Here is a 58,127-nt window from a genome sequence, read left to right on the forward strand (position 1 = left end):
TTTGAGTCTATTTCTTCTACTACGACAATGTCTAGTGCAAAGTTAATATGACACATAGAGCTACAGCAGCCACATTGATGGGAAACACACCAGGTTAAAAGAAAGCGAAATCATCCTTTAAGTTTACTTCCATGTATTATTGTCCCTATTTTATCTTTGTTGTTCGCCACAGTGAGCACATTTTGCGAGCACGACTCGAATGAAGCTCCACTGACATGTTACAAAACTGGAAGGATACCACGGGCCGCTCGGTCCCAGCCTTAAGATCCTCATGCAGAGCATGACAGCCGCTGTGTCTCAAGATCAACTTACACTGCACTTCCCGAGTGGCTCCGGGATTCCTGCAGTTACACTTTAAGATGTCATGTTATGATCTTTGTGGAGTGACAGTGGATTTTCCCAGAACTTGTAAACCTCACTGGAGGGTGATGGTCCCACAACTGTAAAACTTGGAGTAGAGTTAAGTTACGTATTTAATAGTACTACAGCCTGAGGCTCAAGTATAAAGCAACATCCTAGAGTTTCAAAGTCATACAGATATACACCTAAACAAGCATGCAAACAGTAGCCATATGTAGCTATTTATTTATGGAAACATTATCTACTGTCTGTAATTCTTTGCTGTCATTGCCACCTCTCCTGACGAAGCACTGTCGTGACCACATTTTTGTGAGTTTTCCTCTCTTCCATTGTGATCCCATGCTGGCATTCCTTCGGCTCATTCCACAACTGTGCCAGTTCAGACAGGCTCAGCTCTGCCAAACACCAACATGGCACAGTTGGTTTATGGCATTCTCTCATCCTGTCAAGCAACTCCTTATAAAAACCAGGGCAATTAGCTGATTCACAGCATTTTAACACTCTGCCTGAACACACTCAGACTTCACACCAGTCCCAGTTAACAGTCACAGTCTGTTTCAGCACTTTAGAGGGCTCTCTCCTGTGTTGAGGGTGCAACTAAATCAACATAAGAATTTAGAGAGACCAAATCACAAGTTATAGTGGCTTATTGACACGTGGTCTGTCATTGGTGTACTTCTGAGAGAGCCAGCTATCCCAGGACATACCACTCCACCTTTCTCATCACCTTGCCCCACCCTATAATACAATATCAAACAATAATTATATGCTGAAGGTGCATAGATGTTATCTGTCTTTATTTTCTTATAAGTATTTTTAACTAAGGATTTGTGAGGAGGGAGCCTTTGTCCAGTGAGGTCAGGGATCATATTCTACACTTCACACGGTAGAAATAGTATTCGTATTATTCATATTCCTTCAACAGAAAGTAGTTCCAGTGAAACTAAAGTGTCAACAGTGAGTAAAGTGCAATAAATGATATAAAACCTGAATGTGCAGCAGCTCAGTCGTTCGGTGTGCAGAAAAGGCTATTTAAGATCACAATGACAAGTCAGTTTAATTAATTAAGTTATTGCTAATGTGCCACCTGCATAAACTGCACACAGCCCCTCTTCTCAATTTGGAAACAGTATGAGTCCTGTTGCTGTGTGAGGCTGTAGCTGTTTAATAAAGTAAAAGAAAAAGAAAAGAAGGAAATACACTACATTTGTTTGTTCATCGCAAGACAGCGTCCGAACCCAGATACTGATACTGATACTGATACTAAAGGAGACGGAGCTGAGCTCTGCCATGTTGGATGTTGGGGAGGGAAGCTGAGCTCTGGTGGACTCCAGTTCATTTTAGCCACTGCGAATAAACTGATCTAATAAGCAGTCAGACTGGTTCTTGGCATCGGAAGATATTTCATTAAAAATACACGGCCAGGTTCTGGGAAACAATGATAAGCATACTTCATAAACACCTTTATCACAAGTAAATATCTTTTGTGGTCTGAAGGTGACAGAAAGCGCAGTCGTCAGACTCCACCTAAACATGATTGTCTGCTACCAACAAGCTGGTCATGATTCAGCCCCAGACAGAGCAAACAATGAGCTGACCCTGATGATGGAGATAGAGTCGGCATGTCACCGGAGGCCGGGTGATAACATTTCTGACCTTATGCCTCTGGCCGGCTTCGTGCCAGGCTGGCGCTCCGCTGGTGCCTCTATGTCTTCTGAACACCAGCTGACGAATGTTTCTTGTCTGTTTCTCACAGCGGATTGCAAACTGTCTAGCCATCCTTGAATACGCCTCCTCCCCGCACCCTCAACTCCACCCATATCATCAGGCTCGACTGCACACTGTGGAGCAGAGCTATCTGCATCATCACACCCTGATGATAGAGTGGAGACTGGCGTCTGAGCTGGCAGATAGCTGTCAGGCGCTCGCTGCTCAGAAATAGAGATGTTTAAGAATAGAGGAATATCACGAAACCCCACCATTTTTTAGATGTTGCATCGTCACATATTAGCACATACGCCTCAGTCCTGGTCTGACTCACAGATAGTAGAAGAGGCAGACAACATATCCCGGATTTTTGAACGTGCTGGACTTTATATCTAACATCTCTGTTCTGTTGAGATCTATAAAAAAAAACATGATTTGCATGAGAACGTGCCTCACTACATGTCCCCTTCTTCCTGATGTGGAGTACTGCTCTGCTGTGTATGTGTGCTGCTGCTTCCTGTCGACTGCAGGTCAACTTCTGACGACGGGGTCACAACACAGGACTTTGTATTTAACGAGGAGAACAAACAACGGAGACCCTTACCCTGCAGAACCCTCCCACACTCCCCAATCTCCTTCCAAATATCAGCGTCTGAAGACTGAGTAAAAGAGCTTATGTTCACTTCAGCAATGTGAGTCGGTAGCGACCGGAGAGTGATTCTCACCCCGCTACTGGGTTGAACCTGAAGATCAAGGGCTTGAGAAATGTTTCAATATTTTCATCAGGGAGATGAACATGGGTTTGTTTCGAAATAAATCAACAGCAACACCACACGGCGGTGAATCCTTAGGTTTTCCAGCTGACTGGCTACTCTGATTGTTGCTAAGCGGGGTCCGTGGAGACTCCCAGTAAACGGCCGTGTCGCCAGTGCTCTCTGCTGCTGAGTCAACTGACGAAATAATGAACCGCACTGGCTTGTTCGATTTCCTCTGGAGACAGCTGAGCGGGAGTCTGATCCACATACAACCCTGGCTCCTGCTAATACAATCTGCTTCAACCCGCTGCTTCTCTCTGTCTCTGACCGAGAGACAGCGTCTACGCAGGCCTTTTCAGGGTGCATCCACGCACTTTGATTTATTGTAAATTAAAAAGCTGGGAGCTCAGTTGCACAGCTAAAATGCCCTCTCTGACTGACTGGCCATGCTCCACACTGTCTGAGCTGGATTTCATTTCCTCTCATGCCTATTTGGTTGCCGTTGCAGCACACCACTAACTCACGTAAAATTGTGTTTCCAAGGAAAGGTTCATTTAGCAAAGAAGTTTGCGGGCGCACACTTATCACGCTAAAATTAAAAGACAGCTCGACGGCGTGTGTGGATATTTTATGTACCACAATATTATGTAGCTCTACATACAGACTCTGCTGCAACGTGTAAAATGGTGAAAATAGTGATTTTGGAGGAACACACAGCACCGCATTATGGTACTAACATAATCATGGCCCTACGATATTAGAATGCCAAAGTCAGAGGGACGGTAAAGGAATTGTCATAAAGGAGGACACCATATCCAGTGTTTTTCTAGGCGAAAAAAGGTGGTTAGCTCGCATGCAGGCAGTCAGTGGTGATGTGTCTTGGCAGGCACAGATAGGGGCAGTGTAGTCATGGACCCAGTCATCATCATCTGGCTGCACATTCCTACCCTATCTGTGCAGTAAACTGGATCTCCTTCTCCTTCTTATCAGCTGTCAGGAATTTTCTATCAGAGGCCCTCTTTCTCTCTCCCTCGCTATCTCTTTTGCTGTCTTATTCCGACTCCCTCGCGTTTTTTTTTTTTTTTTTCCTCTCTTCCTGTCCCTTCCTTGAAGATGCAGAGCTGACACAGAGCAGAAACGGTTAATGCTCATTAAGATAAGGAAGCGAGGAGACGTCAGGCAGCCCCTGGGACAGGCTGGAACCCAAACAGCTCTGGTGCCTGCTGCGTCACCACAGTAGGAGGCTCTCTGCCCCCACGGATGCGGCACATTGACACGTTTAATAGATATGACTCATTATGTTGACCCATTTCTCTAGATATCTTTCTTTGAGGGCCTTTTACTGACAAACAAAAAAAAAATCGTATTTATGCTAAAACATTGCCGATTCAAATTAACATTTAATCAGAGATCTTTGAAAATACTGCAAACTGCTAACTGAAACTACATTTCTCTTCAACTATTTTCTACCTTATTTGTATTTTATTATATCCTATTTTAGCAGATTTGATTTTAGTCTTTATTGTGTCTTTAAATGTTGTTCTAAGGTTTTCCTTCACCCTGCGCAAACAGCATGTGAAAAGTGTCAGTAGCTGAGGCGGCATTAAACTGATGTTTTCCTTTTATATCACAAACTAGAAAGACGTGACATTTATTTCAGATATCATGCTCTTAGTTCCACGCCATATAATATTTAATGTAAACTTTAGTTATATTTTATAGTCTAATTCATTACAAAACAATGCCAAAAACAATTATAATTGTGGCACATCAAAAATACTTCTAAACAACAATATTTAAAGATATTGAAATATGTTAAAACATCTGAAAACATTTAATCACTGAATATTAATTCTCTCATATTCTTAAGTCAAATAGATGAAATGTTATAGCATCGCTGTATAAGTCAAATAATAATCTGTCACTCAAAGAAGGTCAACCGGAACACTACAGCTGCATACTTAAACAATGGTTAGCTTTTGTAGTAATACATAGTTTTCAGATGTTTAACATTTTAATTGAACTGGATTCTAGTAACAACCCTCCTGAATGAAAATGACCTCAGCTCCATCTTCGCCTGATGCCTCAACATGCACAAAGAATCTGTGAAGACAACTGTCTGTAGTTAAACACACTACTTCCTATAAGACGTTTATGGGATAGTTTGGGCTCACTGCTCCACAGACCACCACATCACAACTGTCTTGTCCTGCATGTCAATTTAACATCTGGTATCCACATAAAGCGAGCTAGAATATGCTTACAATTCATGCCACTGCGCCCTTAATCCTGTAGTGTCAGAGCCCAAGCAGAGGGGTCTCTCTTTCCTCCCTCTCCCTCTCTCGACCCTGTGTGATGACGGACCCCTGAGAGGAGCCCTTTGTTGGTAATTGAGCTTACCTCATTTTCAAAATACCAGGAGCCCTGCTGTATAATAAAAATGTGCCTATACTGGGGTACATATTTCTGGCAGAATCCAAACATCACTATGCCCAGAAAACAGAGCTGTACTTGTTGAATTACACCCAAAAGAGGGGAAAAGTTTATTTTCTTCATTCCCTGACTTTTCTTTGGTCAAGGCTTCTTTTTTTTTTTCTCTCCCCGCTGCCTTAACTGCAGTGGGAGAGTGGCCTTGTGTGGAGACTGGATTGCTGGAACCTCAGTAATATCCACCAGGAAGCCTGTAATTACTCAGACAGCAGTGCTGCCATCAGGCACTCTGCAGGCCCAGCAGCCTGTAAACGTGTCAGTGGCAGGATGTCTCTCCTCCTCTCTCGTATACACTTTCTTACACACAAAAGGGAGGTCGGATACACTCTCTCAAAGAATACAAAGTAGAGAAGCGACCTGCAGGGTTTTCCTATTTGCACTGGATGATGGTAAATGACCCAATGATGCTCTTGGCCCTTAAATATTAGTATGACTCCTCTATGAAAAAAAAAAAGCCATTTCTCTTCATGCCATGTAACAATACTTGGTTTGTTGCTGCAAGCCAAGGAGATAGCAGCTCCTGGGTCATGCAAGTAACATGTTTGATACATCAGGGAACATTTTTTATCTAAAGCATCCACTAGCAACATCCAACACTAATGCTAATGCCAATAACTCGCACCCCATTACAACAGAAATAAGGTAGGAATTTTCAAGATTAATTTCAGATGACACAATAGCTTATATTCGATTGGCAGAGCGAGTGCTACAGAGTTGCACGTGATCATAAATAGGCCAACTTGAACAGTCTTGAGCACTAAGTATTGGCTATCTTGCCATCAGTGTGTCAACTGGCAGACATAAGTCTTTGAAATGTGATCCCTGTACCAGCCAAGTCCTGCCTCCATCGCCCTAATTGGATGATTATATCCAGAACAACATTATTTTAACTTGGAGTGAGAGGGGGGAGTCCTTTAATGCTGCGTAAATTCCTCTTGACTTGCTATTTGTATCATTGGCAGAGAGTTACCAACTTTACACTGTCACATTAGCGAAAGAGTGTTTGACTGTGTTAAACTGCTGATATGGAGAAAAGTACTCTATACATATTACTTTTCAGACAATTATGTATACAGTGGCAGAGAGTGGTGGAAAATTTGACTTGCAAAATTTGTCCTGCTTCCCAGAGCATCTTTCAAAAATGACTGGAATAGAAACACAATACTAGTCCACCCGAAATAAACTCAGAAGAATATTTACAATGCAAATTATTTCCAGCTTAGTCTAAAGAGTGAAAAATGCTGGTAAATGTGTCCTCCTTCTGAACATGAAGAGGCTCTTCAGTGGTCCAAGGATATGTCAGATCGCACGCTTACTTAGTTACTTAAACATCCATTTGAAGGCTGGGTCAGGACTGGGAACAAAGCACTGGCTTGGCTTGGTCTTCTCAGTGCTTTAGTTATTTCAGTGGTCATCTTTGTATCAAAAATCCTAAAAACAGACAAAGCCTCTTGAATATTTGCTTAAACTTCTGATGCCCCATAATCATGCCAGTAATGATAGTGTGTTTGCTTTGTCCAAACACCAGGGGCTCTGTTCTGGACGCATAGAAACACACACATACACTTAAGCATATACACACACACAGGGCGCTGGGACGATGATGGATGTGAAGAAATTACAGAGCATAGTCTCCTGTGCATCAATTAAATACACAAAGGACACAAACATAGGAGGACTGTACTAAAATCATACTCAATTTATAGTGGAAAAAAAACCTCTTAGTAAAATCATAATGTTGACAACATGGCTCCCCAACATTAAGATTTTACTCAGAGTTGTTAGTAGTTTGACTCACTCAAAGTAAACTAGATGCAAAGGCTAAAGCAGAACAACACAATGATTTTCTTCTTATGAGTGCTTTATATTACTCAGGTCATGTTTTCCTACAAGTCATCAAATGACTTTATGTATTCTTAGTAATGACAAACACCTGTATGTTAAAGGATCCAAGGATGCAAATGCATTTGATTCAGTGGCGACGTATTCCTGAGTCATTTTGCTGGGAGACATTGAAAGCTTGAATAAAAGTACATTTAAATATCAAAGGCTTTGGTTAAAAAAACAACATCTAGCCGGAGGGGAAAATTGTACAACTACCTACAATGTGCCAAGCTGCCTGCCAGCTGACAACCAGGCCATGGAAAATGTAAATATCCAGCACAGCACAGAGAAAAGGCAAAACCACAGTTACATAAGGAGGCCAATACAATTGTCATTTATCATTAAAGAAAATCTTTGTTTACCTCTGCAGGCAGTCAGTGTGTGATTTTGCATGTATGTGTGAAGGCACATACAAGCAAGCTTCAATTCATGCGCGGTCGTTTCCTCTCTGTTGACTGAAGTGAGTCAGAATAAATTACAGCAGCACAAACGCACACACTAAATCAAATCCTGCTGTATGCATCACTCTCATCACCTCTGGTCTGTACACTGCATTAACAGTCTACAGTGTGCCAAGTCATTACTACAACGGCAGTATAAAACGACCCTATTACAGGGCTTTATAAATACACAGCATCCTGTCACGACACTGAGTTAGTGCAAGTGAGAAAATGGGAACTTGTTTCCTGAATGCTCCACAGAGGGAATTAGCTTTAGCCTTGTCACAAGGTCGGGGTTCAAATCAGGGGTATGGTGGTGGAGGAGAAGTCACATGACCACATCACTGGCGACTGATGTTTGAGGTTATTGGCTGACAGGCCCTCGGCAGGTGAACAAACACTTCACTCTATTTTGTGAACAACATGCAGCAGCTTCTGAAGAGCTGATGCTGCATCAACTAGCACGGAGCTGGAGGTAATGTTGTTCTTTTTAGGCAGCCAACACTAAAATAATATCTATTCGGAATGGGAATTTTCAGCAAAAATAGCCTGATTTTCAGTGAGAACAATTCGACTATTATTCAGAGCCCCAAACAGCTTTTTAGGCGCACCACCACTACTTTTTCAATGTAGTGACACGTTATTAGCAGGTGCCAGTTTTTTAAGACCATAGTCATTTAAACTTTTCAATTTATCTAAAATAACGAATTAAAAAGTTCAAAATTCTGACCCATGCCTATTATCTATGTATGATACGAGAATTGAAGCAAGTTTTATTAGTAACACACAAGTTACTTTCCTGAGTAACCAATTATAATACATGCAACACTTGATATAGTAATTCAATAGGAAATAAGTAACTAATAAAAAGGTAACTAATTAGTAACCCTTACACAACACTGGTCAGAAAGAAATACATATCATACAAAACGACCTGCAGCTTGTGTTTGCCAGACCTGGTGGGCATTTCCTCTAAACGCAGCAGACAAAGGCTCAAAACCCCAAAAAAACACATGTTGCAGAACAAAAAAAGAAATCATGCCCAAGGGCGTATTTGACTAAAGAGAGTGACTGTCATCCAAGGCCTCAGTGTGTTTATACTCTTTCCCAGGCTGCCTGGGTTCATTAACACTTAGCACTTGGCAGCCCCCACTTTGGCAAAGGGTTGAGCTGGAGGATGAACACAGCTGTGCAGCCTCTGCACACCGGGACATGAGGACATGTCCCGGTCTACAGCCTGAATACAGTCAAGAGGAGGTGCAGAGGTCCAGTGATCTGGCAGACCATTTAAATGACTATATGCTAAAAGGTTTTGAAATTGTTGCCCTATGACACCCCCCCCCCCCAAAAAAAAAAAAAAAACCTGCCTATCCATGATTTAAACATTGTTGTGCAAGACAGAATACTGAAGTCTTTTTTACGCAACAAAAAAACAAAATGCAACTTGTTCTAATATTAATGTCATTTTTCTCTTGCAATTGCCTACAAATTATTATATAGTTTACACCTTCACAAGTACTGCTACTTTGTTATTAGTGCACGGCTGGTACAAGTGTTTTTTTCTTTACAATGATGATAGCATGTAAAAGGAAACAGCCTTGCTCCTTGTGCTTTTTTTGTTGATCTTTAACATATAGTGTTAGTTACTGCGGAAACGCGTAAAGCTTTGCTAAAGGCAACTATTAGAATCATGTTTTGTCTTGGGAGTTAATGTAGAGAAAAAAATCAACTGAAAGCTTCTTGGCCATATTGTTCAGGTCTACAAAGGAGGCAGTCCTAATATGATGTGTTTCCAGTCATTACTGCCTTGCTTTGTCTAAACTCCCTCAGCTCGCCAGGTACTCCCCCTCAATTCCTCCTAACCCACACTCTCACCCACAATGCACCTGGAGCATGGCCAGGGCTGCTGTTAATTTGGCCTCATTATTAAGTTAAATGCAGCACGGGCGGCGGTTCTGGAGCTAATGAGCAGTGCAGAGCTGGCTGTGCTGCTCTCAGCCTCCTGTCCCAGCCATTAGAAAAATTAGAGAGTGGAAAATGAGTCAAGGGTTGGGGAGACCTTAATTGAAGTCTTGAATGAAACTGTCTCTGATCTGAGTAAACCCTGCTCTGACTGGGACGGTCTCAACCCTCGACAAGGTGGTTTACATAGAACCTACAGATGCGCTCCACAAAGTAGACCCGATAATAATCTTCCAGTCATTGTATAGGCATCTGTACTATACGTGTTCATATGTACATATGTGTGTAAGAGAGACCCTTTGTGTTTATAGCCGACGTGTTTATGTCAAGGATGGTATCGTGGCTGTGTGGGTGGAATGGTTCCTGCTCAGGAGGAGCTGTGGCTGGAGAGGTGCAGCCTGAAAGCAGGGGCACTACAAAAATACACATGTAAGAGACAAAGAGGGTACACAGTAATATAAAACACAAGGCTGAGTTTTAAAGAGTGAACAAAAATACTCATTTGTATGGCATAAACCATTAGGAGCGGTCCACTACGCTGGAGTTGTATCCCAGAGGCTGTCTATCATCTAACCTCAAGTCAAGACCGTGAGAGACTGGGAGGTTTCGGAGTCCCTATGTTTAGATGACTTTGAGGGTTTTTCCTCTGCAGCCTTGCTAAATTGTCCAAACACGACCACACTGGCATTCATTTGCACTTCATCCCAACACGGCTTATCCTGACCACACATTGACAATGTTTTTCTGGGAGATACTGAGGAGATAGCTGGCCAAATCTTTGAAACCAAATCAGCAGCTTTAAGGAGATCTGCAGGAGGCTCCGTTTCGATATTAAAAGAGAGAAAGATCAGATCTCTGTTTAGGTTTAGTTGAACTTTGCTTGGAGGAGAGAAAAGCCTGAGGCTGGAGGAACATGGGAGGCAGATGATGACAATGATAGTGTGTGTGAGTTTGCACAGGCCTTCGAGCTAAAATTTTACGCTGGTGGCACTAGTGCCACCAAGTCTTTCAGATGGTAGCTCCAGGACCAGACTTGGTGGCACCACTTTTATCTGGTGGCATCACACAAAAGGAAGAATGTATTATCCTTGAAAATAATACGACTTTTTAAGTACTTTTCAGACACAGCAGTCCAGTTCACAAGCTTTATTTATGCTGTTTCATTTTTGATTTCCTTAAGTAACAAACAATATGAAACATAGTTACTAAATCCTGTTGTTTAGATTTTTTATTTCATAGGTTTGAACAGATGAATACCAAAACCAGTGACGTTATTCTTAAAGATACTAAACTAGAGTTAAGACTTTGCTCTAAGAAGAACCAAAACAATAACGCAAAGTGCTCTAACAATTACAATTTAAAGTCATTTAAAAAGTTACTTAGGGTCCAAAAAAAGTATTTTCTGTTTATTGCACAATGCAAAGTACTGGCTTTTGAAGATCCATTCATGTACATATGTATTAAAAAAAGTAGTTATTAAATGAATCTTTATTAAGGTGAAAGCAACATTCATGACACTGATTTTAGGTTATACTGGCCATCCCTATATGGTTTAAAGTGGAGCATAGTGCAAAACTCAGGTCATAAATGGTCAAGAACAAACAAAAAGCATTTGCTACCCCAGGGACAAATGTATTTGCTGTCCACTGTGCTGAGTGCTGTTGTTGTGTACTGTTTTGCAATTTGTTGAGGCTGTTGCAAACTTTGTGTTGTGCCAGTGCAAGCAACGCCACATTTTGGTCAAGTTACACAGTGAATCTTGTTCTTGGATTTATTGCATCCCAGCCAGGGAAACTCCATTAACCACATATGAAGGACTATTACCAGTAGCCTCACAATTCCAGCAGCTAGTATTAATGTGCCTGTTGTCGTGACAAAGTTGCAGGGATAATTTCTCATTTCTAAACGCCAATATATTACATCAGTATGACCTTGAAAATGATCACTCATGCCTTAAATAAAATTGGTCAGCTTAAATAAAAGAAGCCCTGGTATGTGTGTGTGTGTGTGTGTGTGTGTGTGTGTGTGTGTGTGTGTGTGTGTGTGTGTGTGTGTGTGTGTGTGTGTGTGTGTGTGTGTGTGTGTGTGTGTGTGTGTGTGTGTGTGTGTGTGTGTGTGTGTGTGTGTGTGTGTGTGTGTGTGTGTGTGTGTGTGTGTGTGTGTGTGTGTGTGTGTGTGTGTGTGTGTGTGTGTGTGTGTGTGTGTGTGTGTGTGTGAGTGAGAGCGTATTCCTGCTCAGATTTGTCTCAAGGATCAGCATTTGTAGTAACCGAGTTGTATTGAAGTGCCTTATTCAGGCTCTCGTCTCCGTTTGCTCCAGTGTGTGTCAGTGGACAGTGTGCACCAAATTCCTGTCCCAGTATTGTCCTCCTGTATGTCTGCTTCTGATGGAGAGCACTTAGCCATGTTTATAGCTGCACAGGTTCAAAGAGAGGCCAGCAGCACAATGGAGCAGGGCAAGTTGGCTGCAGCACCACTGTGTGGGAAACACCATTACACACCAAGGAATCAAAACAAACGCAGAGAAGGGGAAAAAGCTCGGTGAGGATTAAGGAAATTGCCACTTTTTCTGTTTTGCCACATTCAATTCTGCAGAAAACATTTTCCCGATAAAACAGAAATATTTGCCAAAAGGTCCTGTGGTGCAATAATGGACCTTTAAAAGAACTCACAACAGACACACATTCAGTTCATTAGCGCATTGGTCAAAAACATCCTGTATTCAATCAAAAGTATTTTTGAAATGGCTCACTTTTACACAAGCTGGCCCTGTGATTGGCTGGGTCAATGGGTGGGGCCATGAGGCCATCTACAGGGCAGGGTTGTCAAAATATTACATCAATGTGAATGACTGCTGACTGGTTCTTACTTTATGATGACTTCCCGTCATTAGAACAGAGAGCATACTTGGTGTTAGTGCAGTTGAAGGGTTGGCATGAATGCCACATTAGAGGGATAAAAATGGAGTTTGGGTTTTTGAGTAAATGTTTGGCTAACTCAGCTTCATCACATGTCCGGCATTTAACTAAATAGTGTACCAAGATTGACCATCACTTACAATAAAGGCAGCCAGTCTTCTCCTGGTGGCCTTCTCACCCTAACCGGCCCCTGTGACCTGTCCTTCAGCCCCCCTCCTCCAATGCTTTAATCCAGCTAACCTTGTCAAAACCACCAGACCTCATTCAGAACAAGCAGATGACTCTCTGCACGCCAGTGGCCTCTATAAATAGAAATTTCATTGAGGAGCAGCAGGCTGAAGGGGAGGTATTGTAAACAGCCTAAAGCCTTGCACAGGGCTAACCTGGGAAACTGATGGAAAATGACATGCTGCAGCCAGGGCATGTAGTACAATAACAAACTGACACTACTGTACGACTGTCCTTCACTTCGCATGCGTCGCAGATTTCATCTCTGTTAAGTTAACTTGCAAACACCAAACGAAGAGCATTCTTTGGCTTAAGCAATAACTGATGTGGTTAATGTTTATTTCTCAAGTAAGAACACTGTCTCTGACAGATTTCAACCTTCTCAACTTCCCTGCGACCCCCTGAAACAATGAAAAAATTTTATGTTTGTGGGAAGACAAAGAGAACTGCTTACTCTGCATTTTGTAAAAAAAAACAACAACAATAAATTTAAAAAAAACGTAACTGACCACGAAGTAGACAACTTTCTCTTATATTCCATAAGAAATAATAGATAATAAGTAAATAGCTGTTTTTTAGCCACAACTGTGTGTTGGTCACAGGCCAAAGCTGTCTGTGAGCTGCATGATTTACTGATCATTAATTCAGTTTACTTGCCCCATTTTTTACACAGTGCAGCATAACAAGCCCTTTGGCATGGGTTAATAGACATGGATGTTATGTCTTCTTCAAGAGGGGAAAATATGATGGATACATTAAAGGAGCAGTGCGCAGGATTTAGTGGCATCTAGTGAAGAAGTTACAGATTGCAACTTCACCACAGTAGTCGGAGAATCGGCAATGGCCGTAAAACTAGCAAAAAACATTACAGTCCTTCTCTAGAGCCAGTGTTTCTGTTCTGAGCCACTATGGAAACATGCCGGTGCGACATGGCACACTCCGTAAAGGGGACCTTTTGTTAGTGTTCATACCCTAATGAAAACATCATCCGAAATATTATATTCCATGTCTGCTAATTCAAGGATTATGTTGTGAAGGAAACTGACCCATTCAAAAAAGTCAAAAACTGACTGACCACCCATTCAGTCAGTTCAGATATTTGAAGAGTGACAAATGGTATTTGATGTCGTTTCATATAGGCCAGACAATAGATTAGCAAGGCTATGCAAACACATCTAGTCTGTATGAGTCTTGCTGTTGGGGCAGCGGAGGTCTGACTGATGATATTCTGAGAGAAAAACTGTGTTTTAGAAAACTGAGGAGGCACTTCTTTAGATTATAGGTGCTTTTATCTACCCCTGGTTGTTTTGTTCTGAAAATCTGTAACACATGGACAGAGTATAGAGAAGGCTGATCAAGTCACCACAAAGAGAGAGAGATGAACTGAGAGCTAGTGAGAGCGAGAGAGAGAGAGAGAGGCTGAACCATTTTTAAGGCACTCATTTGATTCACAATCCGCACAGAGATCCCAGCCAGGGGGAGGGATTTTGAGGTGGAGAGATCAGTAGCCAGGCTTAACTTAAAATGTCAAATGTTTTACTTTGACTTCACAGAAAAAAGACAGTTCAGAGGACCCGACAGACCACATACTACCGAGCATTTTTCCCTCCTTACTTACTAAAACAGGTACAGACTGGCTCTTTCACGGAGCTGAAGCAAAACAATGAGGTGCTTCAGCCCTGAAGGCCACTGATACTTGATCATCAAACTGCCACCAATTAGAGCATTAGTAGAAGTCATTTATTTTGCCTATGTTAAAGAAGGTGCTAAACTCCATGAACCATTCCCTCATACCCCTGCTGAAATTTCATCCAGAGCAGCCGTGGCCCCACAGAGAGAAAGAGGGATATTGAGGGCTAAGTGAGACGAGGGCCCAGGAGACCAGGCTCACCAGAGTAGACCCTGCCAGTCCAGGGCCAGCCGGAGAAATGACAGCCCCCTTTCATCATTCCTCCCCTCTCTCCCCTCCCCTCTTCACAGCCAGGCTGGGGAATTGGGTGGTACAAATTCATTGTCCGCAACTAAAAAAAAAATCTGCATGTTGAGAGCAATCAGTCATGGAGGGGCTAACAGAGTGCACGGGTTGCAGATGGTGACTGACACTCTCCCCTTTTTCAGTCTATGACCTCATGCAGGTAAAGAGTGAGGCTTGGTGCTAAAACCTCTGCCCGCTCTTTAGCCCCACACCCAAATCTCCCCATTTGGGTATTTGTTGAACCCCCTGCACTGAAACCATTGCCTGTATGAGAACTGAGTGAGTGCTGCAGCCTACAAGTTTCCATGCATGGTAGGCAGTGAAAGGAGAGCTTAATACGTTTTTAGCCTACCTAGTTTCACAACTATTACCGAGGACAGCCACAGCATTCAATCTGATTATGTGATTCAGTAGATCCGACCGCCTCATAACATCATTGTCTATTTCCTATATCAAACATTCCGAAATTTTAACTTCCATCAGTGAACAAAATGACATGATGGAAAGATGAACTCAGGAGTGCACAAGCTGTCTGAATGTGTTTCAGATTTACAGGAAATCCTGTGTTTGCATGGCGTCTCATCGCAGAGGTGTTTCCAGGTACTGCTGAAGGGGTTTCCTCTCATTTCATCCCCCGAAACCTTTCAGCTAACACCTGAGCTGTCATGGGTGAACAACATTAACCGAGTGTCTGGCACGCTACTTTCAACACAGATATATCTTGATTGTTGAAATGCATACATAGTGAGAAGCAGTGTTAAATAATGCCAGTGGCAGCCAGAAAAGTACCATATAAATAAAGATTATTATTGTTGTTGCTATTATTAGAATCAGCATATTATTATTAGGAAAATACCATTTAACAGTACATTTTTGTCCATATTCTATTTAAGGTCAAACGTCTGGGACAAAATATACAGAAATCTCTGTAAATAATACAAAATACATCTTTTGATCAATAAAACTTTGGCACATGCTTTCTATTTGTATCTACGGCCATCATCGTTTACAAACCTGCTGTAAAAGGCTCACCCTGTCTGATAAACAGTGCCCTCTGCTGTTTAGACCCTGAACTGTCCATCCATTCGTTTTCTACAACGCTTCAACTTTTGAGCATCAAGGGAAATGAAGTGTATCCCAGCATGCATTGGGGGAGCCCTCTAAACAAGACAACAGTTTTTCAACATGAACTAAAAGAAATGCACATGCTTGAACAAGCTTTGAAGTAAGTAAGCCCACAAGAAAGAGAAGGAAAAGCAGTGTGGAAATATATTTCTGCAAACTAACAAAATAAGCCTGTAAAATAATATCATATTTGTTGAAAAGGTTGCCTATAATCGCTGAGAAAATGAACACCTAAAATGCTTTTAAGCTTGTCATTATAAACCTAAAAGGCTGTTCACAATTTGTCCTCCATATTGAATATCTAGTGATTAATTACATTTCTGGGAATGGAAAAGAACAGAATGCCCTGAAAATACAACAAGTCTATTCTTCTTACCAAGGAAACCCACTTTATCATTATGTCTCATCAATCACAGCATCCAAGTGCAGCGGTCAGAACTGACCACTGGAGATCTTTATGACAGCCACTTTGTCTTTCCTTACAGGCAGAACAAATTCTTTGGCAAACAGACTCAGAATACACAAAATATATGCTTACATGTGCCATCTTAGTATAAATTAGTCTTTTTTATTTTGGTCTGAACTGCGGCAAGACATATGAATTGCAACAATAAAGAGTGGTGGTCCTGCATCAAGAGTCAGTCCCAAACTGGGGAAAAGGAGATTTCATCCAGCGTCTCTGCGCAGGGCTCCAACAATAACACCTCCCCTCTGAAAGGAAATTCCTCTGCCTCCTCTGCTCTCGGTTGGAACATACAGCTCTCCTAATCCTGCTCTGATAATGAGGTCATTTCACACTTTAATTCTCTCCCTTCTTTTTTTTTCATTTTCACAAATTAAAATCTGGCACTGCCCGTTTACAGGAACAAAACTTTGTGAGTGATGTCTAATTTTAGTAAAATACTTTCTGTGTAAAACAATAAAGGATTTAATATAATCCGATACAATGGCAAATTTCCACTTGGGACTCTTTGATCCTTGTTTAGTAGTGTTTCTGCAGCTAAGATCACAGGCCTTCGTTGAGGTGGGAGTGCAGGCAAAGGAGGTGGTAAGCAATGGAACAGACAAGAGATGTTGTTGAGAGCTATGCCCTGCCAAAACCAACTCCGATCACTGCTCTGAAACCATCTGATCACAGGAGCAGCCCGTCTGGCCTTAACTGGAGGTGACAGTGTGTCTGGGAGACACGTTACAAGTCAGAGGAAATTGGAGATAAACAGATAAAAGAATGTGATCTCCGCTGGATGTAGCGAGGCACAGGGGGCAGGAAATAAACCTGTATTTAAGCTGATTACCCGAGTAGAGTCCCAGCCCCTTTCAGCAGCTCTGTACTGCCTGGCCTCACTACTGCCAATGCTGTTAATTAGAGATTTGGTAAGGGGAAAAAAGGCAGCCTTGTCAGACTTGCAGGAGTGTTAGTGATGGCTGGCTGGAGTGGGACATGCAGAGCTCTTAATTGGGTCTGTATGCTGTATCGGTGGCTGGCTGGAGCGCTGGTGATGATTGCTGTGAGCAGGTGGCCACGGTGGCAGCTCCACGCAGGCCGTCCCAGGCCAGCCTGTCTGTTCTTGTCAGGACCTGGAACACTGAGCAGACAGCTCCTGAGCCCCACACTCATTACGCCAAGTTGCCCACCCTGTTGCCTAGCAACACCCTCACAGCCCCTCCACAACACTTCCTCCATGGCCCCACAATGTAACCCGCAGTTGTGGAGCACGACTTCCTCACAGTGCAGCTATGGGGGGGAAAAAAAGATGAGCACACTGCTACTCCTCGGTGTCCTCCTTAAATACAACATATCGTAAAATGCCAACCATTAAATCATCTTTTCCTGTTGCAACCAGTAACATGCGCATTACTACAACTATAGATGATGAGACCTGCAAACACGCTGCTTTATTAAGGCCTCCCTAAGAGTGTATTTCATTTGTAACCATTATTACCTTCAATACAGTAGCTGATGCAAATAAAAAAAGGCATTAATGAGCTAATCAGCCAGTCAACCAGTCTCTTTCCTTCAGAAGAATGTGTCTGGATTCTACTCAGACAGCCTCGGACCCACCACAGCCGGTCATAAATGGTACTTGCGATTACAATCAGCTCCCTAATAGTACTTGAAACACACGAGCAACACAAATGCAGACATGCACATGTGCAAAATTCCAGACACGCACAGGAGTAGTTGCATGGATGCATTCTAGCTAAATCTGCTGCCGTCTTTTTCTGGCAGTAGTTTTCATTTGCAGCAGAGTGTAGCATGACAAGGAATGGAGGGAGAGGGGTTCACATTTACGCAACCCATTGCTTGTGACTTCAACTGCAATCCAGCAACCTAATCCAACACTGGGGAGAGACAAATCCAGCAATGTAGAAATCAGTGTTCACAGACCGACGTTGTTCTTCCAAAAAGCCCTCACGCCAATGTGAAAGTTGCAGAGAACTTTATGAACTTTTGAACGATACAACAAACTTTACGGGGAAATCTTAAAACTTCAGTATTGCATCGAGGCAGAACATTTCCGCTGCAGCATTTCTGTTCTCTTTGTGTTACCAAATGCCATCAGTTCAATGGGGAAATCTGAGTCCCAGGAGGATCTGGCGTTTCTTTTGCTGCGGTTAGATTACTTTGGACAGTAGTCAGCCAAAGTTTCATGATTCAATGGAACTTTGATGAACGCTACAAATGAAGTGTAAAAGAATCAATCATGTCAGGATTTGACTGGACGGACTTCGGAGAAGGGCATGTGGAACACTGCCTGCCTGGAAAATGACAGGAAACAGTAGAATGACATCAGTTATGGCACAGTGCAAGGCCTGTTTAATGAAATGGAGAAATCAATGGGCTTCTATAACGCCTTTTATAACATGGAGCACACCTCGAGACTCCAGTTGTGAATTAAAAAAAGGACATATTTCAAGCAACCACTGAAGAAATTGGAGCAGAGTTGGAATCCAATCAAAACCAACATCACCCCCTAATATGCAGTGACTAATCTGGCAGTAATAAATGTTATTTTCACTTCTCTCTTCTCAAAGAGTTACAGCTTGAAACTACAACGAAACCGACTTCCAAGGTATTTTTTGTGCTCCGCCGAGGATCTGTATTATTAAAGCCGATTTAACGCAGTCAACAGCCCATTGAATGACATACAGACCTGTGAGTGTTCTGAAAGCAAGCTGGTGTGAAGAAAAAAAAAAAAGGTCAATATAAAATGATATCCCCAACCTAGAGGTTCTCTCTAACATAATCTAAACCAGGACTTGTCCACACTCTGTGGTGCTGTTCCACTTCACCGTGCCAAGAAGCCCACAGCATGCGAAAACTGAAAACCCAAAGGGCGATCGTTTGTCACGGGCGGTTCGCATGTCTGGAATGTCTCAGTTTGTGCACTCAGAATATCAAACAAGATGGGTGGTGTTCCTAGAGATCAGGGAGGCTCGCATGTCGGCCGATCAAAGTGACCGGGTTGGGGGTGGGGGGGGTATGTCCCGACAACGTTCACACGCAGCTGCGTCCTTCCTGGGGTTGTGCTTGGGCTGCGGGTGCTAGACCTCACCGTGGAAGTGCTTGTAAATAAATGGTTTTGTCACCGTGTTCACACATTCCTCCAACCGCTGGCCCCGTCAGCCTTATGCCTCCTTTTACTGCAGGCTGCCATCCTCACAGCTGACTGCTGACATCGCCTCACTGCAAACACTTGGACCTCCCAGTGGGAAATTAAATGATGCGCGCCAAGACCATCATTTAGGTGTCATCAAAAAAAAAAAAAAAAGGCTTAAAATGATCTCGACTGAAAGAGAAGTAAGACGCAAAAGTTAAGAACCATTTTTGTGACGGTTCCCTCGACTTATTATTTTTAACAGTGGTGTTGAAAAAATGTACACTGAAATACTTCTCACTACCCTGTGGTGGACCAACCACGGGGACTGCTGACAGTTACAAAACCTAACTTTGGCACTCGTGCACTTAAATTTCTTGTCATTTATCAGCATACATTTATAGATATATTAAACATATGCATGGATGAAATTACATATATTTGCATTAAGTTTATAACAGATGATATACTGTATTGGTCATGCTGAAGATTGTACACTTTGGTTTTTGTGCAGATTAAACAAACGAGATGCAACGTGTTGCTGAATGACGGCTTTACGTTTCTGATAAACTTGCTCTTTTCGCCGTTTCCACTCTTCATGCTAAGATACGCTCAGGAGATCGAGAGAGTGAGCAAGAACGAAAGAAAGGGAAAGGAAAGGGGAAAATGTCATTAATCACACCACAGTGTGTGGGTCTGGTGGAGGTGTTCTTGAGTTCTGGGTTTGTTTGTCGGTCTCGAGAGAAAGGCCAGTGGAACAGGAATGCTGTTTTTGGGTGGTCAATTAGTTTACAAATTTCAGCTGTGACGGAGGCCTTCTCCTCAGCCCCCCGGCCACAAAACTCCCTCCTGCCATTGCTGACCAAACCACATCATATCAGGGCCTAAAGCTCATGTCATGATCTGAGGAATTCCCCCGGCCGCAACAGAAAGAAGCTCACTCCGTTTAGCCCGACCTGAATCAACAGCCTTTTACTGTGGTTACACTGGATTGTCTTACATCCAGGATCTGCCAGCCCCCTTTTTTTCAGTTCCATGTGCCCAACATACTTCTGAGCAACCAGACCTCCACCGCTCTGTTTTTTCACTTGCCGGGGATCACAGTACGTTGCACATCCTTTCCAATTTGACTGAATGTAGTTATACCTCTCTGGACAGATCAGCTTAGCTATAAAAGCCAAACAAAAGCCGCATAAGCCGACTGAAATCAAATCTGATCTCGGAATAAACATGTTTTCCTGAGCTTGTCAGCAATGGGGCAGTCAACCAACTGTCTCCTGGAAAGGAAACGCTTCAGATAATAAAATGCTGACTGCAACAATGATCAGGTTTTCCAGAAGGACGAGGGAGTAAAGCTTGACTTACACTACACTCGGCTGACAAATGAAGACACCGAGCTACGCACGCGTCCAAGCGACGATGGACACAAACCACACTGTGGATCAAACCACACCGCGGATCAAACCACACCGCAGATCAAACCACACCGCGAATCAAACCACACCGCAGATCAAACCACACCGCGGATCAAACCACACCGCGAATCAAACCACACCGCGGATGTTAATCTGGTGATTAACAGTGTTATCAATCATCCTCTGTGATTCAGTGACAGAGCGCCCACAGGGAGGTAGCTGACTTAGTCTGAAAGGTTTCAATGTGCAAAGAACTAAAGCGAATCAGACCATTATTCTACATCTTCACTTACTGCTACTCACTACTGTGATTACATCTCATGAAATATGAACATTGATTTCCTACTTCTGGCACATACACATGTTAGCGTGCTCGTGGTTACAGGCATTTTTTTTTTTTTTTTTAACCATGTAATGATGTAACGTGACTTTATGCACACATGGATCTGTGTCAGTGCACTTACGCCATCCACTTATTCACCACCGCAGTATGCATCCATATCTCGGACTCGGTGTACGTGCAGAAGATCGTGCTGATTACAATGAATGCACTCTGATACGCTTGTGCGTGCCAAATTCACATGAGAGTTATGTGTGTGGGAGTTCAGGACAGGAAATGTAAAGGTTTAGGTAGTTCCTTGGAAACAAAGGCTTCTGCATCTCCACGTGAACCCTTTCCTTTTATAGGGGCCCCGGGCTTGTGTCCGCATCGCTGTAACGCTGAAGAGGAAACGTCCCAGAGCTGCCACCCCCAGTTTTCCCTGCACCTTCGCAGCCAAACTCCACCGTGTGACTCATATTTCTACTCGCAGCAATGCTTCTCTTCAATCAAGTCCGGATTTTTATTTCATTTATTAGCCCGAGTGTTTTGGATCGAGTATATTTCTAACTGCCCCTCTGGGATTTTCAGCCGAGCATGAGACTCAATGGAAATGACAACAGACCATTAAAATGTGTTTACTGCTGAAAGACATCAGGCACTCCTCTCTCCCTGAGAATAATATTATGATACCGATTAAAATGGGAAATGAGACTTCATGAGGAGAAAAAAAAAATCTCTTTAATGAAGAAAACCGTTTGTGGTTTATTTGTCAATAAGGCCTAAATCTTTCTGTTTTTGATAAATGACGAATTTGAAAATCTAAATCTTGGCATTATTATTCTTAAGGTTTGATGGTTAATTTGTCCTCTTCGGTATACAACCGCAGTGATGCGTTTCAGATCAGATGGATCAGCTGCAGTCTCCTCCTCCTCCTCCTTCTCCTCCTCCTCCTCATCATCATCATCGTCATCTCTTCTTGATCCCCGCTCCTCAGAGCAGAAATAAAAGCTTAAGAAACGGCCCTCGTGATGGAGGACCAGAATGATTTCAGGGTGAAGTCGGGAGCCGAGAGAATCGGCATGCACCTTCTCTGTTTTTTTGTACTGCCCCAATTGAAAATTGAGTCACAATTTCCTCATGGCACCGTTCAAAGGTCACCGCCCTCCTCTTTGTCTTTCTTTCTCGGTTCCCCGCCCCTTTCCTCCTCCTCTCCCTTTTGGAAGGCCCCTCATCCGAAACACCCCGCGTTGCATTCCACAGACGGCGGGGAGCACCTTCAAACACCGCAGGAGCGCAGCAGACCGCCACTGGCGGCGGCATGCACGGAGACTGAGCCTCAGCTGCCACCGGGCCTCAGCGCTACGCTCGAGCCCTGCCAAGGAGGGCTATGCCTGGGGAGAAACTGCAATGTAGCTGCAATACAGTCTGCGTGATGACAAGAAGAAAACAACTGTGTTTCTCAAGGAGCGGAGTGATAACTTGTCCAGCATTAGCCACCTCCGAGCTGCTGAAACCGGCTCCGAGTAAAAACCGTCGTGCCACCCTGGGGCCTCTCAGTCTTGTGTCCTGGGAGGCTGGCAGCTGCAGATATTGGGGCGCATGCCTCCGAGCACCTTTTCATCTGATCCCCCCCTCCAAATCCTTGAGGTCGCTACTGCACTGACACTGAGCTCCAATTCCAGCCTCCCAAGGCTTCCTATGTGCTTGGCTCGCAAAACAATAATGTTCTCGTACATGGTCACAAAGCACAACACGGCAAACTTAAAGGCACTGCGATGAACAGCCAATTGATCCAATCAAGTTCATTTCGATCTTGACTAAACCCTCACAGTTTTCTCTCAGTGGCTGCAAAACGGTGAAAGAAAATAAATAAATAAATAATAGCAGAGCTGACTTATTTCATTACACAGAACATGACACGCGGTGTGTTTTGGAAACACCTGGTGAATAATATCGGCATAGTTTTATAGCAGGCTCGACTGTTGTGTCGAATTGAAGGGCATGAAGCCATTGACTTTGTTACTTTAATTAGTCTTAAATCTAAGGTACTGAATGCCTTCTTTACATTTCAGGTATGTAATTCAAGCATAATATCACTGTAGACTGCAATGGCAGAAAAAAAAAATAGCTGTTCATGTGTTGTTTAGTCAGCACAGAGCCATGTTGTCAGATGTACTTACTTTCAAACCGACATGAGAGACACATGAACAGCCGGCTGTCACTGCCTTACCTGTGCTGCTGTGTTATCTTGGGGTCCTCAGCGACGGCCCAGCGTGGCTCTGGATAGCTGCCGCTTCCAACCTGGAGCAGACACAACACACAGTGAAGCTACAGACACAAAAGTCCACGCAGCAGCTCATTTTACGGAAGATCTATAAAAAAAAAAAAAAGGAATATTGTCTAAATGTTAAATCCTACAGAGGCATGTGGATTCACAGAAAGGATACCCATAAAGATAAATCACACAAGTGCTGTCTATAAGTGAGCTACATCCCATCCTGATTAAATACTAAACAGCACATCATTTGACTATTTTCGGGACACCTTAAAGTTCATGTTTAGGAAGTTAATGGAAATGTGTTTTGGTTAGGGGACATTTATTTTTTATAAATCTGTTGTCTATAAGATGTCATCACATTTTTAAGGATCTTGTACTTTTAAGTATATAAATTAAATATTAGTGCAGCACAGTAGTGTAGTATGTCCACATACATATATAGTGTGTGACGCACAATAAATCTTGTACCTGTACATTCATTTTGCCATCTGTACGATGAACAATCAAGAATGAAAAAAGTTCTATAATGTACAATAATTTGATCATGTCGTGACACTTAGTGTTAGTAGTTGTAAGTCATGGCTTATTTTAATTAATCTCCAGATACAATTAAGAAAATATGGATGATGCATCTGTGTTTATATATCTATTCTCATATATTGTCCCTCCAGCCAATCATGCTTACTGTGATAATGAGCGTGACTCATAAGTACAGCTGTCATTCACTTAGTCGTCACTCATGTGAAGAGCGTTTGCGCAGGAGATAATTTACTGCTCCATCAACGTAAGTCCATTTTATTTGTTCTCATGGTTGTGACTCACAAGTAGCAATTTGCCTCAAAATGCGATTATTTGAAGCCTCTGCTGTGATACTTTAACATTTCCTGTCTGACAGTGCTGCCTGGCATCAGACACCAAGTTCCTAAACCCTATCATGGTGGTTCCCTCACCATCCCTGCCCCTACAACTCCAACAATGTAAAGCCTCAAAATAAATGGAGAAAGGCAAAAACCCAGGAAATGTGAGGAACCAGCATCCCACAGACAACAGTCCTGTTTTCGTGTGTGTGTGTGTGTGTGTGTGTGTGTGTGTGTGTGTGTGTGTGTGTGTGTGTGTGTGTGTGTGTGTGTGTGTGTGTGTGTGTGTGTGTGTGTGTGTGTGTGTGTGTGTGTGTGTGTGTGTGTGTGTGTGTGAACAGAGACAGGTATGTCTCTCCTTTTGGCTGGGCTCCATTGTTAGGCTCCAGTCGTGCCGGCGTGCTGTGATTATCAATGTACACATCTGGATGGACTTAGTCAAGAAATCCTATAAAGGACCTAATGGGCTCTTCAAACATTTCTGAGGACTGATTAAGAGCCGTTTCAGATCTTGTTCACATCAATGACTTCCACCTGTGATTTATTTAGGTTTTCACTGAATTCGTTATCTACTTTACGTGCTTCCTTTCAGGGTAAAAGGGGGCTTGGGGGATTTAGACTGGGAGACTTGCATGTTTTGCAGATAATGGCAACACTGCTGCATATTTGCTGATGGGGCAGGTCAGACACTTGGATAAACATGGAGGCCTGAACATACATGGAAATCCTGGGTGCTCTGTACCATGACAGTAATCCAAGCTTCCCGAACATGCACGAAAATGCTTAAAACTTTGACATATATTGTCATAAATCTGGTTTTCTGGCAAATTGTATTCCTAAAACAGGTTTGGAAACCCTTAAGTATTGCTCCTTGTACAATAAAACTATTATTTGGAGTCACGCCAGCATGAAAGGCAAATTACATCGTGCATATTAGTCTGGTGAAGTTGCAAGCAGGCTTCACTTTTAAGGCCTGTTTGTCTTCCACCAGTGTGACCCTTGTGTTTTATAAGGCAGACTAACACCGTGAACTACATTTGCTACAAATTAGGCTTCCTGGCGCCATAAAGTTGACACCTGCCACTTCAAAACTTTCTTTGCAAAGGAGGACGGCCATTGACAACCCTCTACAAGAAACACTTGCATTGATACACGTTAATTAACTAGGTTAGCTAACCCATGACCACCTATCCAAACCCAAACTTCAGGTGCTGTGGTTTGTTACCAAATTTAATTTAGCTGCTTGACAGACATTGCAAAAAAACACTGCAGGGTTTTCTTGCCGCCTAAAAATATTCATTTGGCTAAAAGAAATGTTCGAACAGTGTCACTTTGGTCAAAAAAAAAGAATCAAACAAACTCATTTGGGTCAAAGAAAAATCAAACTATCTGATTTTCACTCCAAATGACAGGGCATCAAATACTACCGCTACGCCACACGATGGCGCCGCATTCAACGCACCTCCTCAACTAATGCTGCCTTCTAGTACTTATTATAAAGTCGTATTTTGGAGTTCTAAGGGAGTCTGTTTGATTATTTTCATAAATTAAATATTTTAGTGTCTTCTAACAATAAATAAATGTGTCAGTTTTAGTTGTTCCAGAACCACATGTTTCTAGTACTGGAGCTAGGGAACCTGTGAGAGTTCCGTGTTTCACATGTTGTTCCGTCCCAAGAGCAGAACGTAAACTTTCCGCCGGCACTTGAAAGCACCCTGAGACCGGATATGACCGCAGAACCGTCGCCACAGGAACCAAACTTTAGCTCGTAGCCGTAGCTGTAGCACAACAACTCGACTGTCAGGATACCAAATAAAAGCTCCCGGAGACACCCTATCCTGCGTATCACGCTGGTATGGAGCTGTAGGCAGAATTTATAAACAGAGGTAATAGTCTCAAACTGAGTTTTTGTCCTGCATGTGGGGAAATAATCTGTAATTTCGGGGCTACCGCCTAATTGTTTTCGTAGCAGCTAACTAGCAATAACAACCCAATCTGTGGGACTTTTTTTTTTTTTTTTAATTTGACACATGTTGTACCGCTGCGGACATTAGTTACTGATCTGTTCGTAATCAGAAAGTTTTAAATGCACAACTATACCGAACTATTAATGCTTATTTTGGCCGTCTAAGAGTGTCTGCTGAAACACGCTCGACTGGCGTACTTAGGGGACTAAATTCAACGAGTTTAATGAAGATGCTCCACAAAGACACCCCCATCCCTGTAACCAGGGAAAGGGAAACGGTAAATAAACATGGCACTCTACCCTTGACTTCTCTTCTCCCTCAGTGTTGAGGAATGGTCTGACTGCTGTAGGAAACATGCACAGCCGATTGCAGGAGTTGAAGAAGGAAGAGGAGACTCTCCTCAAAATCAAAGTCATGCTGCAAGACCAACTGAACAGGCTGAAGGTGAGTCCCGAGAGTAACACGAGTGTGCAAGTGGTTTTGTGTACAAACCTTTGGTTTATATATCGTGTGTCCGTTCTGTATTTCAGTTTGAAGAAGGGGCCTTGAAGTCTATTATTAATGCCCAAACAGAAGAAGGAGCCTCTCAGCGCTCGTCCCCAGAAACTGAGGTAATAAATCCCTGTGAGCATCAGGACACGACCCTGACAGCTGCTCAGAGGTCTCTTATCGGTCATATTAACACATCCTGAATAACGGTTTGTTTTGTACCTGGATAACCTCGCCGACTTCATTTAGATGCACAGAAAATCAGGTCACCTTGAGTGACGAGGCGAACCCAGGAAATTGGTTCATTCATTTATGTGTCGCAGTAAATCTAATTACCTTAAAAGCCCCCGGTTTCCTGGAAGAGAGCTAAAGTATATGTTGCCAAGTAGTCGTGTTTCTCCAGCAGTAGTTTTGCTAAATTATCGGAGTTATTTTTAATCTCCGAACCTGTCGTTCCAGTGCAATGTAAAGGCACTGACCGACTCTGCTTTTGTTTTCATTACTTGTTTTCATGCAGTAACACACTGCATGTAAGCCTCTTTAGAAACCTGTGTGTTTCTGTAATTCAGAAACTGAATTAGATGATGCGATTAAATAGAATTTATATGTTGTTTACTACACTGAACATCTGTTGCTCACGTAACTCTGTCCAGACAACTGTGGCATATTTTCATCATCGTCATTTCTCATCAGGATCAGATACACTTCTTCTTCACAATGCTTATGCTCGACAGAGCAGCATTCCCTGAAACATAAACATTGTGTATGCACATGATCATGATTGAACTGTATTTCAAACATGTCTGCTGCATGTGTTGGCTAACACTGATGGTTAAATTACCACTAATTCCTTAATAACCAGTTGTCCCTGAGAGGCATTTACATGTGCAGTCAGAAGGTGCAACTACAAGAGATATATAGGAGCTTATGTTAAAGAAAGACAAAAAAAAAAAGCTACTAAAACAGCTCACAGAAACATATTGCCAAATTTGAACAAGATTTGAACAAACTGTGAGGTGATCCTGGTCTGTCTTGAGCTCAACACTTGAGCTTTGTTTTCTGTCGTATTCACACTAATGTATAATAATATTTTATGCAGTTTGTCTTTTGTTCTCAAGCTGGTTTTAAAATGGTCTTGTATGCTCAGTTTGTGCTTTTTAACCTTTTTAATATTTGGTTTTAATCCTTTCAGGTTCACATTAATCTCGATGATGAGAGCGAGATCAATCAAACCAAACTCCTACTGAATGCCGCCGTAGATTACGATATGGAAGAGGAGGAGGACGATGAGGAAGACGAAGAGGATGACGATGATGATCTAGAAGATGACAACGAGCTGGAGCTTGTGCCTGAGGAGGATGAGGACGAAGATGATTACTAAAGGTTCATGGGGTGTCAGTATTTGCACCACTGAAGACGAACGTGAACCAAGTGGAAACGGAGAGCTGTTTATTTGTTCACCTGTTTTGTATTATCAGTTTAGAAGTTTAATTTATTTGAATGAAGTGAGTAACAGTTTCAGTGTAATGATGTGTGGTGCTAGCAATATCCTCTCCTTTGCCTTATTTAAGGCATGTCATCGGGATTTACCACCATAGTAGTCATGTGTCAAACTCTGTGAGAAATGTCTCACGGGAATGGTGTAAGGCAGTGTTCTTAGAGGCTTATACTGTAGCTTAATAGACATGTTGTGCATTTGGGAGGACGTGAAGGAGAGCAGCATTTCATTTGAGGACAAAAAAATCAGATGCAGAGATGTGACTGTTGATTAAAAAAAATGTATGGCTGGGCCATATAAGAAGATGTATGCATTATGTGAGGGATGATAATTGTAAGCACAAAATAAATGTTTTGCATACGTTTCACCTGACTGATTATTAATATGTACACTTCTAATGTTAAGACGGCATGCTTCACAGCACGCAGCCATGCATGTTTACTTCTGGGCAATGGGAGGAAAAGAAAATGATCTTCCCAAATACTGGACTGAGGTGATATCTGTGTTAAATTATTGTCCTAACCTGACCCAGGCAAACGGGTAATGCAGTGCAAACACTTTTCCACCAGAAAACCATTCAGCATTTTCTAAACAGTTAAAACAATACAGTGAGCCTCACAATAAGGCCAGCTTTCACACTGACAGCAGGGACAGCTCTGGAGAAGGGTGGTGCTACCACAGGGAATGCACAATAGAGAGTGCACCGATAGATATATACAGCTTTCTACGTGGTCTGCTGTTCCAGGAGGGCTGCACGGACTTGGGCTCAGCACACGGGCCTGCTGCAAATGCATTCTTCATAAGGTTTTCAGGTAATTGGCCACAAACGGTTATGAATTTTACAGAAGGGATTTAAAAATGATTTGCGAGAGAACAACTGAAAAATGCTCAAGTAAGAAAATACTATTTTGGGTAAACAGCATGGCTAGAAGTGTGTAAAATGTATATATATATATATTTGCAGGCATATTATAGTTTTCAGGTTATATATTTATGCTCTTACCATAATTGTTTGATTTAAAATGTACACACTTAACATGCAAAGTCTTCTATTTTCTATAATGTTATAATACTATGCGCCCCACTGATTACCACTGGTTATATCAGACTGAAATGTGATATGATACACCTGGAATGGACATTTTTCACAGGGAATTTTCTTTTAAGTTGTAAACAACTAAAAATATAAATGGCATAAATATACTTACAATTGTCAAGTGACGAGGTTCTCATATTCATATCGGTCTGTTTGTGTGACAGGGTTCATCCATTGTCATGTAATTGTGCACTGTAAATATATCAACCTCTCTAACATTAGCTTTGCTTACAGAGGTGAAACCATCGTTTGTATGGGATCTGTCTGCCTCAGCGAGATGAGCTCACACTTCATTGAGTTTGAAAAGGGGCATTTGACTTTGCATTAGGGACGTGGGACCCCCCACCCCCCTCCCCCCATAGTCCATCACATTGGATGGTTCCAGACTGCTTGATGACAGTGTATTGTGATTATATTAAGTTTTCTTCTATTACAAAATTCAATTTATTTTTTTTGTTTTTTTTGTTGGAAAGATAGGTTTGCTCGCATTTATTAGCTCTAAACCTGTTTGATTGAGTGTGGCTGCGGTTCTTGTGTGTGTGTTCAGACATCAGTGAGGGACTGGAGCAGAAGGAGACCGTGACTGTGCTGCAGGCTCAGGAGTACCATGCTGCCCCGCTGTGCAGCGAGCGTGTGCCATGTGCTTGTGTTGGTGCTGTGTCTGTCTGCGGCTGAGGACTACGACTGGACAAAGAACGACCACGGCTCCTTCTATTATGGCACTTTTCCAGCTGGTACACACAATTTGTTCTTTAGTTCAGTGGGATGAATGCACTTTTAATGCTTTTATATCGAGTAGCAGTATTTGTTGTACTTTAAGCGCTGCTGGTCATGTAACTCAGAGTTGAGGGATTATTGCCAATGTTGTATTTTTTTTTTTAGGATTTTCGTGGGGTGCCGGAAGTTCAGCCTATCAAACAGAAGGAGCCTGGGACAAAGATGGAAAAGGACTGAGCATCTGGGACGTGTTCAGCCATAAGAAAGGCAGAATCCAACTAAATGACACTGGTGACTCTTCCTGTGAGGGCTACTACAAAGTCAAGGTGGGGTGATCAGGTGTGATGCGTCCTGAGAGAGAGCGAGAACAGCGGTTGGGTCGGGGCAGAGAGAAAGCTAAATATTTCACTCCACTGTGTGTGGACATGTGTTTTGCACAGGATGATGTTTCTCTGATGAAGGAGCTGAAGCTTAACCACTATCGCTTCTCCATCTCGTGGCCCAGACTCATCCCCACTGGTGTAAAGTGTGAGTGGCTGCTGTTAATTCAAGCCTTTTGGAGCTGAACTGTCACACGTGATTTCATTTATTAAGCGTTATCTGCACTCTAAAACCATTTTCAGCTGACCATATCAACGAAAAAGGAATACAGTACTACAATCAACTGATTGACCACCTACTGGAGAACAAAATCACTCCCATTGTCACTCTGTATCACTGGGATCTTCCGCAGGTTGGTATGCAGAATATATAAACCATCCCCAACTTTAACCCCGATACCTTTTCTAGGTCTTTCTTTGCTTTTCTAGGTCTTACAAGAGAAATACGGTGGATGGCAGAATATAAGCATGGTCAATCATTTCAATGAATTTGCTAACCTGTGCTTTGAAAGATTTGGCAACAGAATAAAATACTGGATCACTTTCAACAATCCATGGGTATGTCCTCAATAAATATCCAATACTTCCCTGTGTACAATTTTAAACACATAGTTAGTACAAACATATTCCAGTCTCCACCTGTACTGAAAGTTATATATATTGTCTTTAATGCACTGCAGTCTATGGCAGTTGAAGGCTATGAGACAGGTGAACACGCTCCTGGACTGAGGCTGCAAGGAACAGGAGCATACAGAGCTGCACATCACATTATTAAGGTATGACACTGCAATACATATTCAAAACCACATTAAATTGGTGAACACTTTGAACTAAAATGTAAATCTCTCTTTTTTTTTCATAGGCGCATGCTAAAGTATGGCACACTTATGATACACAGTGGAGGGGAAAACAAAAAGGTAAATGAGATTAAAGTTGGGAAATGAACACGCGATGTGTCTGTGAGTGTTGAGAGTAGTTGTTCAAACCTGCAGGTCTGGTTGGCATCTCTCTGTCGGGGGACTGGGGAGAGCCCGTGGACATCAGCAACCAGAAAGACATTGAAGCAGCTGAGAGATATGTCCAGTTCTACCTGGGCTGGTTTGCCACACCTGTCTTTCATGGGGACTACCCTCAAGTAATGAAAGACTTTATTGGTAAGTTAAATTGTAAACATTTAATCCCGAAGGGCTGTCGTCATTGGGGAATTAACCGTTCTCCACTCTTCAGGAAGGAAGAGTGTCCAACAGGGCCTCGGGACATCTCGACTGCCCACATTTTCACCCCAAGAAAAGAGCTACATAAAGGGGACCTGCGACTTCCTCGGCATCGGCCATTTCACCACCCGCTACATCACCCAAAAGAACCACCCGTCAGGCCGCAGCAGCAGCAGCAGCTACTTCAGTGACCGTGACCTGGCTGAGCTGGTTGACCCGCGGTGGCCGGACCCTGGATCAGAGTGGCTCTACTCTGTGCCCTGGGGTTTCAGACGCCTGCTCAATTTTGTTAAGGTGACACAGCCGAGCGCACTTGCTGCCATTTGTGCTCCACCTGAAATGATCGTGACACACTGCAACTGCAACCGCGAGTTTAACAGCAACTCATTGCACACCATATTGATTTGTCCCCCATCTAGACTCAGTATGGAAACCCAATGATTTATGTGACGGAGAACGGAGTCTCTGAGAAGATGTTGTGCACAGAGCTGTGTGATGACTGGAGGATACAATATTACAAAGACTACATCAATGAGATGCTAAAAGGTGAATGTGCTCACAAGTGTTGTACGAAAAATTAAATGAAAAGGCATTCAAAAATCTGATCACATCTCTGCAGATTTGAAGCTCTCTGTTCTCTGTGTCGCTCAGCTATCAAAGATGGCGTCAACGTGAGGGGCTACACTGCCTGGTCCCTGCTGGACAAGTTTGAGTGGGATGAAGGGTACTCGGAGAGATTTGGCTTGTACTTTGTGGACTTCAGGAACAAGAACAAGCCTCGCTATCCCAAAGCCTCTGTTCAGTTCTACAAACGCATCATCAGCTCCAATGGATTTCCCAATCAAAGAGAGGTGAGAGACAAAGACCTGCCTCGCTGAAGGGGTTTTAATTGGGCATTTACAGATGTGCAGGTACCCACATTTACTTTTAACGAAGACGTTCAGGTGTTGGTTTAAGCTGCACTGTGCCCCCATGTGACCGTGTTGTGAACCTCCACAGGTTGAAAACTGGAGGAGGAAGGCTGTTGAGACCTGCTCTTCTAGCAACCAGCTCCTAGCTGCAGGTCAGTTTGTCCAGAACATCCCCGATCATGTTTGTCAGTGATAAGAGGTGAACAACTAGCTGGGGTAAACAAATAAAGATTCTGAGCCAAATATTATAAAAAAAAATAAAAAAAATTACAAAAAACAGTCAATGCAAAATAATGATTATAATTTGACTTGACTATGTGTTTCTGTCCTTCAAGCACCACAGAACACACAAATTATTAGTTGTAAGAAGAACAGCGGAAATACAAAACCTGATTACAGAATATCTGAGATATCTTCTTTGTTTGCCCCTCCAGCTAGAAGAAAATCCAAGGAACATGCAGCAATGCCAAAGGTTTGGCCAGTGCATGATGAAGTTTAGAACTTAAGGGTACATGTCTCCTATTGATGTGATTTATTTGTTTTGTTGCTTTGTGATTGTGTGGTTTCAAAACTGACTAACAGCGTTAGGCCTCTGCAGTTCATCACTAACGCCCGCTTTCAAAACAAGCTGGTACTCCTCGTAGACCGTGTAAAACAACTTCTTCATTCATCTGAAGTTTTACCAGCGTGCTTAAATCTAATTTGCAAGAACAGCCCTTCTGATTTCACAGCAGCTTCAACAAAAACTCAATAAGCATAAAGCACATCAGTGGACTTTTGCTCACAGGGTATTTCACAAAGCAGGCTTATAAATGAAACCAGAAAATATTATACCAGTGAAAAATGTCTGTAATATATGTCAATTGAATTTAGAAATCAAAACTTCAACATGAGGTTCTGCCACACATGTTGATGGCTGGTAATAATAAATACATTTTCAGAAGATTGGATTTTTATATTCATCTAGCTTTTGCTACAACTGCTGCTTTCTGAAATATTCCCCAGTAGTTGCATGCAGTTCTCAAAGGGTTAAAGTGCCGTTCATCAACTCTGAGTACTTTCTCTTCTTTTATTAGAGGAACAGCGGAGTACTGCTGCCAATATTCTAAGACTTATACATGGTAAGGAATTCCTCGTGCTCACTATGAATCAGATAAAATATGATTTAAGGAAAAATATTAACCCTTTGAGTGCTGTGCTTGAGCATCATTACTCGCTTCACAAGCAGTGTCTGGACCATACAGCAATGTTAGTGAATTTTTTAATGAGAGTGTCCATGTGTGTGTGTGTGTGTGTGTGTGTGTGTTTGTTTTGCAGACCCTTTGACCAGCCACATGGAGATGGTAACTGAGATCGTTGTTCCCACTGTGTGCACACTCTCTATTTTGCTCAGTGCCATCTTTCTCATGTTCCTGCTGCGGAGGCGGAACTAGAAAGTGTGACTGTTTACACTCACAAACATAAACACACAACCCGTGCACACATACACGCACACATTTTGTAAGTGCATCATTTCTTTAATGGATTATGTGTGAACATAAATACATTATTTGAACTGAATTCAAAGATAACTACTGATTTCAACAATTTGATGTGCCTACGGTGTTTGCTGTAAAATCATTGGTTTAGCCTATAATAATGAATTTAGTAGCAGACACTGAAACTGTGTGGCTACCCCGGCAATATGTTAGACTTTCTTATTAAAATGCTGATGTGGAATATTGCCATTGCAAACAGCTAAAACTTTACTTTGTGTTTTCATTTGGATAATATTGAGTTGTTTGGCACAAAATGTCTTCAAAATTTCTTTCAACTGCTTTCTTAAGTAGCTAATGTGATAAATAAAGATGTGGTAAGGAAATCCAAACATATGCAAGGAACTGAAATGTGTTCACTCAAAACATTTTAACAAGAATATAATATATTACACCTATACTGTGAGAATTTTACATATAAATGAATGTCCGTTACATTCAAGGCCCTGCCAAATGAGTTCACACGATGATGATGATGATGATGATGATGATGATGAAATCACCAGATAAATCTCTCAGCGTAGAGTTGTTAAATCTGGTGTCTGGTGAGACATCCCCGCACTGGCTGGATGAATGCATACTGGGCATGTTCTATGGGCAGAGCATGCGTACTAGAAACTGCCGAGTTGGCCAACCTCAGGTTTAGGACCAAATGGATCAAACTCTAATGGTGACACGAGTCATTTTGTGGGGCTGTGACACTCAAAACAATTCATCCACCTTTTCACAGACACAACAATAGCAACGAAGTAGGCTAGAGCGCAGCCTATGATGTAAGCAAATGTCAACAAGGTTTTATATAATTACTTTCACTGGCAGAAGAGGGAGACAAAAGCAGCTTCAACAGAAAACCACAGTGGTCACTGTAGGGTTTTGGCTTGTTTACCTTGTATTTAAAAAAACAAAATACGTGAATTGCTTATGAAAATATCAAATATGACAACACCTCGTTGGTCCCTTTGTAAGTTCATGCAAAGTTGACGAGGCTGCAGCACACCATGGCGGAGAAGAAAGCAGGATCTTCACTGTCACCGTTCACCGTTTCATTCGGGTAATCTAAAAAAACAATTAAAGAAACATATTATTTGTACTTTACTTTACTCAGGTTTTTTACTACTTGTATATTTGAAGCAGTGCAGAAAGATCACCTGTTTCAAAGATCACGTGATCAACCAGTGGTCTTTCACTGAGCTGGTAGGATGTCCTGACCTCACGAGGACCATGGCCACTGGACACCTCAACCCCCCACATTATGGGATGCTCTCTGTGCAACACACACACACACACACACACACACACACACACACACACACACACACACACACACACACACACACACACACACACACACACACACACACACACACACACGATATTCAATGACAACAGCAAATACAGTTGGCATCAAAAGTTTTAAGGCCCTTTAAGTCCTTGGAAATCTTGTGTTAAACCACTGCCTTTTTTGGTCTAATGAAAGGATTCCTTCTCTTTGTGTTTGTGACAGCCTCTTTACCTGTTTCCCAAAAGATAATCTGCATTGTGCAACAATACATACTAGCCTTACATACTAGTAATTCAATAATAAGCAATATTAGAAAAGGGTTGAAGAATCATGATACAACTGTACCACAAATAAAATCGTCAAACTCAAGACAGATTACATGAAACATTTTCATCATCAATGTGATTATTTCACTCATATAAATCTAACTTATTAAAAGAATTCATTCATCCAAAAATGTTTAGTGTATACACACTGTTGTGTACTCAGAAAGGTTGAATACATTTGAATGCAAAACTGAACACAACAGGGCGGCACTAATTCTTGTTGTGAGTACACTGAAAAACCCACTGAGAAGATTGGTGGGTCTGAATCACTTCTGCCATATTTGGAAGACGGCACAGATATGTGACCATGTTAGAAAACCGTGTGACACACAGTTCCTCACAATACTGAGCACAACAAACCTCATGGGCACAACGGAGTACATCTTCTGTCAAATGACTTAATGTGAGGTGCAAACTATTGCAAATGTGCATTTTCTGAAAACACAAAAACCCAATGGATTTGATTTCTCAAGTAAAATCAAATTTTAGTGGGGAGAGGTGAAATCCATTATCTTCGGCTTCATCCATTTCATACGTCTTGGCTTGAACACTTTACAAGTTTGTGTTCAAACATGAACAGAAGGACAAATATCTCCGTTTCACTTGCACTTTTTCTTTGGACATAATGAATCGGACGCACGACGGGCTGCATTCCTTACTTCTGGTAGAAATGGCTGATCAGGGCAGGTTTGATCTGCAGTTTGAATTCATGCTCCTCATCATAGGGGGATGTTTTGTAGTGCTGTAAACAGGATCTATGACAAAGGAAAGGACAAAAAGATATCAAATTATCTACTTCACTGTCAGCTTGAGGAGGGAGAATTTCACACACACACACACACACACACACACACACACACACACACACACACACACACACACACACACACACACACACACATGTTTTACTGTGTGAGAAGGAAGAGCCGGTCGTAAGGCAAACCCAGGAATGTACTGCAGGTCACAATTATTTCCAGCAGATGGTGCAGCTTTCTGAGTCGGGTCACTTGCTCCTGCAGATCAACCTCAGTGCTCAGGTAATAACACTGTGGAGCAAATTACTCAAACTCAGCACTTTGTTGACAGATATTTGAAAATATTAGCCAATCAAATGGTGTTTGGCTTACCAAGTGGTTTAGAGTTGTCAACTGTTCACCTGAGAATCAAACAAACAAAGATTGCAAATAGTTTAACGTCCAGGGAAAATTCTGGCTTGATTGATATGGGGTCATGCGTTACACTACAACACAAACATAATCATGTGTAACAGGCAGAGCTTCAGAGGAATCATTAAAAGGTTACCAATAAGGTAGTTAATATAATCTTTTCTCATTTTGTCCAGACCCATTTCGAGCAGCATGTTGACAGGGGTGACACCTGTCAGAGACACATGATCGATCTGCTGGTGGTAGGACTGCAGAATGAGCTTGCTGAGGGAGCTGCTGCTGTCTCTGTGAATCTGGGGGAAGTGAAGCAAAACGAAAAAAAAAAAATACCCATCACATTCACAAACATCCATTCTTTTGTCTGCAATAAACACATTTTTAGAAGCTGCATCATTTCATACCCAGGGTTTGATGTCACCGAATCGTAGAGCTTCAGTGACCAACTTCAGACAGTCTCCAATGTCCTGATATGAAGTAATGCCTGTAAAAGAGAGAAAAATGGTTGCCACTGTCTGTTTTTCCACACTAAATGAAATGAATTCTAGTTTCCTTGACGGAGAAAATGACTCACTTTTTCTCATCCGAACCCACAGCTGCTCCACAAAATCCAAATCGCCTCTTTCCAAAAAAGAGTTGAAAATGGTAGTGTCTGTCTCAGGGTTCAGCTTTGTTGTCTTTTAGAAAAGACAGAGAAAAACGGATGAAGACCCAAGAAACCTACGTGTTTTCTGAAATTAATGCATTTGTGAAAAGGCTGGTGCTTTTATTACTATCAATACCTCAGCTGTTTTTGCAGCGTGATCACGTAGCGTTTGTGGAGACTTGTGAAGCTCTGACAGAAGAATAAAAAGGCACATTCATTTTGAACTACCTGACGGTATTGGATCATCTTCAAGGAGTTTTGATGTAACAATGCACATACCTTTGAGGTAAGCCTTGGTCAGATTTACAGCTGACATGCTTTCCAATGGTTCCATCCATTCAGTCTCACCAGTTTTCAAACCATCAGCAAGAGTCTGAAATAACAGGAATCTGATATATTTAGTTATTTCTTTGAGTATTAATTGTCACCGACAGTCGTCTCAGATTACAGTGAAACACTAACCTGAAGAAACTCTAGCTCTCTGTATATCTCAAACATTGGACTCCTCATGTCTCCGCTGGCAATTTTGATATTCTGCATGTGGAAAAAGTTTAAGCAAATCAGTTTTGGCAAAATCTACTTTTATTCTCAAAATTCACCTTAGACACATACAAAGTAATTATTTTATGGTAGAGGAGAATAATATTATAAATAATTGCTGCTCACGAGGGTTGCTGTAGAGGACAGGGGTGGGATCTCAAGGATACTCTCCACATGGCTCCATTTGAAATCCGCTGTCACGCTACTCTGTGACTCAATGGTGGTGTTTTCAACAACAGTGGAGCCAAACAAGTTGAACCTGGCACTGCCTTTAATCCCCGTCTGGAAGCATTGACAGATGTAAGTGAATGCACATTCTTCATACTTACTTTACAAGAAGATGCACGCTTACTTACCGAGGTTTGGTGATGCCTTTTTTTATGCTCTTGTTTCAGGTCCTCTAAGGTTATGAGGGATCTTTTGTCAACTGTTGAACCTAACAACATCGAGATTAGGGGAAAAGCCAAACTTACTCGAGAATCATTAACGAGCAAATATTTAGTGTACTTGTGACGTGTCAGGGACGGGTTCTTCAAAGCTGAATGAAACATTAGAGCCATACCTTTGCAGGTCACGGAGAACAATTTCACACCAGTTACTTTATTGCCCAAGCAGACCGTTTCAGCCCCAAACCAGGTTGTTCCAGCAGGATCCGACATGTCACATCGCACCCACAGAGGGTGTAAGGCAGGGGTGCTGTCCAAAGCTGACCCGCCGGCATTTTGAGCTAATGTGTACCAAGACAGCAACTGCCTATACAGAGAGAAACGCAGTGTTGTATTAGATACACAGCTAAGCATGTGCTTCATGTGGATAAAATGTTAACACTTCTCAGCATTAGTCACCTTGCTTTCGTGACTGGCAGTGGCTGCGGTCCCAGATCTGTGAGGGGCACTTTGGCACCATCATCAGAATCATCATCTCCAGCACAGTTTGATGTCTCAGTCATTTCTTCATCCTCTAGGTCACTGATTTTTGGAACCTATTGGAATCAAAACACGGTCCAGTCATCAGCCCGGAGACGCGACGAGCCAGTCAACTCAAAGTCAAAGCTGGTGCATAGTAATTCGGATTTATGCCAGTACGCTGAATGTTGTACTTACATATTCCCATTACATGACCGCAATAAGACTGTACAATAACTCACCTCTGGCAAAATCCATCACACAACAATAACACTGTTGTCTGTGTTCTTGGTTGTTTGTATATAATATATATATAGATATATATACTGTACTGTATATACTGCATATACTGTGCATTTTATATTTTATATTTAATATTTGTACTGCTATTTTATTGCTTTCTATTATTCTATTATTATCTTATTGCTTCCTGTATGCTGCTGTAGCGGAAAAAAAATTCCCCTCGGGGATGAATAAAGTAACTACCTAACCTAACCTAACTCTATCTGAATACGTATCTGAAGAACATTCACCAAGTCAGTATGTTTATATACGTGTGGAGCTCACAGACATCCTGTTTAATGAGTCGTTGACATTACTTACAGTTTTTTCACAGACGAAGACTGTTTGGTTGGCACAGTACATATTCACAGCAGAAATGGTGTCTCCTCTCAGCTTCGATATTTGGATGTCCTCCTGGAACCCAAATGATGTCATTAATATAACAAAGACAGACGGTGCATCTGAACTTGTGATTTGATAACTGTAGGGAAAGTAAACGTACCTCATATGCACACGAATTACTGCTTTCCTCATCTTGAAAAGATCTGGAACCAACAACACGACAGAGATGAAGCTCACTTTAGTGAGTTAAGTGTTTCTCAGTGATTGAAGCCACGAGATTAAAGACAGATAAATATTCTTCCTGCTCCACCATTAACTTGATGTTCGCTAAACGAGCGAGCGCCAAGTTAAGAGACGCTTTTCAAAAACTCACCGGAGCAAATTTAAAAACTCCTCGGCACTAGATATCACCTTTAGACCCATCGCTGGATTATGGTGCTGGTCTCCTGTTACAGGGCAAAGGACGTAGACAAACTATACCGAAGAACTTAAAGGGGTTTAACGTTAACAGACTAATTAAACTTTGGGTTTGGGCTGCTGTTGGTATTTTGACTGTCGCGCGCTCACTCCTACTGTGACGTCATCCCACGGCGCCATTCATTTATATGAAATGAATGAATTTATGTGAAATAAATGAATTATTAAAGACGAACGTGAACGAAAAGTGCACTCGCGCGTATAAAAGGAAACACTTTTAAATAAATTAAATAATATTTAATTTAAAAAAAAATGTTAAGAAAGAAAGTAGTCCGGTCTTTACGTAAATCCTGCGCCATCAAAAAGAGTAAAGAAATAGTCCCAGCTGCAGCAACAAACTTTAAAGTTTTTTTGTTTTTTTTTAAAGTAACGGGAATTTTAATTACACCTTTCAAATTGACTATCATTACATTTAATCGTGTTTTTTTTTTTTTTATCGCGCTCCCTTCTTCGAAGTTAAGAGCAGGACTTGTCTGAAGTAAGTTCTGGACGGAAGTGGTGCGCGTTGAGGCGGAAGCATAAATCGTTTCGGGTGAGTCGTCTCGTCCTTTTTCGCTGTGGCCGCCACAACGTGAGGATCTTCGTTCCCGGCGAGCCGAAGACTTATTACCGAAAATGGTGAGGATTAACCGACATATCACTGTTAGGGTGTTATGTTATACGTGAGGTTTTAATACCTTTGTCTGCACTTAACATATAAGTACGGAGTTGTTTTTTTGTGTGTCTTTGAAAAGCCTGTTTTAATGAGTGTGAATGCTTCCCGGCTAGCAGAGCTAACACGAGGAGCCATTTTGCGCTAGCCCGAGTTACACGTGTGACTGTCGCTTCAGCGGCAGCTCAACATAACATGTCGTGTAATCTAATGGACGCTGCGTTTTTGCTCACAGTGGACTTCAATTCTAACATGGGGCTCTTATTTGTGTGTTTTTAATGGGGCCGCACTCGTTTATAACGAAGGATCAAGTGGACGTAAAGACGGCCTTGCTAAGTCATGTTAGCATAAACGAGCTAAAGCAAGGCCGAAAGCCGGAATTTTCGTGATCGACTATTTCACAGGTAGTTTGGTAATGCCACGTAAACGTGAGCTGAAATAGTAGTTGTGACTTAGTCAGATGCGACGAGAGATTTCAAGGGGAATGAAAACTTAATACGTTCTCGTATCCCAATTCGTCGTTATGTATTTCTCTGAAAATGTTATGTCCTTTCTGTCTTCCTTCCTCAGGCGTGTGCCCGACCTCTCATCTCGGTGTACTCCGAAAAAGGAGAGTCCTCAGGCAAAAATGTGGTCATGCCTGCCGTGTTCAAGGCCCCAATTCGCCCTGATGTTGTAAATTTTGTGCACACCAACATGCGCAAGAACAGCCGCCAGCCATATGCAGTCAGTGAACTGGCAGGTGAGTTTGCTTTCATGATTTGAATAGCTTTTAAGGTAGTGATTTGAGTTTGTGGTCACGCATCCCATGTGTATCGTCTCCGATTTTCGGGTTTGTAATTGCGGGTGTTGTTTTCCAGGTCACCAGACCAGTGCCGAGTCCTGGGGCACAGGAAGAGCCGTGGCCCGTATCCCTCGTGTGAGAGGTGGTGGTACTCACCGCTCGGGCCAGGGTGCTTTTGGAAATGTATCTTTTTTTTGGGGTGGGGGATCAAAATTGAAGATTTTATAAATTATTTCCACCTGTCAAAGTTAACTTCACACGTAGTCTTGCTATGATGGTGTAATTTGCGTCTGACTCTGTGACCAGTGACGGAATGCCTACTGTCATATGCTGGCACAGATGGCTGATGACCATTGAGTCTGAGCAAGTTTTAACCACTTATGTTACTTCAGTCAATGTGAAACATCCTTGACTTTGGTCTAGATGTGTCGTGGTGGTCGCATGTTTGCCCCCACTAAGACCTGGCGCCGCTGGCACCGCAGGATAAACACTCCCCAGAAACGCTATGCCATCTGCTCTGCCCTGGCTGCCTCTGCCATTCCTGCACTGGTGCTGTCCAAAGGTGAGGCCCCCTTTTTTTTTTTTTTTTTTTTAAAGGACAAAAGTGGGTTTAAAAAGTCTTTTTTTTAGAAATGTATCATTAGAATAAAATATTTGTATAATTACCACACTTGTTTGACTGCCCGACATTTCACTTGCTATGATGGTGTAATTTGCGTCTGAACCTGTGAACAGTGACAGTTGCCTGCTGTCTCTAAGCTGTCACAGAGTATTGATGTATATTGATTTCTGAGCAAGCTCTGGTAACATTGTGTAACCTTGAAAAGTCACATCAAGAATGTGTGTAGATATGATTGACATGGCGGTCTTGTCTGTTAGGACACCGCATTGAGGAAATCCCTGAGGTCCCACTGGTGGTTGAAGACAAAGTTGAGGGATACAAGAAGACCAAGGAGGCAGTGCTCCTGCTGAAGAAGCTTAAAGCCTGGAACGACATCAAGAAGGTAAATTAAAGTGCACCCTCAAACTGGGCAAAATGTAAATTCTTGTTATTGTCCATTTTTTATGGGGATTAAAAGTGTAATTCGTTTTATGTAAATAGCCAAGTATCACAATTTTGCCCTGTAAGCTTTACAGCGTACAATATTTTCTGTCTTTAGACCATGAAAACACTAAATGAGTTAAAGTGCTGACTTTAACTTGTGCAAGTTTGGTGTTTATTTTCATATTGTATGAAGATTATATGATTTGTAGTGGTTTTTATACACTGTTTCACTCACCCAAAAGATGTAAACCCAAAATATTATTGCCTGTGCTAAAAGCTTACGTTTAGCATATTAGACATCTTGGGGTTGATGTTTTTTTTTTTTTTTTTAATGGCATAATGCATTAACAAGTTCTGTTTTTAGGTCTACGCCTCTCAGCGCATGCGTGCTGGTAAGGGTAAAATGAGAAATCGCAGACGGATACAGCGCAGAGGGCCATGCATCGTCTACAACCAAGACGCCGGTTTAACCAAAGCCTTCAGAAATATCCCAGGTGAATTACTGTTTAAATGTAGGATTCATTATTATGTGACGTAGATGGATATCAGGCCTTCAAATCCATCTCAATCCACCCAAGTTAAAGCTAATCCCCTGAACCTATCAATGTTAAATTATTGTGCTGTATTATGCAGGGATCACTCTGCAGAACGTGAACAAACTGAACCTCCTGCGGCTCGCTCCCGGTGGTCACGTTGGCCGCTTCTGCATCTGGACCGAGAGTGCTTTCCGGAAGCTGGATGAGCTGTACGGCACCTGGCGTAAATCTGCCTCCCTGAAGATCGACTACAAGTGAGTAGTATTAAGGAGCATGTGCTCTGTAGAACAATGTGTTGTTAATGTGCACCGCAGTGATGAGCTTCCACTTCATGGTCCGTGTTTTTGAACTATGTGATATTTATAGAAGTTCTGAGTTTGATCAAGACAAAGACTCAAGTTTCTGCTGTTGTGTGTTCATGCATGAGACTTTAATTCTTGCTGCTTCCCGTTTCAGCCTGCCAATGCACAAGATGACAAACACAGACCTGAGCAGGATCCTGAAGAGCGAGGTGATCCAGAAAGCGCTCCGTGCACCCAAGTAAGCACCTTTCACTGTAGTTCTTAAGCTTGTTTTAGCTCGTCTACTATGATGATTTCCACTTCAGGTCCGTGTTTCTGAACCCTGATAATAATGGAAGTTCTGAGATGCAGAAAGTTTATCATTAAAGCTACGGTTTAGCAGAAGTTCACATTATTAACGGTTATATTGTTATTACAGCAAGAAGATCAACCGCAGAGTGCTGAAGAAGAATCCTCTGAAGAACTTAAAGATAATGCTCAAGCTGAACCCCTACGCCAAGACAGCGAGACGTCATGCCATCCTCCAGCATGACCCTACAGTAAGAACCTTAACAGTTAAAGATGGGGGTAAAACATGCACACTTCATTGTTGATGATGATGACTTTCAGCTCTTGTTTGGTCTCCATAGATCAAGGCCAAGATGCTGAAACCCAAGAAGAGGCCTGGAAAGAAGGGAACACCTGCCAAACCCAAGGCATAAATCTGTACACGCAGACTGCAGTTCAGTGATGAATAAATCAGTTGTTTCAGATGCTCGAGTCAGACCAGTCATTCAGACCTTTAATTCACAAGACAAATTTATTTCACATAAGCTCTAACAAAGATTGAAATTTCCCTTGGTATGTAGGGTTTGTACACGTAAAGATACAACTATTGAATGCACAACTTTTGAACCTAATTGCGCACTCGATATAAACATACATTTTAACTAATAATACAAATCTGTCATTAGAGGACCTTGTGATATGGACTTTGTTGTAGACGACAGGACTCACATTGTGGTACTGTGGGTGGGCGTCACGGGCTGACTGAGTCCAATGGTGCTGCACAGCCAGCCAGCAAAGTCAACCTCCTCTGCCTCAGACTGTTTGATAAAAGGATGCACCTGGAAAAAAAGGAAAGTTTAAGATGGTTACAGATGAATAATTTAGAAGATGCAATAACTGATACGTGTGAACTTACCATCAACTGTTTCAAGTCTGCTCTCTCTGCAGGATTCTTAATCAAACTGCAAAGGAAACAAAACAGCTTAGAATGTGTAGTTTGCAAACACACCACTAGGTGGCAGATTGTGATACACAGGTGAGTTTTTCATGCCACTAAATTTGAACAAAACACATTTGTTACATACCATTTATTCACAAAGTCTTTGAATTCGGGGCTAAATATCCCGGACAGATTTGGTGAAATGTGTCAAATTTCAGCCAGAGGCATTAGTATAATGTACAAGTCATCCGTTTGATCATTGTGTCATAATGTGTGAATGCAGTGGGCAAACTCGCCTCTTTAGACAAACTGAACCTCCTGCGGCTCGCTCCCGGTGGTCACGTTGGACGCTTCTGCATCTGGACCGAGAGTGCTTTCCGGAAGCTGGATGAGCTGTACGGCACCTGGCGTAAATCTGCCTCCCTGAAGATCGACTACAAGTGAGTAGTATTAAGGAGCATGTGCTCTGTAGAACAATGTGTTGTTAATGTGCACCGCAGTGATGAGCTTCCACTTCATGGTCCGTGTTTTTGAACTATGTGATATTTATAGAAGTTCTGAGTTTGATCAAGACAAAGACTCAAGTTTCTGCTGTTGTGTGTTCATGCATGAGACTTTAATTCTTGCTGCTTCCCGTTTCAGCCTGCCAATGCACAAGATGACAAACACAGACCTGAGCAGGATCCTGAAGAGCGAGGTGATCCAGAAAGCGCTCCGTGCACCCAAGTAAGCACCTTTCACTGTAGTTCTTAAGCTTGTTTTAGCTCGTCTACTATGATGATTTCCACTTCAGGTCCGTGTTTCTGAACCCTGATAATAATGGAAGTTCTGAGATGCAGAAAGTTTATCATTAAAGCTACGGTTTAGCAGAAGTTCACATTATTAACGGTTATATTGTTATTACAGCAAGAAGATCAACCGCAGAGTGCTGAAGAAGAATCCTCTGAAGAACTTAAAGATAATGCTCAAGCTGAACCCCTACGCCAAGACAGCGAGACGTCATGCCATCCTCCAGCATGACCCTACAGTAAGAACCTTAACAGTTAAAGATGGGGGTAAAACATGCACACTTCATTGTTGATGATGATGACTTTCAGCTCTCGTTTGGTCTCCATAGATCAAGGCCAAGATGCTGAAACCCAAGAAGAGGCCTGGAAAGAAGGGAGCACCTGCCAAACCCAAGGCATAAATCTGTACACGCAGACTGCAGTTCAGTGATGAATAAATCAGTTGTTTCAGATGCTCGAGTCAGACCAGTCATTCAGACCTTTAATTCACAAGACAAATTTATTTCACATAAGCTCTAACAAAGATTGAAAACTGTTTGCGCAGTAAGGACCCCGGGGTAAAGAGGAATATCAAGCACACAGGTTGAGCAGCATTTGTCATGATTCAATAATTTGATCATTAGAAAAAGATGGCTTTTTCCAGCAGGCCTGCAAGGGAGCCCAAAGAACTGTTTGATACATAATTTCCCTTGGCATGTAGGTTTGTACACGTAAAGATACAACTATTGAATGCACAACTTTTGAACCTAATTGCGCACTCGATATAAACATACATTTTAACTAATAATACAAATCTGTCATTAGAGGACCTTGTGATATGGACTTTGTTGTAGACGACAGGACTCACATTGTGGTACTGTGGGTGGGCGTCACGGGCTGACTGAGTCCAATGGTGCTGCACAGCCAGCCAGCAAAGTCAACCTCCTCTGCCTCAGACTGTTTGATAAAAGGATGCACCTGGAAAAAAAGGAAAGCTTAAGATGGTTACAGATGAATAATTTAGAAGATGCAATAACTGATACGTGTGAACTTACCATCAACTGTTTCAAGTCTGCTCTCTCTGCAGGATTCTTAATCAAACTGCAAAGGAAACAAACAGCTTAGAATGTGTAGTTTGCAAACACACCACTAGGTGGCAGATTGTGATACACAGGTGTGAATTTTTCATGCCACTAAATTTTAATAAAACATTTGTTACATACCATTTATTCACAAAGTCTTGGAATTCAGGGCTAAATATCCCGGGCAGCTTTGGTGGAGGCTAAAATTTAGAAGTTCAGTTAGCAATGATTTGGTGAAATGTGACTTCAAATTTCAGCCAGAGGCATTAGTATAATGTACGAGAGTTATCTGTTTGATCATTGTGTCATAATATGTGAATGTAGTGGGCAAACTCACCTCATTGACAATGTAATCAAGCAGCTCAAAAATAGCCATTGGAGGTCTGCTGTCTGGGCCAAATGCTGTGGAATAAAACAAAAATCAGCATCTTGTGCCCTTGCTCATCACACATCAGTTTACGGTCCAATGGTTTTCAGGACAACACTTATTTTTATTTAATTCAAAAGATTAAAGCTGCCATAATGAAAAAAGCTTCCCTGCAGAGTCGCAGGATGAATCAGTGCCATCTCAGACTTACAGCTGCCGGGTCGCCCAGGGGGCCGTGGCTTTGGGGAGGACTCGCTGGAGGCTGCCTCTCCTTCCATTGGGAAGCCAAAGATCTGTTCCAGCTCCTTAGAATCAGGTGGTGGAATAGGAAAGCGTCCAATGGCCATTTCAACCAGGGACAGACCCATGCTCCAGATGTCCGACTGAACAGAGTAGTGGGTGCCCTGCAAACGCTCCGGCTGCATGACAAACATCACAGCTTTTACTCATACTATTATAAAAGTTTAGATAAAAAAAGATCTTGTTCCTTTAAAACGTAAATCTGAGACTGTAATTAACGTAGAATCCCAAAAACCTCATGTTAAATTGAGTACTGCATGAGAGGACGATTGTGTCCACTTCAACTCACAGACATGTAAGAGCGAGTGCCCACAAAGGAGTTGGCCATGGAGTCTATGAGCTGTCCGCTCACTCCAAAGTCACACAGCTTAATCTCACCACGGGAATTCACTAGGATGTTAGAAGGCTTGACATCTGAAAGAAGGACACGTCATGTTTAGGAGAGCACAAGTGGGCAAGTGTTTAACAGAGAAGCAGCACAGAAGAAAGTGCTGCGGGCGTGTTTTCCTGTTGGTGCTTGTCTGCTTCAACATTTCCTTACTTTCTTCATTTGTACAACACGGAGTGAGCAACAACGATTTAAAGTAAGATCAATATTCTGTCTCAAGTTATTTACACAAACATTGTTATTAAAGTACATGTTCACAATTTTTCAAGTCAGTCTTAAAGCAGTAGGTACTTCATGGACATTGTGGCATCTTTTACTCGTTGTAATCACTCCCTCGGTTGTACTGGCCAGTAATAGATCGCATCCAAATGAGACCGGGGACAAAGGCCTGTTTTCTGCAAAAATAATTTCAAAATTTCAAAAGCTAATATCAGCTGTCTGATTTAGCAAAAACAAATAGATGTCTTTCACAAATGTCCCTATTTTTGTTCCATTTCAGGTCAACAATGAGACACTGTGAAGGGAAAAGGAAACAGGACAAGATATGACAGACATGAATGATTACAGAGAGCAAAACAAGCTCCAGTGTACATAATATGGGTACCGGATAAATGTTTTAATACATAATGTGAAATATAAAGATACTGCATAAAAGATACTCAGCTGTAAATAATAATTTGTGTCTGATATGTTTTTTCTCCTCCCCGCTACTATCGGAGTCTGAGCATTCATCATTCTGCACAAAGAAACTCAAACATCGAAGAAAAGTAACAATGACTACAACACATTAAGTGGATCGGGGCTTTAAGTGCACAGTAACTAATCGCAGGTATTTATGTGTTTAAAAGTCTTGTGAAAGGGACAAATTATATTTGATTTTGACAAAATGTAGTAACTGAAATAGCGATTGACCTCTGTGCATGATCTTGTGCTTCTCCCGCAGGTAGGAAAGCCCTTTAATGACCTGTGAAGACAAATACTGCATATGAGCACAGTAAGGACACAGATTATTTGGTACAGCAAAATAAACGGAATTCATCAGTTATGAACCCAGTTTTGTGTGCATCGAATATAGCTCTGAGAGCATAAAATAGGTGGGAGAGGTGTTAAAGCTACCCACAGCGATGCTGACTTTGCCAAGGATCTGCTCTGGGATCTTGCCTGCTTTCTTAAGCGACTGGTCCAGGGAGCCGCCATCCTACAACCAGAAAGGAAGGCAAACATGGAGAGCTTCCCGATTCAAAATATAATTTTAGAAATGAAATCAGTTTGTTTTCATACCACTGAGGCTGTACATAGAAGAAAAAAACAACAACCAGTACAGTCTGTAAAAGTGATATTCAGAGTGAATGTTGCGGACAAACACTGGCAGGCATGACGTTGAAGAATTGTACCATATGCTCCATGCAGATGCTGATTTCTCCGTCGCTGTAAAAAGCCCCATAGAAGCCCACAATGTATGGGGAGTTACACTCATGTAGCACCTGCAGCTCCCTAATGATCTGGTTCCTGATTGCGGGTTTAATCTCCAGATGGATCAGCTGGAACACAGGAGACCACAGCTTTTTATTTATCACACAGAAGATCGATGTTATAGACAATATACAAACTTCCTTTGTGCATGCACTTACATACAAGAACATAAATATTTTAATAAGGGTGCATGTTTTGGTTAGCATTTTTTTTTTTACTTTTCAGCTGCGGATATCTAACAATAGCACTTTGTTGTCCCAGTAAGCCACATTTGAGGTTGTGCACAAATACTGGAAAATAAGGCACGTTTTACTCCAAACTCTCTAAAACAGTCGAACGCATGAATCCCTGTCTGTGACCAAAACTCCACTATGACAAATCTGTGATGAACTATTTCAATACACACATTCCTACTAGATACAATTTAACCTAAGTGGCTTCGTGAAGTTTTTACAGCGTCTCCACTAATGTTGTACAGGCAGCCATCTGGGCTGCAGCTTACCTTCCTCGCCATAATCAGACCAGAGGGGCGGTGGGAGACCTTGAAGACAACTCCTCCGTTGCCGGCACCGAGCTCACAGATCTTCTCAAAGTCATCGTCCTTCAGCTCTCCCACCTTCTGCTTCTGTGTCAGAAAGGCCTCCAGGCGTTTCCGCTGCTGCTCATCCAACTCAAGCTCCTCTAGTTTTTTCTGTAGTGCCTCCAAGTTCGTTCTTATGAAGAGTCGGAAAAAGAAAGACAGAGAGAAATGATTATTATTAGTGTATTTTACCATGAATAAAAAGGTACTCGAGTCCATTCAGATGGAACTTTTGCAGATGTTCTTTACTAAACTAACAGCTGTCCTCCTCGGGAGACATGAGGCGGTCCACTGTGCATCCAGATCTACTGCAGCTATAACATCCTTAGAGATAAGGCAGAGCTTGGTGTGTGACAGCCACTGCTGCACCTGCCTCTAAAAACAATGACAATCAACCAAAAGGCCAGCAGGAACACAGAAAGGGTTGTCGGGTGTGTGTCAACGTTCTTTTCCAGATCCTAGAGTGAGGAAGCTCCAAGTTCCTCTGAGTGCTGACGGTGCTCCCCTGGCTCTGTTGTCATGGCAATGCATTTCTTTGAGAAGTAAATTGTGTTGTGAACTTTGCTGACCTGCTGCTCCTTGACCTCCCACTCCACTGTGTCAAAACACTGTCCTCGCTGCCCATAAATCCAATCTAAGCTTTTGTCAAACAAGAATAGGTGATATGAAGACCAGTGAGCTATAATGTCATTACAACCGTAGAGATCATAAAACAGCTTGTCTGAGGATGTTACATTAGTTGTAAATATTTGCATTTTTTTATGCTGCAAGTGATCAATGAATCAAAGAAAAGCATGCATGAATTGACCTGAAGGACATTTCTTGTGTTTGCACCTACTAAGGCATAGTAATTTTCTCAATTTTAAGAGCTAGTCTGCCATATTTGCATTATAATATGCATATGGTGAAAAGATGGTCTCATTGTGTTTTCTTTTAAAGTCTTTGTACAGCAAAGAGCAGGGCAGTGTCCTCCTCTCTCTACACAGCACCGCACAGCAATGAGAGGGTTAAGTGTTTTTTTTAAATTTTTGACAGCAGGCCTGCATATCCATGGAGACGAGGTGGTGAGTTTGAGCTGGCTGTGGGTGGCGTGGGCGGTTTTATCGACAAGAGCTGGAGGTGGAGGGGGCTGGAGATACTGAGAAGAGGAGCAGCCTGAAACACTCCACACAATATGTGGGAGGGACTACAGTAGCTACGGACTGCACCCCCCCCACCACCACCACCACCACCAGGTGCCGGAGGAAGTGAGCACGACGCTGGCCTTTTGTGCTCCATCCACGCAATGTCCAAGGACATCCAGTGGAACTTGTACGTAAGAAACAAAATACAGCTTGCTGTAAACCACAGGAAAGAATATGTGTTCAAAGATATGCTCGTAATACACACATTTATCAGAGGAGCTGTATCAGGTTTGGGTTTGTGACTTCAGGTATTCATCTAGTTATTTCGATTTTTTTATTTCGTATAATTGCAGTGCGGTAAAACCAAAATTCTATGAAACATAAAATCAAATCAAATCAAGAAGCAGCTCTTGTAAGGCCCACATACTTTTGTTAAAAACATTTTACACTATTGCTAATCTGCCGTTTCCCCCCCCAAATCTATAATATGGATCACAGTAGAGTTAAAATTGCACGATGGAGTCACTATCAGAAAACAGGAGCATTACACAATCAATATCATCGTTTGAGTCATATAAGTCTGTGAAAAAAAAAATCATCATTTGTTTATTGCCTTTTTTGACTCTTTTTTTTGTGACTAATAGTTAAAAAGAGCAGTGTGAAGGACTTAGTAGCATCTAGTGGTGAGGTTGCAGATTGCAACCAAATGAACACCCCTCGCCTCACCCTCCCATCTCAAGCCTCTAAGGGAATCTACGGCCGTAAAAGTCGCCAATAACATGAAAGTGCCTCTCTAAAGCCAGAGTTTGGTTTGTCCCTTCTGGTCTACTGTAGAAACATGGCGATGCAACATGCTGGGCTCCAAGGAAGAAGAATTGCTCCCTGTGTAGATATGAAGAGCTCATTCTAAAATAACAAACATAAATATACACATGATTATTATACCGCGGCATCCGATGATCCTGTGTCCTGGTACAAAGGACCCCAAATAATGTGCTAATGTGTTTATTGAAACATGAACCTTTTTCTCCATTTCTGTTAAAAAAAAAAAAAACCTGTCAGTTTCAGCTATATTGATTGATTGATTACTGAGACTAGATGTGTGGAATTATTGATATTTAACATGTTTGTACATGAAATTTTCAAAATAAATAGACACACAGCAGGTAGATCATGGATGTAAATTTAGCTGCCTAAATTTAGGGCTCTGGTATTATATGTGCAGGCTCAATATAACTGCATACTGGGTTATAAAATAGAACAAAGTCATTGTTAATGTTGTTAATAACACCTGTGTTTTTTTTTACTACTATGACGAGTCTGAATATCTGATGTTAAAAAGGCTGAATGGTTGAAGCTTCCCACTCGGTGCATCAATAAGAGCAGACCTTTTTCACAGCAGGCAAGCTATGCTTGTCATAGCAGGAAAAACACAGGTGTAGCCATAAACGATGCCTGGATTCCATTTAGGTCCTGTTATTGTGCATGCTTGTTCGCTGTCTTGGCTCACTGCAACATTTAAAGGAACAGAGCCATCATTAGTGTTATTAATTCCACCTGTGCTTTTTCTGCTGGGAAAAGTCAACACATCTGCTGCAAAAAAGGGCTTTGATGGAGATGTAAGCTGAGAAGAGGTCTAATGAGCCAAAATAAGAGACACCTGTGGAGATAAAGCACCACTGTGGGGAGCTTTTGTCTGTTTGACACGTGATTTGAAAACAAAAAGCTTCAATGCACAACTGTGCTGCAACTACCACAGTTTTTCAAAAATGATTAATCTGCTGATTTTTTTCTCAAATCGGTGATTAACTATTTGGTCTTTATGATGTCAGAAAATGGTGACAAATGTCAACCGGTGTTTCTCAAAGTCCAATGTGCAGCCTAAAATGTTCTGTTTTGTGTACAGTCAACAACATAAAAGATATTCAGTTTATTATTATGGAGGACTAAAGAAACCAGAAAATGTTAGTATTGTTTTAAATATTTTTTTTTATCAAAGCAATTAATTAATTATAAAAACTAGTTGGCAATTAATTTTCTGACAATCAACTAATCAATTAATCGATTAATCACGGCAGCTCTAGTTAACAATATGATCTTTCCACAACCACACTACATCCCTGTGATCTACTGTGACGCCATAAAACACAATACATCACCGCTGCATATACATGGTGCAGCTGTGCAGCCTTGTTTTGTGCATCCAGTGTGGAGCTACTCTTTAAAAGTACTAAAAAGTACTTACAGACATTTGGACATGGCAAAGTGCACCAAGAAAACTATTCCTTGGTTTGATCTTGAGGGCATTCATACAGCCCTCTTCCTCCTATCTGCTACATCACATTTATGATAGTATGATTATACACTCACCCATCCTATTGTATACCACACATGGAGCAATTATAGCCTGGTTCTTCAAGTTTAATCCTCCCACTGGCCTGTAAAGATTTGGCAAAGTTTCAGCTCTCCACAAACACACAACCCCTCTACTGCTGGGCCCTTAAGGCCCTCGCAGAGCTACAGTAAGGGGATGAGGAAATACAACAAATTTAGTTTGAGATATTTTAGCAGTCTGACTTTTGGAAAGCATTGCTCTACTTCTCCAGAACGCTTACAAGTTCAGATGCCTGCTGGTTCTTACATAAAGCTGGGTAGCAGCATAAATATGATCTACTTTTTATCCGGGCTGGTTGATAAGTCTGGACACTGGAAGCAGGATGATGAAAAATAACTTTAATACATATTGCTCCGGTCAACAGAAAATTGTTTAGACATTAATTTCTCACATATCCACCATATTCTCATCAATTCTGAAATTTTAAAATGAATCTACACTCACTGGAGTAAATCTTCCTTCCTTCAGTTATCGTTGTTTCAGAGAAGAGTTGATCCATCTGTTGCATCATTTTGAATGCTGCAGTTTGTGGTGCTTTTGTATTGGACTATACAGATGGATGTTTGTCTTTTTGAGCCTCATCGATGTAAGTGGGGTGGACAAAAAAACAGAAATACCTGTCAGTAAATGCAGTATAATTAAACAACACCAGAAATTCTAAACTTCAAAATGACCATACAAAGAAAAAACAGATTGCATACATATATATAAAGTATAATATACTGACTCAGGTCTAGTGAATCTGGCTGCATCTGATTTGAACAAATTTGGTCTCTGAGAATACCCGTGGCCTCTCACATACAACATACAGGCTCATTATTAGAGAATATTTACATTATAATGCTGTAACTTTGTCACTATAATAAATGTTATCCTCTTTTCTTTTTTATGTGGGTGCTGAAGGAGTTTAGTTACATGTAGTAACCTAGCAGCAGCAGCAGGAATATGGCCAGCTCTCGCCAAACATTATGTCATCATCTACAGCTTCTTCTGAACAAAGCCGAGGCAAAACTCATTTGTTTAACATTGTTTGCATGCTGTTCCTATAAAAAAATATTAATGCCTTAAACATCAGATAATAACTCTTATGAGTCCAATATACAAAAGCTCTTTAAATGGAATATACCTGACCTCATTCAAAATTAAATGTTACAAAATTATGTTATGAGTTAAGATGTTTTGTGCAAGTAATTCATTACAAAAAGGCACAGATGGCCTTCAGATGATCTCATGATGAAACAATATACATTTTGTCCCTGAACAACACATAAGAAGAGCAGCCTTCATGATGGTTGACATGTTATGTAATTCTCATCTCAGCTGATCCAGCTTGTTGCAGGACTGACAGGGCTTTTCTTTGTGAACTGAGAACCAGCGAGCATGATGTCACAACAACTTTAGATCTCCATTACAGTGTTCGGTCAAACGGTGGTGGGAGCAGGCCAACATCGAACTTCAACACAGAAATATTACTCTACACGCTGCCTCCCTGCAAAGGTCAATCACTGTCCTCACAAAGTGGAGTAACGGAGCAACGGCTCATCCATAGACAATGATGTTTAGATCAGTTATGATGGGAGGCACTGGAACAATTTCTGAGAGTGATTTACAGCTCTGGCATAAGTAAACTGACGAAAATACATTGAAATCATGAGAACTTTAACTGCCCAAATATTTAGTGCTTGGACTGACTGGTTTATTGATTAAAAACAGATTATTGATTGGCTATTGATTCCTAAATCATTTAACAATTAAACAAAAAGCTGATTGGTGAATGCTTCTGAAAAGTGAGAATTTGCTGTTTTTCTGTGTTTATATCATTTTTGAACCTTTTTGGCCGCTGGTTTGTGCTAAAACCATAAGTGAATTTATTGATTAGTCCCCTGACCATTAACAATTCAAGTAATTATCTATAAGTGCCAAATGTGCTGAATCCAGCAAATCAAGTAAGAGGATTTTGTTTTTGTTATATGTCACTGCGAAGTAAATATCTTTGTGTTTTTGGTTCTTGTGTATTTTGATGATGTAAAGGGCTATTTCTTTACTGTTCTCTGGCATTTTGCAGTCTAAACAATTATTTAATCCATAGTTTCCTAAATAATCATTGTATGCAGATTGTGAAATAACATCAGTTTTTAGAGGATATTTACCTTTGGGTCTGGGAACCTTTGATGGAAATTTTTATTGTATTTTTTTTTTTTTTACAGTTTAAACAAAACAAAATGTTAATTATTCAATATAGTCTATGAATCAATAATTAAAGTGATCATTAGTTGTATCCCTAGAGACCTCAGAGATCAGAGATCACAGAGACTCACACACACCTGGAACAGTCTCAGAGTTCACTCACACACACACACACACACACACACACACACACACACACACACACACACACACACACACACACACACACACACACACACACACACACACACACACACACACACACACACACGAAGACTCCTGACATATTAGGTTTTAGATCAGAGAGCTGGTATCAATATACCACAATCACCCATCTGAAGATCAGCAGCAGAGGATTATTGACACTCACTCTGTGGCTCCGGTGCCGTTAATAGTGTTTCCATCAGGGATCGGGTTGAGTTGGATCGGCTCTGGCTTCCTTCTCTTCTGCATATTACACACAAGAAACAGGCTGGTGTAGAAAAAAACAGGAGGCACAGCAGGATGGATGGAAGCCCAAAGCAAAAGAGCTCAGGTATCAAACAGACACTCTCGGGTTGGTCGACACACACTGACAGGAGAAGAAACACCGCGGTGCTGTCAATAGCTGCAGACAGCTGATATTCTTCTTAACGGGTGGATGTGAATGAAACGTCACAGAAATATTTACATCGGTCTTCCGGACAGCATGGCTAGGCTTGTTACAGCTCTCCCTCTGCTGGTGAAGGCTGGTATGTTGTAAACAAAATACAGTTCAGTTTCTTTCAGACCAGAGGTGGGATCAGGCTGAATTTTTTTTATAAGCAATTTAGGTGTTTTATTTTAGTCACACTTCATTTAAAATAGCAAAGCTTTATCAGTGGCTGAAAAAAAAAAAAAAAATTGTAGCTCGGCGCTTTTTGCTCACTACCCACTGCAAGAGCAGAACTTTTCAAACACCATGTAGCCTAGATAGTACTGAATTGTCCACTTCCGTCCCTGTAGGCTATAAAAATCTTTTTAAAAAAAGTATGATGTTTGTCAAGTCAAAAGGGTTGGGAACCAACGGTTTAATGTGTGTGTGATCTATTCGCGTTATAAGCATTTTTTGTAATCTTATTCTGAAAAGTAGATGGTACAGGTGCCAAATAAATGTAATAGCATAAAAAGAACATATTCATATATGAAATCTAAGGGAGTAGAAACTTTGAAAAAAATTGGGAATAATTAGTCTAAGTAAAGTCACAGCAGCTCAGAGCTGTATACTTCCCAATAGTGCATATTATGTGTAGATTATAGACAGATTTCAGCATTTTAAACTCAGTAGGCTATATTGAAACTGGTAGCCTATAGTGTGTGGCCACAAAATAAGATAGGCCTATGATAAAGTGATTCAGTATTTCCCAACCCGATTGTTACTGTATTCCAGCTGTGTGGAGATGGTTTTGACCCCTAATTTTTGGTGTATTGTCAGACTTTTTTGGGAGCATATGTTAGGGAGACCTGTTATGAACACAATATCCCTGCTTCAGCCCTGAATGGATTCAAGTCACAGGCAAGTCCAAACATGCAGCTGAGTCCAAAATAAATAACTTATTGTAAAATTTGTTAAGACTTAGTCAGAAATTTGTAAATATACATATATAAGTTTATTATTGAGATCATACAGGTTGTGTTGTACTGGAACACATTGTAAGAGATGTTGTGTCCCATTTAGATACACGAGGGGGGTATAGCATTAGAAACTCCTCTAAGTATAATGTGGCCCAATAAAAAAAAACTTTTAATTTAATCAACATCTCTGACAGTGTCTAAAAATGATGGCAAAACAGTTGCATTGGTTTCCATTAGTGGTCTCATAAATCATCTATATGTAACCTTCCTAAATTTATCAGAAAACAGCTGGATTCAAATGTAAAGGTAATATTGCAGTTCTTGAGATGGCCAGCAGGAGGGGCTAGGTGCCCGCAGAAAGTCCGAGATCAGAGTGTAGGGGTCAAAGGTGAAAACAGGGAGAGAAAAACAGGTAGCATGATAAACTCACTCCCATGTGAGTAACTGTGTGAACTACAGTACGAGGGCAAATTGTTTTGACAGTTAAAGTGGATATTAAAACTTCACGACAGACGTCCTGTGTTTTGGTACTTTGTCGTTGACGGGAAGGTTACTGGGGACCAGAATTTCAGGTGTTTTGACGGCTGTTCTCCAATAAGTTTTCCTTTTTTGTGCTTGCTTAAACTGAATTTGGCTGATGTTTATTTTCGTGACCTTAAATGATGAAAAAAACAACAACAACAACAAAAAACAGCTGGTGAGACGTTGCACGTTGTGTGACGTTTTATGTCTTCAGAAACATTTTTCTTATCACTGACAAAAGGCTGTGTACAGGATTTGTGAACATTTAGATTAGTAATGACAGTTTGAATTGCTCCATACAGCTCCATATCGTATCAATTTAATGTTTGATATGATAAAATTAAAAAAAAAAAAACAAAACCATATCGACTTAATTACGTTGTCCTGTTGCACTTTATGACATATTTTAATGTGTAACTTATGCACAGCAAAGCTGCTCCACGGTGGGGGAGTGACTTCAGCAGTGTGACAGAGCTTTCGTTTCAGAAGAACAGCTGAAGAAAAAACAATAACATTTTAGTGTTTAATGAATATGTGAAGGCTATCTGTTACGTTCATGCTGACATGTAAACGTCTAACATTTATTGCAATTGTAAGTACTTTGAAATGAATAGAGATCATTTTCAGTATTTCATCATTTTGTCTTTAATATTGTTATTATGGACATATTCTGAAGTATCGTTTGGGCCAGATCACTGACCCCTAATGAGAGGAATAAAGCTATTTGTATATTTAAAA

At 41.6% G+C, this 58,127-nt stretch overlaps 6 protein-coding genes and 6 non-coding genes across 14 annotated transcripts; 10 read left to right on the forward strand and 2 right to left on the reverse strand.

Moving 5' to 3' along the window:
- Positions 1-26,045: 26,045 nt before the first annotated feature.
- snapc5 (small nuclear RNA activating complex, polypeptide 5) lies at positions 26,046-28,634 on the forward strand. Its single transcript, XM_069708313.1, has 4 exons — positions 26,046-26,201; positions 26,605-26,726; positions 26,813-26,893; positions 27,964-28,634. Exons 2-4 carry the CDS (start codon positions 26,637-26,639, stop codon positions 28,150-28,152), a joined length of 360 nt encoding a protein of 119 aa, XP_069564414.1. The 5' UTR covers positions 26,046-26,201; positions 26,605-26,636; the 3' UTR covers positions 28,153-28,634.
- A 2,296-nt stretch (positions 28,635-30,930) lies between these two features.
- On the forward strand, positions 30,931-34,020 carry lctlb (lactase-like b). 3 transcript variants are annotated; one of them, XM_069708309.1, is made up of 9 exons: positions 30,931-31,020; positions 31,143-31,238; positions 31,325-31,379; positions 31,455-31,616; positions 31,690-31,970; positions 32,096-32,222; positions 32,328-32,527; positions 32,676-32,739; positions 33,905-34,020. In XM_069708309.1, exons 1-9 carry the CDS (start codon positions 30,931-30,933, stop codon positions 34,018-34,020), a joined length of 1,191 nt encoding a protein of 396 aa, XP_069564410.1. The 3 variants fall into 3 exon arrangements, with proteins under 3 accessions (XP_069564410.1, XP_069564411.1, XP_069564412.1); XM_069708310.1 differs by lacking the exons at positions 32,328-32,527; positions 32,676-32,739; XM_069708311.1 differs by lacking the exons at positions 31,143-31,238; positions 32,328-32,527; positions 32,676-32,739.
- Positions 34,021-34,126: 106 nt separating this feature from the next.
- Positions 34,127-40,031, reverse strand: zwilch (zwilch kinetochore protein). The gene is made up of 18 exons (XM_069708104.1): positions 39,982-40,031; positions 39,769-39,811; positions 39,588-39,680; positions 38,925-39,061; positions 38,642-38,832; positions 38,436-38,515; positions 38,206-38,361; positions 38,002-38,073; positions 37,819-37,912; positions 37,676-37,728; positions 37,468-37,570; positions 37,298-37,377; positions 37,033-37,189; positions 36,858-36,886; positions 36,640-36,776; positions 36,390-36,485; positions 35,271-35,386; positions 34,127-35,178 (listed from the first exon to the last, which is right to left on the reverse strand). Exons 1-18 carry the CDS (start codon positions 40,029-40,031, stop codon positions 35,090-35,092), a joined length of 1,776 nt encoding a protein of 591 aa, XP_069564205.1. The 3' UTR covers positions 34,127-35,089.
- Positions 40,032-40,608: 577 nt separating this feature from the next.
- Positions 40,609-44,156, forward strand: rpl4 (ribosomal protein L4). The gene is made up of 10 exons (XM_069708324.1): positions 40,609-40,703; positions 41,308-41,479; positions 41,598-41,704; positions 41,945-42,083; positions 42,401-42,525; positions 42,931-43,060; positions 43,200-43,356; positions 43,559-43,642; positions 43,823-43,943; positions 44,034-44,156. Exons 1-10 carry the CDS (start codon positions 40,701-40,703, stop codon positions 44,103-44,105), a joined length of 1,110 nt encoding a protein of 369 aa, XP_069564425.1. The 5' UTR covers positions 40,609-40,700; the 3' UTR covers positions 44,106-44,156.
- LOC138626584 (small nucleolar RNA SNORD16) lies at positions 41,789-41,887 on the forward strand. Its single transcript, XR_011311299.1, has one exon. It is a non-coding gene; the product is annotated as a small nucleolar RNA SNORD16 (small nucleolar RNA).
- Positions 42,218-42,317, forward strand: LOC138626589 (small nucleolar RNA SNORD16). Its single transcript, XR_011311304.1, has one exon. It is a non-coding gene; the product is annotated as a small nucleolar RNA SNORD16 (small nucleolar RNA).
- On the forward strand, positions 43,411-43,481 carry LOC138626587 (small nucleolar RNA SNORD18). Its single transcript, XR_011311302.1, has one exon. It is a non-coding gene; the product is annotated as a small nucleolar RNA SNORD18 (small nucleolar RNA).
- On the forward strand, positions 43,686-43,752 carry LOC138626583 (small nucleolar RNA SNORD18). Its single transcript, XR_011311298.1, has one exon. It is a non-coding gene; the product is annotated as a small nucleolar RNA SNORD18 (small nucleolar RNA).
- A 725-nt stretch (positions 44,157-44,881) lies between the features above and the next one.
- Positions 44,882-45,851, forward strand: LOC138626448 (large ribosomal subunit protein uL4-like; the record flags this gene model as incomplete). The annotated part of the gene is made up of 4 exons (XM_069708096.1): positions 44,882-45,051; positions 45,254-45,337; positions 45,518-45,638; positions 45,729-45,851. Coding segments are annotated over 4 exons (447 nt in total), but the record flags the coding sequence as incomplete, so codon positions are not given.
- Positions 45,106-45,176, forward strand: LOC138626588 (small nucleolar RNA SNORD18). The gene has a single exon (XR_011311303.1). It is a non-coding gene; the product is annotated as a small nucleolar RNA SNORD18 (small nucleolar RNA).
- LOC138626586 (small nucleolar RNA SNORD18) lies at positions 45,381-45,447 on the forward strand. Its single transcript, XR_011311301.1, has one exon. It is a non-coding gene; the product is annotated as a small nucleolar RNA SNORD18 (small nucleolar RNA).
- Positions 45,852-45,879: 28 nt separating the features above from the next.
- Positions 45,880-55,930, reverse strand: map2k1 (mitogen-activated protein kinase kinase 1). The gene is made up of 11 exons (XM_069708322.1): positions 55,645-55,930; positions 49,491-49,701; positions 48,910-49,056; positions 48,636-48,713; positions 48,428-48,479; positions 47,417-47,541; positions 47,039-47,246; positions 46,798-46,862; positions 46,602-46,660; positions 46,434-46,479; positions 45,880-46,356 (listed from the first exon to the last, which is right to left on the reverse strand). The coding sequence occupies exons 1-11, from the start codon at positions 55,725-55,727 to the stop codon at positions 46,243-46,245; spliced, it is 1,188 nt and encodes a 395-aa protein (XP_069564423.1). The 5' UTR covers positions 55,728-55,930; the 3' UTR covers positions 45,880-46,242.
- Positions 55,931-58,127: the final 2,197 nt, after the last annotated feature.

Source organism: Brachyistius frenatus, unplaced genomic scaffold (genome assembly GCF_029030835.1).
Source record: "Brachyistius frenatus isolate BFR_SWC_R1_liver_20210118 unplaced genomic scaffold, ASM2903083v1 Contig_74, whole genome shotgun sequence".
Taxonomy (NCBI): Eukaryota; Metazoa; Chordata; class Actinopteri; family Embiotocidae; genus Brachyistius; species Brachyistius frenatus.

What these genes read in the sequence shown, in the direction of transcription:
- snapc5 (XM_069708313.1), top strand. Translation starts at nt 26,637, where the DNA reads ATGCACAGCCGATTGCAGGAGTTGAAGAAGGAAGAGGAGACTCTCCTC. An exon ending in ACCAACTGAACAGGCTGAAG is followed by an intron (nt 26,727 to 26,812) that starts GTGAGTCCCGAG and finishes TCTGTATTTCAG; the next exon opens with TTTGAAGAAGGGGCCTTGAA. An exon ending in GCTCGTCCCCAGAAACTGAG is followed by an intron (nt 26,894 to 27,963) that starts GTAATAAATCCC and finishes TAATCCTTTCAG; the next exon opens with GTTCACATTAATCTCGATGA.
- lctlb (XM_069708309.1), top strand. Translation starts at nt 30,931, where the DNA reads ATGGTCAATCATTTCAATGAATTTGCTAACCTGTGCTTTGAAAGATTT. An exon ending in TCACTTTCAACAATCCATGG is followed by an intron (nt 31,021 to 31,142) that starts GTATGTCCTCAA and finishes AATGCACTGCAG; the next exon opens with TCTATGGCAGTTGAAGGCTA. An exon ending in GATTTCCCAATCAAAGAGAG is followed by an intron (nt 32,528 to 32,675) that starts GTGAGAGACAAA and finishes GAACCTCCACAG; the next exon opens with GTTGAAAACTGGAGGAGGAA.
- zwilch (XM_069708104.1), bottom strand. Translation starts at nt 40,031, where the DNA reads ATGGGTCTAAAGGTGATATCTAGTGCCGAGGAGTTTTTAAATTTGCTC. An exon ending in CTGCCAGTCACGAAAGCAAG is followed by an intron (nt 38,833 to 38,924) that starts GTGACTAATGCT and finishes CTCTCTGTATAG; the next exon opens with GCAGTTGCTGTCTTGGTACA. An exon ending in GTTCTCCGTGACCTGCAAAG is followed by an intron (nt 38,516 to 38,641) that starts GTATGGCTCTAA and finishes CGATGTTGTTAG; the next exon opens with GTTCAACAGTTGACAAAAGA.
- rpl4 (XM_069708324.1), top strand. An exon ending in TGCAGTCAGTGAACTGGCAG is followed by an intron (nt 41,480 to 41,597) that starts GTGAGTTTGCTT and finishes GTTGTTTTCCAG; the next exon opens with GTCACCAGACCAGTGCCGAG. An exon ending in CCTGGAACGACATCAAGAAG is followed by an intron (nt 42,526 to 42,930) that starts GTAAATTAAAGT and finishes TTCTGTTTTTAG; the next exon opens with GTCTACGCCTCTCAGCGCAT.
- map2k1 (XM_069708322.1), bottom strand. Translation starts at nt 55,727, where the DNA reads ATGCAGAAGAGAAGGAAGCCAGAGCCGATCCAACTCAACCCGATCCCT. An exon ending in AACGGCACCGGAGCCACAGA is followed by an intron (nt 49,702 to 55,644) that starts GTGAGTGTCAAT and finishes ACTCTTCATAAG; the next exon opens with AACGAACTTGGAGGCACTAC. An exon ending in GCACAAGATCATGCACAGAG is followed by an intron (nt 47,542 to 48,427) that starts GTCAATCGCTAT and finishes TCCTTCTTTCAG; the next exon opens with ATGTCAAGCCTTCTAACATC.